Source organism: Talpa occidentalis, unplaced genomic scaffold, assembly GCF_014898055.3.
Source record: "Talpa occidentalis isolate TD23 unplaced genomic scaffold, MPIMG_talOcc4v2.1 talOcc4.4, whole genome shotgun sequence".
Taxonomy (NCBI): domain Eukaryota; kingdom Metazoa; phylum Chordata; class Mammalia; order Eulipotyphla; family Talpidae; genus Talpa; species Talpa occidentalis.
Window position 1 is genome coordinate 80,525,299 of NW_023604295.1, and position 72,089 is coordinate 80,597,387.

General features: G+C 41.1%; 1 protein-coding gene and 1 long non-coding RNA gene across 16 annotated transcripts; one reads left to right on the forward strand and one right to left on the reverse strand.

The window, feature by feature from the left end:
* Positions 1–18,670: 18,670 nt before the first annotated feature.
* On the reverse strand, positions 18,671–28,135 carry LOC129146756 (uncharacterized). Its single transcript, XR_008553925.1, has 3 exons — positions 28,044–28,135; positions 27,064–27,148; positions 18,671–19,336 (listed from the first exon to the last, which is right to left on the reverse strand). It is a non-coding gene; the product is annotated as an uncharacterized LOC129146756 (long non-coding RNA).
* Positions 25,227–36,094, forward strand: LOC119257652 (USP6 N-terminal-like protein). 15 transcript variants are annotated; one of them, XM_037525754.2, is made up of 15 exons: positions 25,228–25,474; positions 26,255–26,425; positions 27,737–27,807; positions 28,090–28,175; positions 29,236–29,275; positions 29,544–29,624; positions 29,879–29,986; positions 31,226–31,335; positions 32,054–32,102; positions 32,785–32,905; positions 33,549–33,643; positions 33,816–33,881; positions 34,239–34,365; positions 34,634–34,786; positions 35,057–36,094. In XM_037525754.2, the coding sequence occupies exons 3-15, from the start codon at positions 27,745–27,747 to the stop codon at positions 35,404–35,406; spliced, it is 1,449 nt and encodes a 482-aa protein (XP_037381651.1). In that variant the 5' UTR covers positions 25,228–25,474; positions 26,255–26,425; positions 27,737–27,744; the 3' UTR covers positions 35,407–36,094. The 15 variants fall into 15 exon arrangements, 14 of the variants coding, with proteins under 14 accessions (XP_037381658.1, XP_037381651.1, XP_037381657.1 ...); XM_037525760.2 differs by having other exon boundaries at positions 34,266–34,365; XM_037525759.2 differs by having other exon boundaries at positions 26,255–26,416.
* The last annotated feature ends 35,995 nt before the right edge of the window (positions 36,095–72,089 follow it).

Below are 72,089 nucleotides of genomic sequence, written 5' to 3' on the forward strand. Positions count from 1 at the left end.
TCCTTGATCAAACCCACACTGTGGAGGCTGTGGACAGCTTCACAGCACTGTGCTCAAGTTGTGTCACTGGGGAGGCCCCAAACTGTTTTGTTTTTGAAATCTTTGAAGATATAAAACACACCTCCCAGGCTTAATTGCATTGTGTATATGTCACCAAAATCTTTTTTTTTTTATTTTTCATCCTCTAAAAACTAAGGTTTTATATGACTTTTTGTTTTCTGGAGTTATATAATCTGAGAATACAGGAAACACAGACTTTACCATGTCAGAATTTTTGCCATGTCAATTTAATTGAGCTTACGGCATGACACTTGCATAGCATTTGATACTCAAACCAAACAATTCTGAGGAAGAAGCATTCTCAAATATCTTAGAGTCTCCCAAATTGATGTCAGTTTTACAAGTCTTTCCCATTTATTTGATTCATGTTTCAATCCAAAAAAATGATAATCACTTTCATAAGATGTAGAGAGGTAAGTGGGAAATCACCTGTACCCTTGTGTAGAAGACTAATTTTATTGTTAAAAATTTCAGTGGATTTATCAACAATCTCCTTTTGGAGTCTTTTGCCAAAAATCAGCACCCATGACCACAAAAGGAATCAGACAACAAAAACACACATGATTTTCCTTTTGCACCAAGTTCTTGTTCACCTGAGGTTCCTAACACAGTCCAGGGTCAAAAATCAGATTTGTGTGTTCAGGTATTTTTAACTCAAACACCAGGTAGTAAATGAACAAACAAAAGTTATCAAATAGACAAAATGTCAAAAAAAAAAAAGTTATCAGATTTCAAATTTAGCAAAAGGTAGAAGCAATATGTATCTTTGGGTCCTTAACATCTCTTCGAAATATCAGATGTGTGCATGACTAGGTATCATATCTAAGAATTTAAAATGGATTATGAGTATTTTCTTATGCTGATAGCAAACTGATCATAGTCAGTTCTTAAAGGATGAATATGTGATGCATAAGATTTAGTTTATTCATAGCAGCTAGTAGAGGGTTTAGTGTTTCTCATAAGTTTTATAAATATTTCCCTACTATATAAATTCATTACAGGATGTCCACACTGATTTGTGCCATTTCTCTCCTGTTATTTTCCCCAGTCATTTGTGAGAATTTTTAAGAATGTATTTTATTTTGTTAATCTTTTCATCTGAAGGGCCTCCCCGGTGGTGCAGCGGTTGAGCGCTGGGTTGCAAAGCTGCCGGCAACCTCTGCGGCGCCGGTTCGATCCCTGGCTGCTCCCCGGCCACCAGAGGAGGGTCCCACATGGCGCGCAGACCTCTCCTGCCGCCCGCTGCTCCCCTCAGCAGTGTACTTCGGTCCTTCTGCCTGCTCTGCTCCCCGCTCTGGCTCTGGTAAATCCTCTCACCCTCCCGCGCTTCTGACTGTACCCAGCGCATGTATAAACAAAACGAACGAACAAACAAATAAATAAATAAATAAAAATGCCTCTATAAAAAAAAAAAAAAAATCTTTTCATCTGAAGATCTTCTTAGAGGACTCAGAAGCAGTAAACACTCAATCAGTGTTTTGACAAATCAGAGAATGAATTAATAAACTAACTCATCACAAATTCTCCCCACTTTCTTGTGCTGAAAATGTCCTTTGTCTCTTCTTCCATATTTTCCTACATATAATGGCTTTTGTGGGCAATCCATGTGTTTAACATTGTTTTTAAACTTAGTCAAATAGTTTCTCTATTATTTCTTTGCTGCAATTCAAAATTAATTCCTTTGTCTTGAGATAGTTCTTGAAAACACATTGCTCTGAAGACCTCAGGAATTCTAGAGAGCTCGTTTGTTAGGTCAAGTCATTATACCAGTTATTACAACAATTGTCAATATTAATAGGTTTCTCTGATAATTTCTGTTGTGTAATTCAATGCAGGGAATGGCAATCATAAATCAGTTGTATATTCTCATAAATGTTGATAAATGACATGTTGGACAGTTTAATGTTCAATTCTGACATTCATTTCTATCCCTTGCAACCTTGGAGAGGAAAACCCTTAATTATGTATTTTCCAGTATTAGTCTGTGTGAGACTTAGCGTTTTGGGGGCTCATTTCAATTTACTATTCAAATGCAAATAGGAGCTGCCACATTTTGCATGACTTACAGCTCATGCTGCAAATGTTTGTTTTCATTTTACTAAGCTACCACACAAAGGAATTTAGTGTGACAATGGAATGCAGAACTCTGTCATTCAAAGTAAAAAGAGAGACTTTTCATTCTGGCCTCTCTGCAAACCTTTACTGTCAGTCACCAATGATCATTTCTCAGTTTGCCAAGATTATTCCAATTTTGATGCACATGCCACCTTCCTGCATTAACAGAAATGTCTCTAAGCACTCTAGATGGACCATTAGTATTTTGTGAATAGTTTTTTTTTTTTTTTTAAGATTTATTTATTCATACATACAAGAACCAGGATACAGGTTAGATTTGTGGGAGGGTGAGAGGATTCACCAGAGACAGAGCAGGGAACAGAACAGGTAGACTGAATGAAATACACTGCTGAGGGGAATAGTGGGTGAGACAGGAGAGGTCTGCCACACCATGTGGGAATCTTACCTGCAGCCAGGATCAAAATGGCGCTACAGAGGCTGTGCACAGCCCCATAGTGCTGCGCTCAACTGCCTGTACCACCAGAGAAGGCCCATTTTGTGAATAGTTTTGGTGGGTGAAGTAAGGAAAGATGATTTTGTATAGAGCAATTCTCATACAGAATCACTAATCTATGGTTTTGATATCCCTTGTCAAAGATAAAATTTGTCCCTATGCCCAATATTCTGTCAGAATTGTACTTGTTATAATTGCCATATCATTCGACAAAAACATCTCATCTGTATAAGAGTGGTGTTGTGTACAATATAATGACACGAGAAGGGAAGTTGCAAAACAAAATTGAGCATTTTGGGCCTATTATAGCAAACGTCTCCCACTTCAGCATTCTTTTCTCACTGCAAAATAATCAAAACCCCCAAGATGAGTACAGTGAGAATTGTTATGTTTATGTTGACTAGAAATGGTGTTTTCCTTATTTGAGACACAAAATACATCTTGAAGAGATAAAAATTTAAAAGGAGGAAATTATGGTAGCATCCTAATATTTATAACAAAAATACAAATGGCACAAATCAGCAAAACAAGACAAGCTAGAGAAAACTTTTTTGTTTATGGCAAACTATTCAATGTTACTTCATTGTTCTTTGCCAATGATATATTTGAAGTTGAACGCCTTTTAATTCTTCAGCTTAAAATGCTCTGTTTCTTTTTATTGATGATTGAAGAAACTCTTCATGTATATATTTGACTCTTAGAATGCAAATTTACTGAATGATTTATTTATATTGAAACCATGCTTCTATATTTAAGTGTTTTTCATAAGAAGTTAAATGGGGCAATGCAGTTGTAGCTTTATTATAGAATTATGGTTTTTAGTCAAGGTGTCCTGGAAAGAATAAGGGCCATATAACATCAATATTAGGTATATGTCAGATAGATTTTTTTCCCAGGCTTGTCTGCTGAGATGGTTACTCATTTTTTGTTTTTTGTTTTTTTAAAGATTTTATTTATTTATACAAGCACTGGTTACAGTCAGAAGCATGGGAGGGTGAGAGAATTCACCAGGGCCAGAGTGGGGAACAGAACAGGCAGACTGACCAAGTATGTTGCTGAGGGGAGCAGTGGGCGCGGCAGGAGAGGTCTGTCGCGCCATGTGGGACCCTCACCAGCGGCTGGGGATCAAACTGGTGCTGCAGAGGCTGGAGGCAGCTTCGCAGCCCAGTGCTCAACTGCTGCTCCACCAGGTGAGGCCCTACTCTTATTTTGTAATCACATTCCTCACCAGGGTACCCTTCCTTCCTTCCTTTCAAATATTTTCTTTAAGCAACTAGAAGAAGAAATATATTGTACATACTGTACATATTAAACATGAAAAATACATGGAGCTTACTTAGTAGTTTCCTAGTTTAATTTTTAATACAGCTAGAAGGGGGCAATCAAGGAAAAGACTACTTATCCATGGCAATATTGCTATGTGGATTTATTAAACAGGTATATAGACAAAGTATTGGATAGGTCATGACTCAAATGGATTTGAAATTTAAATAAACTTTTTAAGTAAACATAATCAGTAATGCACAAGAAATATGGAAATAGAAGCAAAATATAACATTTCATATATATTAAGTGTGTATCAATGACATGAAATATTATAAAATACTTGTTATTTTAATCGTAAGCATGAAAAAACAATTTTCTAGGAAAATATTCATTATTTATGAAGGAAAATGAAGTGCTTATTTCTATAATTCCCTGCACTGACTTACCACAGTAGAAAAAATTAAAAGAAAAGTTGGTTATGTATATTAAGTTGTTCAATGTAGTTTTAGTCATAATATTCAAATTTTTAATGTAACCATATTTTCCATTACTGAAAAGTGCTGAATTTATTATATTTTAACTAGATGGAATAATGTACATGGAAATAATGATTAAGAACTTGTTTTAATTTTAAAATACATGTTTATTTTTAAGTGACAAATATGTACTAAATTTAATTACAGAACTATAGTATCCATGTAATTGGTGGCTGAAGGTAAAGACTCTTACAGGTGGTGGCCTCTGGAGGGTGGTGCTGGTGAGGATGGGTAGCCTCAGAGAAAATATGAACAAAGTATCACATACGGGGTAGAGGCTCTGATAAGAAATATAAGGGACTAAAGAAGCAGCCCCCAGCATTCACTGTTGGGATTCAGATTCTGGGATTTCAGCATTTTGGGGTCTTCAGTAATTTGAGTGTCTGCGATTTCTGCCCCCACCATGCTGATCTTCCAGAAGGCTATTTGCAAGCCTCTGAATAATGTGGAGAGGCCTCTAGCAGCCACACTCAGAGAGGAAAAGTTCAGAGACTTTGCAAGTAGCCGAGCAAGTGAAACTGTTCTTTTTTGCTGCTATTACAGCCTGGCAGGGAAGGCAAAGACCCGAGCTGGGCACCTTGCTGAGTGAGCTGCATGAGTGTGGCCATTTGCTGGGTTGGGTTGTTCAGCCGCTGCAGCTGCTATTTTGAGTGTTGCTTGTCTGGTGCTGTGCTGGGGCATCTCAGCAGCTCTGGGGAGCATCTCTTGTTGCGTCCTCTGCTGTCTTAGTGAATTGGAACCTGACCTATAGTCTGGCTGCCAAGTGCTCCATGTCCTCAGTGGCAGGAAGATGTCATCTTGGGGCCATTTGTGTTTAGGAATTTAAAACACTGGACACTGCTTTGGGAGAGGGAAAGGCCATTTTTGGCCTCAGTAACTCTTTTTTTTTTTTTTTCTTGGTTTGTTGAATAAATCCCATTGTCATTGTTCTCTGAACCTGAGTATTCTTGTAATTGTGCATGTGGGTGAAGAACTCATACTGTGAACAGTAAACTATTTGTGTAGTGTCCTTGGCCACTTTTAGTGCTCCTTGCTGTCCTGTGTCACCTAGACAGTACATGGAAAAATAAAAAAAAAAAAAAATGGGAAATCTTAGGACGGAAGGATTCTGGATTACCCCAGAATCTGTAGCTGTGATTATAATATTTTCATAGGTTATATAATGATCTCACTTTAATGGCCATAATAATATGATATTTGGAGATGAAACTAATACAGTTTTTTTTTCCATTTAAATAAAAAATTTGCTATTAGCAAAATCCACTTTTCTATTGTATAGTTCTAAAAGTGTTGAGAAAGCTTTATGGTCATGTAAACACAACCACAATCAATAGAACAAACAAAAAATTCCCATCCCCCTAAATCCCACCATTAACAGTCAATCACTACCCCCCATTCCCAGACTTAGTTACTCTTCCATCATAGTTTTAGCTTCAGAATTGAAGTTACGTAAGTGGAATTTCTGAATATGTTTTTAGAATATAGCTTATTTCACTCAGCTTAATGCATTGAGATTTAAAAAAATAAATTTTGTCAGTAGTTCTTTCTTTCTTAGTGCTGACTGTTTTTCCTTTGTATAAATGTTCCACCATTATTTTATCTACTCCTCAGTGCAGGGGTATTTGGCTTAGTTTCAATTTGGGGAAATTACAAGTGAAGTAGCTATATAAACCCATGTGTATACGTTCATCCATTTTTTTGTTGTAAATCAATTGGTATTTCAATTTGGATATTGTTAAATTCACATGGATAATACATAGAGATATTATGTTACTCATGACAATGAATATTACAAAACTGTAGTGCAATATCATAGCTAATAAACTGGCAATGAAACCAGAGTCATTTATACATCTATTGTGATGATCATATGATTTTTATTTATCCTTTTGTTGATATGGTATATTGATTTGCATATGTTATACCATCCTAATATTTCTGTAATAAATTTCACTTGTTCCTGATGTTTGCACTTTTTAATGTGTTGTTGAATTCATTTTGCTAAGATTTCATTGAGGATATTTGTCTATTGTTCATCAGTATTGCTCTGTTGTTCTCATTATTTTTGTGATATCTTTGTGTGTTTTTGGTCAGAGTAATTTTGAGCTCATGAGGTATTTTTGGAAGTATTCCTTCTGAGTTTTTAAAAGTTTGAGAAGATAGGAATTAGTTTCTCATTGAATGCTTAGTAAAGCTTTCTAGTGATGCAATCTGATCCTGGGCTTTTCTATTTTGGGAGACTTACTGTGTTGTTTTTTTTTTTTTTAAGATTTATTTATTTATTTTTTTTATTCAAGAGCAGGGGTACAGGCCAGAGGCATGGGAGTATGAGCGGATTCACCAGAGACAGAGCAGGGAGCTGAACAGGCAGACTACAGAAATACACTGCTGAGGGCAGCAGCGGGCGAGACAGGAGAGGTCTGCTGCACCATCTGGGATTCTTGCAGGCTTGCTGGGATCGAACCCACACTGCAGAGTCTGTGGACAGCTTCAGAGCGTGGCACTCAACCTGCTGTGCCACCGGGGAGGCCCAGGAGACTTACTGTTTGAATTGCCTTTCTTATTACTGATATGTTCATGTTTTCTATTCCTTCCTTACTCAGTTTCAGAAGACCTTATACTTCTTGGAAATTGTTCATTTTTTCTAGGTTATCCAATTTTTGGACAGAAATATGTTTATAGTAGTCTCCTATGATCTTCTATATTTCTGAGATGTCTGTTATAACTTCTCATCCCTCTTTTCTGGGGCTCAGGATCACAGATTTGGCAATTTGTGTATCCTATCTTATTGGATCAACACCATTCTCAGGGGTGGGGAAAAGAGAGTACAGGCCAGAGTTCCTGCTCTCCTGCTGTCTTTTTTTTTCTTTTACCTTTAAATCTATTTATTCATACAAGGACTGGGGTGTAGGCCAGAGGTGCAGTGGTGTGAGAGAATTTACCAGAGAGAGTGGGGAGAAGAACAGGCAGATCTACTGAAATACACTGCTGAGAGAAGCAGCAGGCGAGAGAGGAGGGGTCTGCTGCCCCATGAGGCTCAGCTCCCTGGCCGGCCAGGAAATGCAACTTGTGCTGCAGAGATCGGCAATAGCTTGATAATGCTGTCTTTAACCTCTGCAACACTGGGGAGGCCCTCTCCTGCTGTCTTTACCAGGTACTCAGCTGTGTGGCGCACTTTAGTTCCTCTACAGAGTTTTCTACTTACTCAAAGTAGAAAAGTAGAGGCATACACTGCCTCTACCGTCCACCTTTTTGGGATGTCTGCTTGAGCTGACATCCCTGATATTTCATTTTCCCTGCCTCAAAGCACAAACTCCAAGTTCCTTTCTAACATATTCCTATTCCATGAAGCAATCTCATTGTCACTTCTGTTAAAATCTACACTGGATCTCAAATACCCAATGGATGCTCAAGTCCTACTCCTAGCTGTAGAATTCTCTTAGAGAAGTGTCCTGCCAGTTGTATTAGATGTTACTCTTGGTAGTGAAGTCAAACGCCTCCACCATAATCATCTTGGTGACTTTTAGTCCACCTTTAGAAAGATGACAATTCATAGGTGCTGTAGAAAATCCACATCCTTTCCCAAATGCTACTAATGCCCCTGACTTTCATAAGGGAGAGCTACTTCACTGCTTTAAGAGTCATTATCACAGCCACATTTGTGCCATCAACTCTGTGGACCAGGCACTGCAACCCCCCACCAGACATATCGACCCAATCTGCACCTCTGCTAGCCACCCATATGACCTATAAATCAGATCTATAGTGATATGACACTAATGGGAAGATGGGATCATAGTTAGTATTTTCATATGCTTTAATCAATTATGCTTAAACACATGCCTGATGTAAAACTAATTCTACAGAGAGAGCTATTATTACCACTCCACTGACTGTAATGGCATTTGAAAATGCTACTGACATAATCTCCTGTGGAATCCCCGTTACTTGTCCTCAGGGCTATTGTCTCAGTGCCCAGAGCTCTTGCTGGTCAGTTAAATGTACAATAAAGCAGGAGACCTCTCACCAAGGACAAAGGTCCTGGTATGAGGAACATACTGGAAATCAGTGACTACTGAAAACAGCAAGCAGATATTATGGTAAAATGAGCAAGATCAGCTAAAATACCTTACTTGAAAAGATTAGCAGAAAGCTAGGTAAGAATAATAGAGATAACATACTTAGTCTAGTGAAAAACATGGAGTCCCTTAGGCAATAGCCCCTGGCCCTACATGCTTTCCCCACCTTTGTACTTTATTCCAAATAAATAGGAGACTGCCTTTGGAATGCAACTGTACATTATTTCCTGGTATAGCCCCTCTAGGCTTCTCATTGCTTAAACCACTTGGACATTGTATAGTCTTTCCCTCATCCAGTTCCGCTCCCAATGCTGCTGCTCTGTGAGGCTTCAATCTCTGACATGTTAATTTTTTTTGCATATATCACTTTATGTTCCACCTTCTACAAATGAGCAAACTTAATCTAAGGAAAATTAAATTAAATATTCAAGGTAGAATCAGAATTTGACTACACATTTATATTCAAAACATTTTTTTTTTCCTTTTAACTTCAAACTTTGTGTAACTCAGACTTTTGGTCAATGGTGATAGATTCATAGCTACTTAGAATGACCAGTGATTTTTTTTTTTAATTTCTCTAGTTAGATTTCAAACCTAAAAACCAAGTGAGAAAATTTGTCATTTGCTTTATCCTAAAATAAGAATACTAAACTATGACATAATTCATAGTAATTTTTGGTTCATGGAGCCTCCCCGGTGGCACAGCGGGTTGAGTGCAGTGCTGTGAAGCTGTCTGCAGCCTTTGCAGTGCTGGTTCAATTTCCGGCTGGCCAGGGAGATTCCCACATGGTGTGGCAGACCTCTCTTGTGCCCACTGCTCCCCTCAGCAGTATATTGCAGTCATCTGCTTGTTGTGCTCCCTACTCTGACTCTGGTGAATCCTCTCACCCTCCCTTGTCTCTGGCCTGTATCCCAGCTCTTGCATACAAATAAATAAATCTAAAAAAAAAAAAATGGTTCATAACAAAGTTTAATTTTTCAGAATGATATTGAGCTCTGGCAACAGTTGGTCTATTTTCTGTATTTGTTTTAATCCTTAATTTTCAATATGTTGAAATGAGATAGAATTAATGTAGATTCTTTGATTTTGCCAGTTAAAAATAAATACGTAGACTTTTTTTCCTAGCAAATATTCAGAATGAACTTACCATGAAGCTAATGAATCTTAAGTTGTAAAATCCCTAATTGATTCCTTCTATAGTATTTGTGACATTGATATTGGTTTTTGTTAGACTTTCCTTTCCCCCCAAATTTTATAAATGTTAGGCTCCAGATAATAAATTGCTTTATCCCTGGAAATATATATTTTTTAAATCTTTCAGTGTTTTAGATATTTTGCTACTAATTTGCATGGTTAAGTTTTGAGATATAGTCTTATTTTACTTGTGCTTATCATGAAGTCTAGCAAGAATAAAGCTGCTATTAAATTAAAAAGAGATAGTGTTCCAACAGACTATCATTTGTAACAACAAAGCATTTCTGAAAAATGACTTTTGGCAAACAAATACAAAGATGTATCTTTGTTTAGTACTGAAAGATTTGTGTCACAAAATTTAATTAAAACATCAACAAATGTTAAGGAAACTCTTATCTCAGTCATGCATAAATATGCAGTGATATGGCAGAAGACACCAGAGCAGATGCAGAGAGCCATTTTGTGAATGGATTGGATTATTTAATAACATTACCTTACTGTGGAGGAAGGATTGTAAAAAAAAATGCCTTTGAGACAGTTTCTTAGCTTTTTAATTGTTGTTTCTTTCTAGTGGTCTTTGTAAGAGTGTAGAAGCATTCCTTCTTTGATAATGTTAAATTTGTAAGTTTCAGGTGACATGTGAAACCTTTTTTAAGATTTTTCTCAAAAGTTTTGAAAAGCTATTAGCCAGGATCATGGTGTAATAAGACATAACGTTTTTTTCCTTTAAAAAATTTAAGTGCGTGTGTAGAGTTAAGAAGCTGTTGTACATTTATGATTTAATAAAATAATTCTAAAGAAAAAAAAAACATCAACAAATGTTCAAGTATTCAACATTGTGATGGGACAATAGTATACATATATGGTTTCTGAGTGAATGTGAATGCAATAAACTGAGGTTACATTTCATTTTTTCTGAAGATTTTTCCTTTTGACTGATAATTTTGGGAAAATATGCTGTACAATTGGTCAAGTTATAATGGCAGGTAATTATTGCTGACTTCCTTGGGTAAATTCTTACAAAGTTCACTTCTGAAAATTTAAAAGACAATTATGATGAACAAGACTTCAATATACAACTTTGCTTGCAAGTGCAATTCATTTTCGAAAAAAAATTAAAATTCTCCTAGCCATGTTAAGTAAAATTCAACAGCTGAAATTTCATATGCTAAATGAAATATGCCTGTTTTGAAAGTCAAAATCACCTTAGCCACCATGCATTTTGAATGATAAGTATTTTCTACCTGGAAAATGTTTGGCTCCCTAATTTTAATGTTGATCAAATTTTGATGATTTTTGTGATTTATTAATCAACCATAATATTGTAGGTATTTGTCTGTATAAATCATCATAGTATTCATTATACACTTTAGCTTTAACATGCAAAGCAAAAATCAAAATAGAACACAGACATTCTAAATCAAAACATATACTGTTGCTCTCATATTCTACCAGTAGGACTGTTTGCAGTAGATAGAGTAATCATGCTCATAAGAACATGTCAAAGATTACTCAGTTTAGGATTGTATATGACTTTATTTAAGATTAACTTTATTCAAATAATTCAATAAACAACATTGCTTGCTTTATCTTGAATAGTGTATTATAAATGTTAATGATGGATCATTGTTGATGAATATAAAATGGCAACTTAAGGGACCATATTTATTCATTTCTATCTGCTCTTAAAGATATTGAATTGGGGTTTATTTTATTTCATTTTTTTAAGATTTATTTATTTATACAAGCACTGGGTACAGTCAGAAGCACAGGAGGGTGAGAGAATTCACCAGAGTCAGAGCAGGGAGCAGAACAGGCAGAAGGACTGAAGTACACTGCTGAGGGGAGCAGCGGGCATGGCAGGAGAGGCTTGCATGCCATGTGGGACCCTCACGAGCAGCCAGGGACTTAGCTGGTGCTGCAGAGGCTGCAGACAGCCTCTCCTGCCCACCACCAGGGGAGGCCCAGGTTTGTTTATTTTTTAAAATTTATTTATTTATGCATACAAGAACTGGGGGACAGGCTAGAGGTACTGGGGGTGAGAGGATTCACCAGAGAAAGAGTAGGGAGCAGAACAGGCAGATCTACTGAAATGCAGTGCTAAGAGGAGCAGCGGGTGAGAAGGGAGATGTCTGTTGGGCCATGTGGGTTGCTCCCTGGGTGTCTGGGGCTAGAACTTGTGCTGCAGTGACTGGCGATAGTTTGATAGCACTGTCTTTAACCCCTGCACCACTAGGGAGGCCCTTGAATTGGGGTATTTGGGAGCAGGCCCAGAGTTCAAAGATCCCAGGTGGGCTCTTTTTAGGCAAAGTTACAGAAAAACAAGAGATTTATTGATAGATTAGAGGAAGAACAGGAAAGCTTTCCATAGGAGAGAGTTCCTAGGTTGGTAGCCACTGAGGTGGTGAGAAGTGCTTATCTGGGTATAGTGGGCATGGAGTGGGGGGTTGATTTTTGGGTATCTCCATGTTGTATCTCTTGCTGATTGGCTAGGCCCAAAAGGTTCTCCTACTTAACCACGTTTCATTGAGTTTGCCAACGTTACCTGGCCTACCTTCCCAAAATTAGCTTTGGTCTGTTGCTTTGGCGTTGTGTTATTCTGTTGATGTTATGAACATTCTACTCCTTACAGGGTTGCAGGAGGGGACATCTCCTTGTCCAGGATTGTTGTCCATTCACACTGATAAATGGACACAAGGCTTGTGGTGGGAGGAGGAATCATGTTCTCCTGGTTCCAACCCAGTGTGTCTGAATCAGGCTGACAGTGGACTTAGGGCTTGGGATACCCTGTTCCAAACTGATTGCCTATGACCATTTCCTAACTTCCTCCTGCAGTATGTGAGGGTGAGTGAGTGTGTGTATACGTGTGTGCCATGCATCTCAATCCCTCAGATAAGTCTCTGTCTTGCTGACTTTTTCAAGAGCTGCCTTCAGATTTTATGAAAACACCATGCATGCATGTGAAGTATTTATCTTAATTAAGTTACTGCATTGCAACAGAAGTTAAATTAAAATAGTTAATTCCATTCTTAATCCTTTATAAGGTGTTCTAATTCAAGTACATAAATCCTGAAATTCCTTAATTCATTTAAAAAGCAAATAGTTTATTTGTTGGCTTTATTTTCTCTGTTCAAGAGGTCATTGAAAGCAACAAACTTGCTAGTTCACCCAACTCAATGCTCAAAAAATCTGACTAAATAAAATAATCTCCAGGATTTTCAATATCTAGGCTTATCTTTATTAAAAGAACTCAACAAAAAGTAAGATTACTTTTAGGAAATAGCACACTGTATAAAAATCAGTTACCTTATATTTCTGGGGAAAAAGTGGTAATAGGTATATTTTCATGACACTACATTTATTCTATTTGAAGAGTTATTATTTCTTAATTATTTTAATATTTTGTCTATTCTGTGGATTGTTCTGTTTAGGATAAAAAATGGAGTGTTGTATTTAAGAAAAGGATGCTTTAAATATTATATAAAGTAAAAAGAAAATATATTAAATGAAAAGCATAACTAAATTTAAAAAGTAGAGATCTCTTCAATAACAAGATAAAAACATAGTCTATTGTAACAGTTCAGATAACCTTTCATGGCTTATCTTAAATCTTGTAAAGATGTAGGATTGCTTAAGTCAGTTGAAGGCAATTTACAGTTCAACAAATGGTAGACTAACATTGTGTCCTGATGTTTTTTTGAACAAATAGATATGTGAGACACACACTCCCTTACTTTAACAATTTTTCTTCCTACTACACCATTTACCATTGGAACAGTGGTGATTTAAGGGGAAAAAAATATCCAATGATTGGGGTTGACCATTAAATCTATTCTGTTATATTCAGTGTGTTATGCTGATAGTTTCGTCTAAGGATCAAAGAAATCTTGAATTTTATAGGAAACAGAGAATTATTCACATAACAATATCACTGTTTCTTTGCTTATGCTTTTTGTAATAAAGGATTTTGTCTTTTTTTAAGATTTATTTATTTTATTTGTACAAGAACTGGAGTACAGGCCAGATTTGTGGGAGGGTGAGAGGATTCACCAGAGACAGTAAGAGGAACAGAACAGGCAGACTGATGAAATACACTGCTGAGGGGAGCAGCGGGCGTGACAGGAGAGGTCTGCTACGTCATGTGGGACCCTCGCTGGCTGGCTGGGATCAAACCGGCACTGTAGAGGCTGCGGACAGCCTCACAGTGCTCTGCTCAACTGCCTGCACCATCAGGGAAGGCCCAAGGATTTGGTCTGTCTTAATCCCTGGTCCATTGTAGGTAACCTTTAAACCCTTGGAATAGGGAAGTTTGCCAAACTTCATATCAAGCTCCTGAGAAGCAGCTTCTAAATCTTCAGAATTTCCTGAATGACAGTGTAGTCTGTTATTCCTGCTGGTCTCCTTAAACTATAACTGATAACTAATTAGGTGACTCATGGTGACTCTGACATAGTTTATGCTTATAATATGAGTCAAGTTGAAAGCCGGTGATGTTAGAAAAGCCAACCAGGTTATTAGAGTTGAGGCTTTGAGCCATGTAGCATCAGACCCATGCCTTCAGAGAGGAAGGAGGGTCTAAATTGAGTTTGGCTGAGTGGCCAATAACTCAGTGATTATGCTTACAAATGAAACATCAATAAAAATTTGTACATTGAATCTTGGGTAAAGTATTCTGTTTGGTAATACTCTGCATATTATCTTGCTTCAGTGTACCAGGAGGGTAATGTACCTCTGGGTACAATAAAACCTTCACATTTAGAAACCTCCAGAATTTACCATAAACATTTCTCCCTATGACTGGTTTTGAATATTATCCTTTTATAATAGTAAAAATATAGTAATAAGTATAGTGCTTTGATGAATTATCTGTTAAACAGTCAAATCTGGGTGGGCTGTGGGAATCCTGAATTTAAAACCAGCTAGAAAATAGTGAGAGTTAACTGCACACTTAGAGATAGTGTCTGCAGTAAGGGAAGTCTTTAGAAGACTGTCCCTAATCTGTGAATTTTATCCTAATTCTGGGTTATTGGAGACAGAAGTCATTGATCACCTGAGGCCAATCTTGACTTGTGAAAACTCAAAAGCAAACATACATTCAACAGTACAGAGTTTTGGATTATGATTGCAAATTTAAGAAAATTCATTAAATGTTTAAATGTTTCATTAAAATTATAAATTATGCTTTGTTAGCAGTCCTTAAATTAGTTACCAAATACACAGTTTTCACTCCAACATATTATTTTCCATATTTTTTGAAAGATTTATTTATTTGTACAAGCACTGGGTACAGTCAGAAGCATGGGAGGGTGAGAGAATTCACAAGAGCCAGAGCGGAGAGCAGAACAGGCAGAGTGATGAAGTACACTGCTGAGGGGAGCAGCGGGCGGCAGGAGAGGTATGCGCACCATGTGGGACCCTCGCCTGGCGACCAGGGATCAAACCGGCACTGCAGAGGCTGCGGGCAGCTTTGCAACCCAGCGCTCAACCACTGCACCACCAAGGAGGCCCTCCATATTTTTTTTTTAAAGATTTATTTGTACAAGCACTGGGTACAGTCAGAAGCGTGGGAGAGTGAGAGAATTCACCAGAGCCAGAGCGGGGAACAGAGCAGACAGAATGACGAAATACACTGCTGAGGGGAGCAGCAGGCGTGGCAGGAGAGGTCTGTCGCGCCATGTGGAACCCTTGTCAGTGGTGGGGATCAAACTGGTGCTGCAGAGGCTGAGGGCAGCTTCGCAGCCCAGCGCTCAACCGCTGTACCACCAGGGGAGGCCCTCCATATATTATTTGGAAACAATACTTGAGTTAGCCCATTGTCATTGGCTAGTTGTTGATTACAATTGAATATGTATAAAATTTATTTATCTTTTTAAATATTTATTTATTTATATAAGAACCAGGGTACAGTTAGAAGCATGGGAGGATGAGAGGATTCACCAGAGCCAGGGCGGGGAACAGAAAAGGCAGACTGATGAAATACACTGCTGAGGGGAGCAGCGGGCGCGGCAGAAGAAGTCTGTGTGCCATGAGGGACACTTGCCGGCAGCTGGGGATCGAACTGGTGCTGCAGAGGCTGCTGGCAGCCTCACAGCCCAGCGCTCAACTGCTGCGCCACAGGGGAGGCCCTGAATATGTATACCATTTAATTGATTACTATAAATATCTTAAAGATCAATGAGTCCCTTCTTAGAAGAAAGCTATTCAAATTTCATGAAGAATGTATAAAAACTGAAAATTTACAGCTTAGATATAAGGTATAAGTTGATACAGAAAACAAAAAGATATAAATACAAAATTTTTAGATTTAAAAAGTGGTGACAGTGCAACATGACTCTAGTGTTTAAATTTAAAATGAATAAGCAAATAATGAAGAAACTATTGAATAGCTTGGGGAATTTGGTAAAGTTAAGGAAATTCAGTGAATGTAATGACCAGTACTTGGTACTAAGAAAATAAACTAGATGTTGAGGTTTTATAAATAGGTCAGCTCTATCTGCTTTTTGATCAAGACCAAGACCCTGTGAAGAATTTCTGGAGGGTTTGTAACAGTGAATAAAGTAAAAAATCAGTGTGATGGTCATTAGCAGTTATAAAATGGACCAATTCTAAAAACACCATTATAAATCTTATGTTATAATCACTATCTAGCTCTAATTCAGTCTTCTCAGTGGATGTGAGATGGAAATAATGAAGAACACCATATAGTGAATAGATTTAGTAGATAATGGTGACAGAGAAGAATTGGCTGAGTATATAGAGAAATTATAGAACATGGGAATACAGTAATTTTTAAAGATGAGAATCTAGAATAAAGTTGAAGTGTTTTTCTGAGGATGTGCTCTATATTTCAAGCTATAATAAGTTTATTTGTACTAGTTTATCAAAAATTTACATGGGACAACTTAACGTTTTCTTACTGCCAAAGGACATTTACAATTGTGCAAGATGATTTTTTTTCTGTACCTTACTATACAACATCATTGCTATTATAAGTGGCTTAGTAAATAGATATACAATATAATTTCATGACTGCATGTAACCTGCTAGAATTTTTTTAGATAAACTGACTTTAAGTTTGGGATTTTGGTTACTTAAAAACAAATTGCACCTACTTCTCTAACAAACCTGAATGGTTGCATTTACTATGTGGATTAGTGAATTTGTGGTGGTACTTTCAGAGTGTAGAGCTTTAAGTTGGAATAGATTTTAGAAATTCTGTCTCTCTGTGGCTGTTATGTCAAGTAGACATTCTGTTTGATGGCCCTTAACCAGTGATACAGGAAAAATAACTTCCCCACTTCTTCCTGGTCATTTAACTTTTTGAAATAACATGATTCTTAGGATTATCTTGCCAATATGAGGGGGGGCGCTAAGATCATTGTATGAAACTGGTGGAAGTAACACAGTCTGAATATGCCTACCATGTGTTATATTGTTACATCTTTTTAAAAAAATATTTATTTATATAAGAACTGGGGTACAGTCAGAGGCATGGGAGGGTGAGAGAATTCACCAGAGACAGAGCGGATTGCAGAACAGGCGGACAGACGGAAGATACTAGTGAGGGGAGCAGCAGACAAGGCAGGAGAGGTCTGCCGCGCCATGCGGGTTTCTCCCTGGCTGGCCATGAATCAAACCCGTGCTGTAGAGGCTGCAGACAGCTTCACAGCGCGGTGCTCAAACAGCTGCATCACCCGGGAGGCCCTGTTATATCTTTCTTTATACAAATAGTCTGCCACTTTATCACAAACATCTTCCCTAATTATGTGACTTTTAAATTTAACTGCAATAGTCTTAGCATTTCTTTTTCTTTTTCTTAGAAACATTTTTAATAATATAACCTGATAACCAGTGTCATTGTAATATTTGCAGCAAATATTTATTTTTCTCTACTGACTTACATCATTGTTCATTTTTTAAAAGATTTATTTATTTATTTATATAAGCACTGGGTACAGTCAGAAGCGCGGGAGGGTGAGAGAATCCACCAGAACCAGAGCGGGGAGCAGAGCAGGCAGATGGACCGAGGTACACTGCTGAGGGGAGCAGCGGTGGCGGCAGGAGAGGTCTGCACGCCATGTGGGACCCTCGCCCGGTGGAGGGAGATCGAATCGGGGATCGAACCGGCTCTGCAGAGACTGCGGGCAGCTTCGCAACCCAGCGCTCAATCACTGTGCCACCGGGGAGGCCCCCATTGTTCATTTTTGTACAATAATTTTCTCCCCTCAGGTGTAGTCCCTATAGTTTTCCCATTATCATATCACCCATTAACCAGGTGCATTATAATTTCTAATTTCCACCTGTTTTCTAAGATTCACTAGTATTGAGAGATGAGTTTGGTCTTCTGAGATCATTGACAAGGTCTTACTGAGTGCTTCATCTCCTAGCTGGCCACTTTTCACTATGATATAACTGACAGTACATTCCATTCAATGTGTATTGTTTGGACTACACATGTGTTTTTTGAAAGAATTGCAAAAAAAATGCAGATATAGAAGCCAAAAAGAAAAAGAAAAATACCGGATGGTCTCACTCATAGCAGGAATCTAGAAAACTTAAATAAGGGACCAGGAAAATGAATAACTATAAGAAAGTGAAAATCAAAATCAACAAAAAACTATGAACCAGAGACACTTTTTGGGGGGTGGGGGGCGGGAGGGGAGGGATTGGGGTCAGAATGGGGGGGGTTGCAATTGTATGGGGAATATAAAAATAAAATTTATTATAAAAATAAATAAATAAATAAATAAAACAAAAAAAAATATTCTGGATCAGATTATCAGTTACATTTTAATGGAATTCTTTAGGCAATTAGAATTAGATTGTAAAAATTCTAGGAAACTCAGAAACAAAGAAAAAAATGAAACTTCAAAGAAGACAAATTGCTAGCTTGAAAAAAGATTTTATGCACCTTTCAGTTGAAAATAAAACACATTTAAATGATAAAAAAATGCAGATATCTAGATTCTGCATTTTTCTTTTCAAATATTAGAACACACACACTTATTTTTGTTACTCTCATAGGACCATGCAGCAAGGGGCTTCATGGTTCTACAGCCCTGCTGCCCGGCATCAGGAAATCACCACTTCCAGGAAGACCTCCAGAGTTTCTGCAGACCAGACAGTTGCTGACTGAGGATGCCACCCATTTGGCGCCCCTTAGCAGGGAAGTTTCCTTACAGGTTGATATCACATTAACTTGCAAATGTGACAACAGAGCAGGACTGATGTCCTCACACATAAAGAGCTAATAGAAGTAGAAAAACAAAACATAGGCTTGGGAAGGACACAGGATAATTCACTGTGAGAGCATAGGCCTGTGCTCAATTTCTATGTACCAGATTTGAACACCACCTTTCAGTTTATGCTTCTCCAGCTTCGACTTTTGTGAGCATGCATCAGTGTTATAACCAGATCCATCCATATCAAAGCCGATTTCGGTTTCCGTTCACTTGCCTCTAGCGAATCCCATGTGCACCTCTTCTCCTTCTGATCCTTCGCCTTTGCCTGTGTCCTCCTCTCTATAGTTCTCTAATCCTTCACAGCAGGTTTTCAGTGGGTTTTTCTATATTCTATATTCTATTTCTCTGAGGACAGGATCTATATGAAATCATCCGTTTATTCTTTAGACCTAAAAACATTCATTTCATTAATCTGATTATATAAAAATGTCATATTTGCTAAAAACTACAAAGTTTACATGTTTCATCTTTAATGGTTTTATATTATTGTTAATAATATCAACAAGAAATGGTGATTTGTGGTATTCATAACTTTGCAGTTTTCATGTTTCAGCAATGAATACACTCTTGACACAAATCTCAATCAAAATATAAGGCATTTTCATCCCATCTGGGAGTCGCATCATATTACTCCCAGTCACCCATCCTGCTCCAGAGCGGCCCGTTGCCTCTATCTCTGTCATCAAGATCAGAGTTACCTGATTCTCAACTTCATATATTTAGGACCATACAGTGTACTATTTTGTTCCAACCCTCTCCCACTCTGCAGAAGTCATAGTGAAGGTTTCTTCATGAATGTCTACACCCTGAAGAAGCCCCCTCTCTCTGGGAGATGCCTGGGAGCACCTGGAGATGTCATGGAGGTGGCTGTGGGATCTACATGAGCTGATTTTAAACATCATGGGGACAAATACCCAAAAATATCTAGACATGTGCAAAGAGACAGGAGGGAAGCACCTCCAGTGTGCAGAATATGAATACAAATGACAATGTGACTGCAGTAATGAACACAGTCCCAGATAGATATGCACGATTACTACTTGCAGTCCCAGGGTTTCTGGAATAAAACAATTATTATTCACTAAGTGGATCAGGGATCGACGACCATGGAGAAACAATCAGCTGATTGTCATCCTCCTCCTTAATCCAGGTCAAACCAAGTGGATAGAGGACTTGTTCATAAAATGAAAGTACTGCAAACAAGAAAATGCCTCATCACTATGATACTTTCAGACCCAGAAGAGAAGCCTGTCTGACTGGGACATGTTTCCTAGAAGCCACTATGAGAAAAGGACAAAGACAAATTCAGCCTGATAAAAAACTAGCCTTTCCATGACAGAAAAATTCCAAAGGCAAAGTCCACAAAAACATCAAAGTCCACAAAATACTTGCAGCTTTAATATCCTTAATGGTTGAAGAGTGTCTATGTATCCAACTTTTAAAAGGCCAGATAATATTTGGAAATGATACGGACATGAAAAGGTGAATAAATGAAATTGAATAATGTTTATCACTCACTCTAAGTGAAAGATAATATATATATATGTGTGTGTGTATATATATATATATACACACACACACACACAAACACACACACACTAAAAATAAAATCTATTCCATGAGGAACAGTACCTTGAGAGACCAATATTCCAGCTTTGTGGACTAGGCTTGTTGGAGAGGGGCTCAGAAGTTCTGGTGACACTGTAAGGGGTGCAATGAACATTCTTTCAAAGCTAGATGCACCTGAAAGTTTTACCAGAACTGAATGAGCCCCTGCAATGGTGGGAGCTGGCAGCAGCAATGCTGGTGGTCTCTCACGCAGTGGCTGACTGTGGTTCTTCAGAGCCCAGCAAGCACCCTTTCATGTGTATTTCCTGGATCATGGAATGGAACAATCAGGTGCAAGCTTTGTTATAATTGGTGCTAAATGGTCAATCAGCCACAGGATTGAAAAATAGTCCAATCAGACTTGTGGGTGAAGCACCCTGAAAGAGGACATAAGCCAGCATTGGAGGAATCTGGGGGAAAAAAATGAAGACAGATTATTCCAATCTCAGAAGAAAGAAGGGGAAGACTTCATTTCTGGCTTCCGATCAAAGAAGAAAGAAGAGACCAGAAGCTTAAAGAAGGAAGAAGAAAAGTATCCAGCAGCTGATCTTCTAGGAGAGACGAGAAACAGAAGACATTTGCAGAGACTGAGGCTCCAGTCCTGTCTCTGACATCGCCTGAAAAGAGCATCAAAGGCTCTGGGCCTGGTGTCTCAAAGAGCTGTTTGTGGGGCCTCCCCGGTGGTGCAGTGGGTTGAGCGCAGCACTATGAAGCTATCCACAGCCTCCACAGCGTGGGTTTGATTCCCGGCCAGCCAGGGAGATTGCCACATGGCGCGGCAGACTTCTCCTGACATGCCCGCTGCTCCCCTCCACAGTGTATTTCAGTCAGTCTGCCTGTTCTGTTCCCCACCCTGTCTCTGGTGAATCCTCTCACCCTCCTGCACCTCTGACCTGTACCCCAGCTATTGTATAAATAAAAAAAATAAATCTTTTTTTAAAAAAAGCTGTTTGTGGTTGGTATTGTCCAACAACTCGCAAAGAGCATTTAACAGTTGATGTCTCTAACAACGCCTCTGGGAGACCATTAGTGACCATCACTACTGGCCACTGTAGTCTAGCTATGTTGACAGGGGACTTGTACCTACTGTACTTCTGGTGGACACTATCTGGGTGAGGTAGCCTCTGTTTGTAAAATAAACCCCATAGTTGTTCCTGGACCCTGAGGTCTCTTTCAATTGCGCATGCAGGTGAGAACCCTTGTCCTCTTATTTGGCACTGTCCTTTGGTCAACTATGCTCATAGACCCCTAATAAATGTGTATTGTATTGCTATATATGCTCTTGATTTTGGTTTTTGGCTTTTTGGTCTTTTGGGGTTTTTTGGTGGCTTTTTTGTCTTAGAGCCTGGGCAGGTGAGTAGGCATTCCAGCCATTCCAGCATCCCACACTGAATACCCCTGTGCATTTTTGTGACAGAAATGGACCAGTGTGTCAAAAATGCAGCAAGGGAGCAGACATGGCAAGGAGAAATGATAGGACACCTCCAACTTCCTAGGGCCAGGGAGCAGAGTGGCTGCCAGCCAGTGGGCAGAACTTTGGGATGCTGCCATGTGAACCAACACTGTGGTTAGTGAGTTTTCGTGGGTCAGGGAGATGGGTCACTTATAACCTTCAACCTTTGACCTTAGAAACCCAAACACCTCCTTCTTTGTTCCTCCTTCACCCAACTGCCCAACGCATGTCCATCCTTTTCATTCCTTCTCCATCCATCTTTCCTTCCTTCCTTCCATCTGCTCACATGATATGCACCTCTCTCCATTTCTCATTCTCTTCCTCATTCATGCTCCTGCAGCCTCCATACTACTTCATCCTGCAAACTACTTGCTATCTTCACCCTCTTTTGCCCTCAAGCATTCTCCTCCTTCCAATCGTCTCTCCTTTCCTCACTCCACTGTGCTTTTCCATATTGTTTCCGTTTCCCTACTTAATCCTCATCCACATTCATTTTTCCTTTGCGCCATCATCCATGTTTAGTCTCTCAAATCCACTTTTATCCTCTACTCATCTTTCTGCTCATCCCTTTACCTCCTCTGTCCTATTGCCCCATTTTTCTATCTGGCCACACAAATGCTTTTCTTTTCCTCCTTCCCTTCTTGGGAGCTGGCTGATCTCTTACAGGATTCTCCCATGGATGTGGACACCAACACCCCCATCCTATCTTGGCAGTCTTTGGAGGCTGCAGTATAGGGGCTATGTCAGGTCTATGCTTGGGGAACCCACAGTTCACAATCATCCAGTTGCCACCCTCCTCACAGTACCTGAAGAGTTGTGGAGAAGGCCACACACACCTGTCTGAACTCTGTGTGACCTCTGTCCCCTGGGTGGAATGGGACATGTGGGCTGAGATGGGCAGTGGGCCTGGCAGAGCAGGTCACTTGAAACTAGTCTCAAGGGCCTAGGAACAGGGAGCTGCAAGCAAAAGAATGGTGGGTCTTTACATTCTCATCAACACAGACATTCACAGTAAAGTGTTCCAGGTAGCCTGTTCTCTCTTAACCCTGGAACCAGTGAGCATCAGCCCTGCTTTAGGTGGTAACAATGGGAAGCCTACAGCAGAGATGGGCAGGTTTTAGAAGGTTCAGAGGCCACTGGTCCTGAAATCTTGTCCTTTCTCACATTCTCATTCCCCTTCAATCCCCCTCAGGGTACGTGTATGGACACCAAATTTAGTGTGGGCATTTCCCATTTTTGTTTGAATTAAAGGTAGTAGAGGATTTTCTCATCCCCACGCTTCTCAATTTCCCAGACAGTCCAGTGTCCCATCACCAAGTCTAAACTCACATAAAATAACCCTCACTGGGTCTTAAAATGACCTCACATGACCACTTTCCTTCTTCTAGGTAGCGCTGTTCTCCCGCCTCCAACATTTTTTACTCCCTTTCTTTCCTCCACCTGCACTGTCAGACTGACCTTCCCATCATCCTCTCCCTTTTACTGCTCCATCATCCTTCTCTCTACCCTCATTCTCCTTCATCCTCTGCTCCATTGTGCTCTCCATCTTCTGAGTCCTTTCTCAACACTCCACAACTCCCCTTTCAATGAACTCTTCCATTTCCTGGGTTCTCTCCAAATGCTACTCAGCCTTTTGAGCTAGACAGGGGCCCCTGAACTGCCAACCTTTCCCCAAGGGAGCTGAGGAGGCTGGTGAGAGAGGCACACAGCAGTGCAGGGTGTCAGGTCGCCCCAGATGCATTCCAGGTGGCCATCCCATCAAAACATGGATCACTATCCATTGTGAATTGGAATAGTGATGGGAGCAGGTCACTCTCACCTGCCTGTTGCTGTGGGACCTTGTTGGATGATGAGATGGACTAGTATATCAAAAATTCAATGAGCTAACAGACAAGACAAGGAGAAACAATAGGGGTAGGAAGCAAAGTGACTGCCAAGCAGCAGGTGGACGTTGGGGTGCTACCATGCTAACCAACAATAGGGGTCTTGAGTCAACTGGATCAGAGGACTGGATGCACCTTCCCCTTTAACCCAGCAATCATGGATTAGAGGTCCAGGGCAGCTTTTCACACTTCCATTGCTAAGTGCACCCCAGTCTTTTTATTCCTAGTGGATGTTTATTGCAAACACACATGGTACCTTTATTGGAACTAGGGTGCTTTTCACATAGAATGATGTAGAAATGTTCATCATTATCTTCATAGGAGCCTCCATATTTTTAATTTCTTCATTGTATTCTATAGTTCAATCATGATGAATTGGTGTTTCCTATTGATGTCCTAGAAGTTTACAAATACTCTCCAAGTTGGTTCTGACACAGATGCTCATAGCCCCCTTATCTGGTGTGCTGGACCTGTCCTTTCAGGTGCATTTATCTTTGATTAAAATGGGAGAATTTAGGACAAGAGTTTGGGATAGGACAGAATGGCCACCCACCTGCCTGGGTTCGAAGACAAGAAAGGTGCCACAAAAGCCCCCAAAGGCCAAAAAGACAAAAAGCAAAATTAAGGGCTATAGCAATACAATGCCATATAATAGGGACCAATGGACTCTAACCCAGCAAAAAAACAGTGACTGATAAAGGACAGGACACTGTCTGTGGGTTCTCACCTGCACACACTATTAGAAGAAACCTCAGGGTCCAGAAACAACAACCATAGCATTTATTTTACAAACAGAGGAAACAAAAGCTTACTGTGGCCACAAGTGACTGGCTATCTCACCCAGATAGTGTCCACCAGAAGTACAAGCAGAGTACCAGTCACCTGTCAACAGAGCTAGACTACACTTGCCAGTAGTGATGGTCACTACTGGTCCCCAAGAGGAAGTGTCAGAACTACCAAGTGTTAACAGCTCTTTGCGAGCTGTTGGATACCAACCACGCACAGCATTTGGAGACACCAGGCCTGAAGCATTTGGTGCTCCTTTCAGACAATGTCAGAGACAGGAGTGGAGGACCAGTCTCTGCAAAGGTCTTCGGCCTCTCTCCTTTCTTGGTGGTTGGCTGCTGGATGCTTCTTTCTTCTTTCAGTTTCTGGTCCTTCTTTCTTCTTTCTTCAGAAGCCAGGAACAAATTCTGCCAACCCTGACTAATATTCTCTTTCAGAGATGTCTCACCCTTACATCTGATTGCTACTTTTTTCAATCCTGTGGCTGATTGGACCATTTAGCATCATCAACTAATAGCTCATAACTGATTGGTCCACTCCACTGTCCAGGAAGTAAAAGGGCAGTTGCTGGGCTCTGAGGAGCAACTGCCACAACTGACTTGTGGTGGAGCAGCAGGGTGAGAGGCCACCACTGCTGCTGCTCCTGCTCCCAAGGGAGCGCCTGCCTCCCAGGAGGCTGGGCTCTGGTAACAGGATGACAGAGGATGGTGATGGAGGATAAGGAAAGAGAAGGGAGGAAGATGGAGAAATGGACCAAAAGGAGGAAATGATGCTGATGAATGGAAAAGTAAATGAGAGTAGGTTGGAATGAGGTGGCAGATGCAGCTGGTAGGAGGAAAATGATAGGGAAGGGCAGGGAGGGGAGGGGCCATGCGGAGGATAACCGATGCAGTAGGAGATCCGGCAGATGTATAATGAGGAGGAGGTGGGCAAGACAGAAAAAAGGGTGGAGGAGGAGGTATCCTTAAGTGAATTAGTAAGGAGAATGGAGAGAGAAGGATGAGGGAGAGATTGTAGAGGGCTATGGAGAGGAGATGGGACAGGATGAAAGAGGCTGAAGATGGAGAGAGGATGACAGAGCAGTAAAAGGGGGGGCATGGAGGGGAGGTCTCTGGAGGGGACAGAGGCTGACAGTGCAGGTGGAGGAAAGAAGGGGGTGAAGGAAGATGGAGGTGGGAGAGCGGGGCCAGCTGGCAGGGGAAAGGGGTCACGTGAGGCAAGTTTAAGTCCCAGTGAGTTTCGTTTTATGAGTTTAGACTTGGTGATGGGACGCTGGACCACCTGGGAAACTGAGGTGTAGGTGTGAGAAGATGCTGTACTACCTTTAGTTCAAGTGAAAATGGAGGAGGTGGAAAAGGAATGCGGTGGAGAAGAGCAGGGAGAAGAAGATGGGGACAGACGAAGGATGCTAAGGATGCAGCAAGAGGAGGAAGTGCAGGGCAGAAAGGAGTGCTAAGTGAATGGAGGAGGCTGGAGATGGAGAGAGGACAAGGAGACTGGAAATTGCGAAGTCGATGGATCACAGCTAAGAGCAACCAGGCTTACTCACCTGTGTTAACCAGCAGCCCCCATTACAGGCAGTTAGCAGCCCACACGATGCCCACCGCAGTGTCCACTCTGCTCCAGTCCCTAGGCAGTTGGAGGATCTCTATGGTTGCTTGCTGACCGGCTCTGACACTAGGTGCCTATCTTGGCCCTTGTGTCCATTTCCACTTGAGATATTGGTCACCCAGTGACAGGTGAGACAGGTGAGTGTCACCTGGTTTTCTCCTTCCTGTTCATTGGGGACACTGGCTCCTGGGTGGGCAGGCTGGGCCTCCTGGTTGACCTGTGAGTCAAGAGACTGTCTGGACCCCACTGCTGGCTTGTGTGCCCTTCACCGACAGATTCCATAGTGACCACTCCTGTGTGGCGGGAAGTCAGGCCCAATTACGTTGTCTCACAGTGGCTGCTCAGGGGGTTTTCCCTTGCATGACCCCCCTGAGGTTCTCTACATTGCATCTTTCAGACTTCAGGTGTGCCCCTGGGAGGGTGTTAGATACTCCTGACCTCATGTCTCCAAACTCAGAGAAAATGCACCCCTGCAACTGTTATCTGCTCAGAATTGTGTGTCCTCCTGTAAGAGACAGTGGTTCTTGAGGTGAATATGTCACCCAGCCCCCAAAGTAGAACTCTTCCTGATTTGCCCATGGGTCCTGGAAGTGGATCTGCCCTCCAGCGTCCTGATTCATCAAGAGGCACTGGGCAGCAGCCAGGCTTCTGTGTACCATGCACACAGGGCTCTTTTGCAGTTCGAGGACTACTTGTGGCCTCTGGACCCTCTCTGCCTGCCCCACAGTAGGTGACTGCCTGCAGTGGGTGGTCAGGTGTGTCCTGATGGACTTACCTGCTATCTCACTGCAGGCTCCTGAGGGATGGGGACTGGTTCTGAGAGTGAATATTCTTCAATTCACCAACCACAAATTCGGCCCCTAGAAGACAATTCAGTGATGTTTCCAGGGGTTATTGGTCCTTTTTTGGTCGACTGGAGCCATAGGTTGACTATGGCATCATAGGTTTTCATGTCAGACCCTGTCAGATGGTGACTCACAGCATTTCATTGAGTGTGTGGCTTGTTGGTGGCAGCACAGAAGCTTATGATGTTGGTAATGTCTGATTAACAGCAAGTTTTCTTTTGTTGCTTGTACTTTGGGGGCATAAAAGCCGGTGTAGTTCCTGGTAAGGCTGTGGGAAAACTAGGGGCTGGTGGTAGCCAGCCCTGGGCCTGTACTTGGCTCCACAGCACAGTTGAGCCTCTATTGGTTTCTTGTTGCTCCTCCAGCTGTTATCTCATCATAACACAATGTCCCTGGGGCTGGGAAGGTGGGAGTATGAGAGACTGAATGCATACCAACCCCAAATTCTTCCCTTTCTGCCCACAGTGTGCTGTCTACTCTGAACTCTAAACTAGAGTAGAACCCGCATTTGTTTTTTTCTCTGAAGATTCCACATGCCCAGGTGGGATGATGGGCAGCTGGATCAGGTGAGGCCCTGAGATATTGGGGTGATTTATCTTACAGCACTGGACATGGAAGACCTGGATGCTCTGCTCACATTGGAACGAGAGGAGATCATTGCCCGATATGATCAGGTGAGGCCCAGGCAGAGAGGGTAGTCATAGAAACAGGTAGAGCCCAAGCAGGGAGAGTAGTCAACAGGAACAGGTAAGGCTCAGGTGGGATCACTGGCAGGAGGGGCAGGTAGGTGTGAGGTGCTCCCATTTAGGCGCATGGGTGCTGCCTTGCTTGCCAGGTCCTTAGTAGAGGTTTCCTGGGGCCCTAAGTTTGCTGGGGAGGGAGGAGCCATGCTGTCCTCCCGCCTACCTACCTTGGGCTCTGGTCTGCCATCTCCACAGCATCCCCTCTGATTGCAGGGACCACAAGCTGGGACACCGGTGGACCCTGGGGACGATGCAGACCTGTTGATTTATAGAGCGGTTGATCAGCTGGGTTTCCTTCAGTGAGTCATCTGGACAGAAGTCCAAAACCAGGCTGGCTCTTGTTTGTAGCTATATCTCTCGGGGGACAGGTTCCATCTCCTCCATTTAAGACCTGTCCCAGTGTCCCCAGGGGTCCAGGGGCCATGGTGGGCTGGTGCTGAAAGAACTTGCAGTCCAACTTGGCGATGTGGACCAGGACTGAGCTGGACCTTGGCCTAAGCCCCTGGGCTCTTGAAGGTGTGGTCTCTGCCTGTGTGGGGGCAGGTGTGGTGGTGTCTGCCTCAGTGTGAGAGGAAGGGTCTGGCCTAGTGAGCAGAAGCTCTGCAGGGTGTGGCTCTGATGGATGAGGTGTCGGAACAACCAGTCCTGTCAGCCGCATTCCCACAGGGCTCTGAGGGCTGGGGGGCCCAACCCAACACCATGTGGAGACAGGAACCAGGACGGGTGTGGCCTCAGGTTGAAGAGACAGGCAGGAAAGAGAGGTGGACAGCACAGGCTATGTGGGGATATTTCTCTGTTTTGGCTGGGGGGGTCAGGAGGCATCTGAAAATGGAGGCCAACGGTGTGGACTCCTGAGGCCCTGCTCTTGGCCCGAGGCCCTGGCAGGGTTCAGCAGCCACTTAATAAGTAGACAAGAGTGGTTTATTTATCTAGGGTTAATCATGGGTATAGCTCTGGCAAGACAGGGGGAAAGATGGAAATTGGCATAAGTGACAGACAAAAGAGGTGGACAGGGCATCTAGGAAAAAGCACATGGACACCAGAGGCAGACCCTGTGAGGGGAAACGGACAGAACACACACCAGTGCACCTGGCTGTGTGGGGCTGTCAGTGCTCTGGCAGCCCGCCACAGGACAGAGGCAGGGATTTTCCTGGGGGTTTTCACTGGAGGTCCAGATACACCCTAACCAGCATGGACTCGTCTCAGGCTCCAAAGAACTTGCACATATACTGCAATGGTATACCTTGTGACTGGAGTCCCCATAGACACCTGTGCACTGGGCCAGGTCCTTCCCTCGCGCTGACTTAGGGATGGACGGGTCATGGCACAGTCCTCACACCCTGCTTTCCTTGCTTCCAGTGGGAAGGAATTGCCTGACCTCAGCACTCAGGAGATCAAGGTGAGAGGTGCCCTGTCACAGCACAAAGGAGGGCGGGGCTGATATCACCCCATGAGGGCTGTATTGTGGGGCCTGTTCACCAAGCCCACCTGACCCTCCACCACACATGAGAGGCTCAGGACTCACCTCAGGACTCCACCTGGAGGTCAGGACTGACTGGGAGGCCCGCGTGTCTGCACCTCAGCTTTGAGACTTTCCTGGCCACTTTGTGTGTATCCTGAGGTTGAGGAACACTGTGCTGTTCACACCTTCCATCCTTGTTTTTCAGCACAATCTCCAGACTGCTAAGAGGGCAGACAAGTGGGTGAAGATGTTAAAGCAATGGAACAAATACTGCAACAGCTCCAAGGTAGACAGCTGAGTCCCAGGCAGTTGGCATGGGCTCCAGGGCAGCCCTCAGCCTCCCTGCCCACCCCAAGGGTCACCTGTCAGGACAGAATCCCAGGGTTTAGCAGAAGTCAGCCTGGTCTTCACTGTGGGCAATGAGGTCCAGGTCCAGGCACACCCTGGCATCCAAGGCAGGCACAGGTGACCCTCAAAGGCCGCATGGTGCCCTCTTCTCTTGACAGCTGCCTGGGCCCACAGCTGTCTTCTTTCCCACAGATGCATCGCCGGGTCTACAAGGGGATGCCCCCACAAGTGCGGGGTCGTGTTTGGTCTCTCTTGCTGGGGTTGGACCAAGTGAAGGTGGAGAACAAGGGAGAATATGAGGTACAGCCTTGTGTGCTTGGGCAGGGGCAGGCTCAAAGGAGCTGAATTTTGCAATGTGGAGAGTCATGATCTTGGGGGCTTCTCACTACCCTCCTCAATTCAGAAGGACCCTGGTATCTCATACCTAAAAGCCTTGTCACCTCCCGGCTACACATGGAAAGAGAAGTCACCTGATGTTAAGTGGGTTCCAGAAAACTAGTGAGAAAAATGCAGCCACTATTCCTAATTGTGTAAAAAAAAAAAAAAAAAAAAAAAAAAAAAAAAGAGATAAAGTAACATGAAAGTAGAAGTAATCTATTTTTTAAAATTTTTAAGAAAAAACGTTAAATTATAAGTGGCCTTGAAATGCTGAAGCTACTGCCTTTAAAAACAGGAAGGAAAAAACAGATAAATGCACTATTACCTGTGATTCAGAGTGGCTTGCTAGTTTTGACTGACAAATCAGACAAGACAATCCAAGTAAATGTTACACAGATAAAAAAGAAACAATTGTCCATTTGCAGGTGATAGCATTTTACACTTCAAAAATGCAAGACATTCTAAAAATTCTATTACTCCAAATTATAAAGCACACTACAATGTGAACTGGGCTCACAAGAACAGGCTAAGGTTGAAAGTTGTCCAGTAGATGAGAGAAACTGCTTTCCAATGGGAAACAGGTGTATCATTCTCTACGGAGCCCCAAGCATCCAAAAGTGGTGGGGGGGGGGCGGTGTCAGGACCGTGGGTCCCAAGATACTCATGAATGCTTTCAGCATCTAGAGAATAGGTAGCAAGCTGATCAGCCCTCTTATTCCTGGGCAGCCCAACTTGGGGGGGCAGTAGCATGGCTGGTGCCAGATGCATACTTGCTGAAAGAGTGAGCAGGCCAGTGGAGAAGGAAGGTGAGAGTGAGCCTGCTACGAGGAGGGTGCTGCTGCCTATGAGGAGGGTGCTCCTCGAAGGCCCCGTGATAGGCCGTATCTTGGGAGTTCTCTGGGCAGTCCCCGCGCAGGGGAGGGGAGAAGATTGTGGGGTGCAGAGGCACCCTAGGCCTCAGAGGAGAAACAGGGAGGCTTGTGAAACAGGTTGGGTTCTGGAGCCTGGAAGGAGCGCATGGACTGAGCATCATCGTAGGGATAGAGGATACCAGGCCTGGGCCAAAAGCCACCCTCCCTGCTTCACACAGGAGCAGTGGGGGGGGGAGCGGGGAGCAGGGGTGGAGTTGTTTCTCAAGCAGCTCTGTTGTTCTACCCATAGCATCTGAAGGAGCTGGGCAAGGTGCTCTCCCCCTACATTAAAGAGATCGATCTGGACGTGAGCCTCACCTTCAGAAGGCACATCATGTCCAGGGAGCGCTACAGCATCAAGTGAGGCTGCTGGACAACAGGGTCAGGGGCCACAGTCCAAGGGTGACCATGGCCCTGCGGTGGGAACTGTGGTGGGAGTGGGTCTGGGGGCACTTTTGAGGGGTGCTCATAGGGATTGAGGTTTACTCAGGAGGACAGAGGGTAAATCTGGGAGGTCCAAAGGTGCTCCAGGAACTCAGGGTGACTGGAGGAATCTGGGGATCTGGAGGAATTTGGGAGTCTCAGGAGGGCCTGGGAAGGCAGATGGAGGTCCCAAGAGGACTGGGGCATACCACAGGTCCCAGGGGGATTTAGGGACTTAGTGGTTCAAGGAGGGATGGTGGAGTTCTGGTGTCCTGATAGGGCTTCCAGCTCCCTGGGAGATGGATGGGGGTGGGGGGGAGGCTCAGGGACTCAGAGGAGGGGCGAGTATTGGCTGTACAGGTAATTTGAGGAGGAAGGGGTTAGTGTGGGGAGGGCCTGCACACTCTACTCCTTGGTGAAAATCTCTGGAGTCGTACATCCTAGACACGAACTTTAACATTTGCAAACTAAACAACAAAACATGAACACTAAAACCCACCCACTGTGCACTTGAGATATTGACATTAAATGCCGGGTGCCCTGAGAAGTCCCTCTTGTCAGCTGATGGCTTCAGGAAGCCTCAGCTCTGCAGGCAGGTTAGGGCAGGCTAGAGGAGCTGGGACACCTGCAGCAACCCCACCTCTTGCCCTCCCAGGCAGCAGGCCCTCTTCCACATCCTGGTGACATATTCCATCTACAACCCGGTGAGTTCCCCGCCCAGCAGCATCCCATGGGACGTGCTGCAGACCTCAGTCCCACAGCCAGAGATGACCACAGAAGGGGCTGACAACTAACACACAGCATAACAGGGCACTCCAGTGGCCAGAGCACCCCTTTTCAGAACTGGAAAGGGCACCTCACTTCCTAAACCCCAGAAGCCTGGTGGCCCAGGGTGTTCCTCTGCACATGCCCAAACCAGTGATCCTAGAGTCCACAGTATTCATCAGAAATTGAGCAGGAATGAATGTTCCCATCAACTCCAATTCCCATAAGAAGGGGGGAGACAGAGAGCTGGTTCCCATAGGACCTGTTAGCCCTGCCTGCTCTATGCCCAACATTCCCTCCGGGAGTCCCAGCTGTGTCCACTGCAGGGACCCAGCCATCCTCCTGCATCTGTGGCCTGGATGCTCTCCTAGTGCTGCATGTGGTGGGTCAGCCCCACCCTCCACCCCACCTATTCTCAAACTGGGCCCCCAGATCTTAGCGTACTGTCACCCTCGGGATAGGACACCCAAAGGCCATGGCTGAGAGTTGGGATACAAGGTGGCCATGGCTGGATCAGGGGTTCTGCAGCCCCAACAAGTGCCACAGCCACCCTGTACTCTGTCCCGGACACCCTGAAGGCTGAGATGCTGGACAGACACCTTGAGTCTTTGATTTTTGCAGGAGGTAGGCCACTGCCAGCACCTGAGTCAGATTGTGGCAGTGCTCCTCATGTATCTGGAGGAAGAAGATGCATTCTGGGCTCTGGATGAGCTGATGACTAATGATGCCCATGCCATGCACGGTGGGTGGTAGCAGTGTCTACACAGCCCCCTGCCAGTTGGGTTGGCTGAGGATCCCACCCAGTCAACTCCCAACAGGGAAGGACACCTCCATCCCCATAATACCCTGCGGGTCCTACAACTACCTTCACCTCCGCCCTTCCTTGTGCAAACAGTTCTCACAGCTCTGCATAAGAATTCTGCCTCAGGCTTGGCCCACTGACCAACCATCCAAGGACCCAGGGTCAGATGAAGTACAGAATCCCTCATTCCTGTGTGCCCTCAACCTGTCCCCAAGTTCAGGAAATGGCTATGTACCCCCTAATCACCACCCTAGGAACTCAGTGCCAATGTGGCCATTGTGGGAAGGGGAAGGCCTGGGTCAGGATGTCTGTCTGAACCTCATGTCGGGGCACCAGGCAAAACTTGGACCTCAATGGGGATGGTGGTGGGGTGGGGGATACATGACGGTGGGGGGTGAGGGTACATGGCTTACCCATCAGCATGGGTTTCAAGGACAGGCCTGCTCTCTGGGAACCGTGTGACATCAGGACTGGGAGGGCCATGGGCAACTGATGGGTCAGTGTGGGGAAGAGCTCAGGAGTGGGGCCTGCCAGTACCCCACCTCACTAGAGCAGGTGAGTTCAGAGTCCTGGGACTTTTCAGGTTTCTTTAGCACTGGGTGCCCCAAACTGGGCCGGTTCCTGGTACACCACGACTACACCATCGGACAAACGCTCCCCAGACTGAAACATCACATGGTGAGTAGATGATGCTCGGCCCAGACCAAGAGCAGGTGGCTTCCCTGTCCTTCTGGTAGGCAAGGCTGCAGAGAAAGCACCCTTGGCCCCCAGTTGCCTTGCTCAGGGCCCCTGAGTGGGGAAGTTTGTTGCTGCCTGGGAGGGCCCTGAGCACCCTGTACCCTTGCCATAGGACCAGGAGCAGCTGTTCAGTCAGACCTATTGTGCCCAGTGGTTCCTGGAGTGTTTCCTCCACCGGGTAAGGTGGCGGCCTGCCTGATGCTGGGTGGGCCGGAGCGCATCGGGGAAGTCCAAAGCTGGTATGGCCGGGTCAGCCTGAGTTACGACTTGTCCTTGACAAGAGTGTCAGACTCCTCCTTTGGAATGGGGTCCTGCTGTGTGGAGGTCCCTGCTGGTCCCCTTTGGCAGCTGTGCTCTCAGTCCTCATCACCCCTCCTAGCTGATGGACCCTGTTAGCCAGGAACCCTTTCCTACAGGTGAGTCTGCTGAGATGAGGAAATGCAGGGTTTTGACACAGCCTGGGAGGGGTTGTGGGACCTGCAGCAGCATGTGGGGGATCCAGAGGCGCAGGGGCCCACAAATGTGGCCTGCTCAGGTGGCTCCTCACTGCTGCTGTCCCCAGACACCCTTCCCACTGACACTGAGGATATGGGATGCCTTCATCCTTGATGGGGAGCGAGTGCTGACCAGCATGGCCTACACCATGCTGAAGGTACATGAGAGTAAGTATGTGCGCTGGGGCCGCAGGCTATGTGGGGTGCACAAACGAGAGTGTGTTTGTAAACTTACTGGGGTGGTGAGCTTGTCAGGGCCCTGCAGAGAATGGCGGCAATGAGGGCCCTCTCTGTGTGGCTTCTGCTGCAGTGACTGTGTCTGGGGCATCCTGAGCAGAGCAGAAGAAGCAGGTGCCCAGGGTATGCCCGGGGATGGGGGTGAGGTGGGCCTGAACCCCCATAGGGACCCCTCATTACTGACATGCCCCCCTCCTAGAACAGCTGCTCAGGCTGCCCCGGGAGGGCATGCAGGACTTCCTGCACAATACCCTGGCCCAGCCCTGGGGCCTGCCGGATGACCAAGTCCTCAGGCACCTTCAGGTCTCCATGTCCTACCTCAGGAGGCTGGACTTGGACCTACCCCCACCAGGTAGGCTCAAGCCATGTTCCCTGTGGGTGCACCTTCTTTGGGCAATGAACATCAGAAGGAGGTCCTGGGCCCTCCCTGACCCTTCCACCTCCCCTTTTCCTCTATGGAGTTTCAGAGAGCAGATTGGGGCTGACACTCAGACACTTGGGATCAGAGCTCAAGAGCAGCCAGGCAGAAGCCCCCAGGGCACTAGGGAACCAAGCCCATGGGCCTTGCTCATGGAAAACACAAGAACTGGGGCAGAAGCTGACCCTGTGTGCTCTCTTTCAGCTGTACCTGAGGCGTGGCCTGTGATACCCTTGCAGCAAACATCTGTAGTGCCCAGCGCTGCAAGGCTCTGCCCAGGGCGCCAACTCTACAGATCAGAACCCTCATTTCCTGTGACCCCTGAGGTCATGAACAGGTCACCAGAGACTGTGGCCTTCTTTGCAGACCTCAATGCCTCCTACCCATCTGCTCTGGCCTGGCTCATAGGACTGCCCCAGGCCTGCCACAACATGGGGTTTCTGAAGCCCCATCCTTCCTGGTCTTCTGGGCAGCAGGCTTCCAGGCCCAGGACTCCCCTCCTGCCCCGTGGTACCTGCAGTCCCTGCCCCACCCAGGGCGGTGAGCCTCCCTAAAGAGAAGGGGCCAGGGCAACTCTGCTACAATGCAGGTCTGAGGCGCACCTGGTCTCCTGGTGCCCGAGCCTGCCACCTCGAGCCACCTCTGTCAGCTGAGGGGGCCTAGCTTGGGTGGCAGCAGCCAGACTTGGCTACCTGAGTAGCCACCAGGCCACAAGTGTCTGGACCATGTCCGGCCTACTCTGAAAATCCACACTTCTACTCTCACTCTCGGCCTCAAATAAATGTTTTGGGCTCACAATACAAGACTGGTCTGTTCCTAAGCACTCTGATGCTCTGAAGGAGGCACTTGACACCTCAGAGGCAGAGGCAGTCACTGCCTGCTGAGCTGCCCACACCACGACCTCCCTACCCCAGTTCAGCCTGTGCTCACTGGGCCAGGCTGGGCAGAGAGCAGAGGAGAAGGGGTGCAGCTGGCCAGTTTTATACAAATCCAGGTGGTAAAACAGAGGCCTCTGGGCCTCCCTGGTGGCACAGGCCATTGAGCACCACACTGTGAAGCTGTCCAAAGCCTCTGCAGCATGGGTTCGATCCCAGCTGGCCAGGGAGAAACCCACATGTTATAGCAGACCTCTCCTGTCTCACCCGCTGCTCCCCTCAGCAGTGTATTTCAGTCAATCTGTCTGTTCTGTTCCCCACTCTTTCTCTGGTGAATCCTCTCACCCTTCTGCACATCTGGCCTATACCCTGGTTCTTGTATAAATAAATAAATCTTTAAAAAAATAAAACAGAGGCCTCATTATAAGAGAAGGTTCCATATTCCTGCCCCACATCCCACATAATGAGGGTGAAGGTGAGTGGCCAGGTGAAGTTATAGAACACTGAAGGCAAAGGACCCACAGGAGAGAGACATGGGGAAGGACCTGCCGCCTTGACTCCAGACTCGCCCAGGGAGTTGGGGGACATGGAGGAGACGTGGAGTTGTAGTGACACTTGGAAGAGATGTGTGGGGAAGCTGACATGGCAGCTTTTATTTTGTACTTTGATTTGCCTTCTTTTGTCCCAGATTTACCTGCCTCTTTGGCCCCTTTCCTGTGATTTCCTACCTAAAGGTACCTTAAATTCGTGTCAAGTTTTCAGGCCTCAGCAGCCCTACTTCGGGCAACCAGTTTGGCTGGGCATTTTCCTTGAGGGATGGGTGACTTTGGGTGTTTTCTTGGGAAAAAAAAAATTCCTTCTCTCTGTGCACATGAATCCTAGTAAAGTTCTTTCACATATACTTTGTCTTTGGGAGCACCAATAACCAGACACCATTAGAGCATGCGATTTTGGAGGTTTTAGGGTACACCTCGGTCGGCCCACTAACAGTAGGAGGGTGTGGAGTCACATCAGTCTCCTGGAATTGGCTGCATTTCTAGGGCCCACCGTTCCTTCCCTCCTCCTTCCCCCTGTGCAGAGAGCACTGAGAAGCAGCAGAGACCCCAGAATGGACCCAATGGCTGCCATCAGGACAGCGGGCCCCTACAGCTCCTGCAGCTCTGGCAAGCCTGGCTTTCCCCAACCAGTACGCACAGTTTATGTACCTTTTGCTGTTCATCTCCCAAACCTGGATGTAAAGGTCATCCTCCACACTCCACAAGGAAAGGCTGGCCCCCAGGGAGCTCCCTAGTGCCCCAGCAGGCATAGCAGATGCTGGCCTTTTCCCCACCCCTGCACCTGCAAACAGAGACCTGCTCCTTGCAGCTCCTGTCGCCACCCATATGGCAGCTGGATCCTCTGCACCCCACAGGGAAGGGCAGGGCAGGGTAGGAGTGCTCCCAGTTCTGGTTCCAAGTTTTAGGGCCCTGCCCACTCCCATCTGAGCTACTGCCTTTATGCACAACAACCTACTGAAGGGTCAGGACTGAGCTACCAAGGGGTGCTCTGGGACAGAGAGGCAGAGGCCCCAGGGTCAGGGCTCTATCCTGGTTCAGGGCAGCTTTCTCCAGCGTTTTCCTTGTGTTTGTGTCGGTCTACACCCAGGCACTGGCTTCCCTGGCTGTCCTGCTGTCCTGGAAGACATACAGCACCAGGGGCTCTGGGGCCTCTGCCCAGTGTCAAGGGAGGGGTGTAGTGAGTGTTGCTTTCTGGAAGGTGGGGTACAGCTGTGTGAGGAGGAAGCCCCTCACTTGGGGCATTTGAAATGCCTCATGAAATGGATGCCATGACTGAAGGCATGCCTGTGCTTCAGTGCTGTACACTGCCATGCTCCAATTGTTGCCTACCAGCAATTCCAACACAGTATTGAGCCCTTCACCCACCTGATCTTCATCCACCTGCTTCTTGCAAGGAGGAAGGTGTGAGCCAGCTGGCCTGTCTCTCTATATCCAGGATACTTAGCGGCTAGGGACACCCTGGGCTTGGCAGCAGGTCAACTGTCCAGGTGACTGTCCTAAAAGACCTTGGTGTTGCTGATGGGAACACAGCAGGGACCCCTCACCATGTGCATGTTCTGGTCTAGCCTGGTACTGTCCTCTTTCCATCCCTTCCTATCCAGGATGTCCAGCAAGTACTTCTCCCTATCCATCCCCACTTGTTTCCATATGTGTCCCACAGGAGCACACTGCTCAGGGACCCCTCCCTTCTGTGAATGGCATCATCTCCCTGACACCCCTCCAATGAAGCCTGCAGAAGACAGCCTACCATGTCACAGTTCAAGGCGGAGCCCAGGAGCCAACACCTTCACCTGGCTTTGTGGATACTCACTGAGTTGAGGGGCCTGGGAAGAGGCCAGTATCCACTCACAACAATGGGGGCATCTTATCCATGAAGTAGTTCTGGATGACCTGGGTGGTCACCACCACCAGCTGCTATTCAGTCATGGCACCTCAAAGACAGAGTCCCAGGCACAAACAAGGTTTTCTCTTAGGCCCACCTGATGAGGAGGCCGGCTATGACCTTGGACCCAGACAACCAGCAAGTGGTGTGGCCTCCAGAATGGTGGCCCAGCTTTTCACTAATGGCTCCTCCAGTCCATGGGTGGGAGAGGCCTCACCTTCAGCTTCACTTAGTGACTGTGAGGGCGGCAAGACTGAGATGCCAAAGGCAGGGCTGACAACTGAGCAGTGACTCCCAACCACACCCCCACATTAGCAGTTGCTGGATGAGCATAAAATCCTGAGCTGGATTCACCAGGGGTCTTTTTTCGACCAGTGCATCCTCACACTGTTCCTGGGACTCTCCATCTCCACACATCCTCTACACTTCCCCCTCACATTCCACCATGTCCCCACAATTTCCCCACATCCCATCCTCCAGCCTCCCCCACCACCCACAAGTCACCTTGCTGTCTCACATCCTCTCAAGTCCCTTCACATCCCCTCTTGCCACACAAATTCCCTCCAGTCCCCATCCCCTCACACCATCACATCCCCGCACACATTCCCTCACATCCCTGCACATCCTCACATACCCACACATCCTCACATTTCTGCAGATCCTCACAGAGGCAGAGATACATAGGCAGATAGATGCATTGAAACATTTAAGAATTTCTAATTCCTACATGTTTCCTAAGATTCACTAATATTGAGAGATGAGTTTTATCTCCAAATATTCAGTCCTCTTCTGAGATCACTGATGATATTTTACTGAATACCTCAACTCCTAGATAGGCACTTTTCATTATGATGTCACTGATAGTACATGATTAAATGTGTATAGTTGAATCTACAATTGTGCTTTTCAAAAGAATTGCAGATGTCTTGATGCTGCAGTTTTCTTTTCAGATATTAGGACACACACATTTATTTTTGGTGCTATCTTTACTATCTTAGGGCCATGCAGCAAGAGGCCTCGTGCTTCTACAGCCCTGTTGCTCAGTACCATGAAGCAACCACCTCCAGGAAGATTTCCAGATTCTCTACAGACTGGCCGTGGTGCTGGCTGAGGATACCACCCACTCTGAACCCCTTCACCCACCTGATCTTCACCTACCTGCTTCTTGCAAGGAGAAAGGTGTGAGCCAGCTGGCCTGTCATTTCTCAACATAATAAATGCCAAAGGAAAGATTCATGGCTGACATCATACTCAATGATGAAAAACTGAAAGCTTTTTCTCTAGGGTCTAATACAAGACAAAGATTTTCACTTTCACCACTATTACACTGTGTTGAAAGTGGTAGTTGGAAATAATGGGTTAATATAGCAATTGTGGCCTATGTGAATGTAGGTTGGAATTCTTTTTTGTAGTCGGTTAAGATTTGTTCTTCAAGAAGATGAATTTTGTTTAGCAATATTCAGGGTTAATTTGAAGAAGCATATATATGTATATGAAATAATTTCATGAGTTTTAAATATAGAACTAGGTCACGACATGGTAACACTGGTAAAATTACATTTATTTTTATAACTATATGGTATATATTTATTATATAATTGGAGGTTGGTGTAACATTTCCTTGCAAATATGTCAATAGAGCCGGACTGATCTCCTCACACATAAGAGCTAATGGATATGGAAAGACAATTGGCCTGGGAAGGAGACAGCATAATTCTCTGTGACAGCACAGCCTGCTCCACAGTTCAACAAGGGGACACCCGGGGCCACTGTTTAGCATTGGAGAGAGCTGCACAGCCATCCATGGCATGGGTTCTGGATTCCCAAGAGTGATTGTGGATACCCCAGGGAGCCCAGGATTGTTCTTACCCTTGCCCACCCTGACCCATGGGGTCTCCAATCTGTTCTCATCGGATGTTCTAGGTGGGCACAGTGAACTGGACCAGCTTGGTGACTTGCTTAGGGCCAACATATAGCATCTTACTCACATAGACTTCCACACTGGACTTCTAGACAAGGTACTTCTTAGAGATTGGTAAAAATAAAAAAGATGAACTAACACCTATTTTACTGAATCTCTTCCCAAAAAATAGCAAAAGAGGTAAAGCTACAATTATGTTTTATGGAGCCAACATCTCTTATAACAAAACCTGTCAAAAATGTCACAAATATAAGATAATTACAAACCAATTACACATGAACTTAGATGCAAACACCGTCAATGAAATCTTAGCAAAATAAATCAACAGTGCATCCAAAGGATTATACACCTTGACCACGTGGGATTTATTTCAGTGATACAGGGATGGTACAACTTCTGGAAATCAATCAATGTAATTCATTATATCAACAAAAGGAATATAAAAATATTATGATTAGAACAATAGATGCTGAAAAGCTTTTGATAAGATGAAACATCCATTTATGATAAAAACCCTCAACAAATCGGAGGTAGATGGGACATTTCTTAACATAGTAAATGCCGAAGGAAAGACTCACGGCTGACATGATACTCAATGATGAAAAACTGAAAACTTTTTTTCTAGGGCCTAATACAAGACAAAGATTTTCACTTTCACCACTGTTACACAGTGTTGAAAATAATGGTGGAAATAATGGGTTAATATAGCAATTGTAGCCTATGTGAATGTAGGTTTGAATTATTTTTTGTAGTCAGTTAAGATTTGTTCTTCAAGAAGATGAATTTTGTTTAGCAATATGCAATTTTTATTAGAAGAAGCATATATATGTATATGAAATAATTTCATGTGTTTTAAATATAGAACTAGGACATGACATGGTAACATTGGTAAATTTATATTTATTTTATAACTATATGGTATATATTTATCATATAATTTGCTAATGCATCCTCATATTACTATTATAACAATTGAGTTAATATTTTTGTTATCACAAAAAAAGATATTATGCTTTCCCTCACTTCCACTTTTTTGAGGTAACATTGGTTTACAGCAATGTATATGAATCAGAGGCATAAGATCACACATCCTGAAATGCACTCTTCACACCCCACCTACCACCAAGGCATGTATAGTTCTCCACCGCAGAACAGTGGTTAATTTATAAGTGTATATTAGATATATGGCCATGGCTAGCTGTCGCTAAAACACTGATTTGGTACAACAAATTATGTGAAGATATGGTGAGTGTATTGATCACGAAGAAAAGCACAGAGTTTACAAAGAAATAGGTATAACCGGGAAGTAAAAAGTAGTTCGGTTTAAATGGGACATCAATCATTTAGAGGGAAACACTAGAATATAAATATGATGATGAGCTCATATTGTGAAGAATGAAGTAGAAAGCTATTTCTGCTTTCAGACATAAGTAATAGGGATGAAAAAATGGTAGTAGAAAAGGAAATGAAAAGGCTGGAGCCAAATCGACATTACAAAGTTAGAATCTACAGAGTTGAGCAAGTACAAGGAGTTAGAATGTGAAGTCACATTTTTCTATTCATCTCCTGATACAAACTTGCCATAGCTAAGAGTTGTTAGCCCCTAAGTGAACATCTTAAAACACTATAAAGCATTGCCTTCTGTTTACAAGACTATAGCACTATTAAGCTAGTTGAGCAGAAACAAAATGAGAAATATGGGTTAAGAACTTTATCTGTTGTATCTGTTGTCCAGACATCTGTACCCTCAGAAAGCTGCTTAAAAAAAAAAAAAAAGAAAGAAACAAGAACTGCATTTGAAGCCAGTCACCCAGGGGGGCTAATCAGCTTAAACACATGACAGAAGTCATGGACAATTCCAAACTGCTAACAACGTTAACTAACAGCGCTGCCTACCAAGGCGCTGCACATCACTGCCAAAATAAAATAATTGTTCCCTCTGTAGAGCTTTTGGAATCTTTTCTTTTTTTCTCTTTTTTTCTTCCCCTATCCTTTCCAACTTACTTGGAGAAGACAGTAGTAGAGAGAAACTTGAGCGCACGCCATCTGCTGAGAGAACTGAGTTCACAAAGTTTGGCTGGTTTAGGTGCCAAGGAAAGCACCTTGATGAGTATTGGGGAATACAATGCTTTTAAAACTGTTTCCCCAGACCCAGTTCTGGAAGTATAAAGAATTAGGAACTGTTCAACAATTATTTGAGGATCACTTTTCTGTATGAGTTCTGATGTCCCTGTGATATTCATATTGAAAGCCCATACAGATCTTCTATGGCTGTATTTCACTCTTTATCAGACTTTAATGTGAGATTCGTAAAGAGCAAGCATGAATTAAAGTTTTCATAAGTCATTATTCTGAAGCTGTTATTCCCTTGTCTTTTCACTCTGTGCACTCATGTCACCAGTTAAATTTTCCTTCACTTCTTAATTCATAGTGTCTATAAAGTCAAGAGACTGTATTATTGATATTTATGAATATGATGTTTTGTGTTGGTAACTTTATTAGTTGTTCTGTGTGCAATACTTTTTATTTTAGGTATCTGGGTGGTTCATTTCATATCTTTGTTCTGTAAACTCTCAATTTGCCCAATTACTAATTAAAAATGTGGTTTCCAGAGATCTTTCTGTCCTTTTTATTTAAATTACATTGCGGTTAGTCTTTTTTCATTTTTCACAGTTTTGTAGATGATATGTCTATGTTACATTTCAAATACATAATTTTCTCCAGTTTTTTTTATGGAAAATATCCAAGTGTGGTATTGTAATGTGCATTCTGATCTTGTGAACACCATTCACTCACTTACGCTCTTCTTGTTATTAAACACTTATTCATTTATCAACTACATTCTGTCATGCACAGTTCTAGGTATGACGGGAAAATTCAGCAGCAAACATAGTAGATGAAGAATAATCCCTTCTCTCATGTGCCTTAGTTCTATATAGAGAAAGAAATGAGTGAGATGTATTATGTAAGTTCCCCTGCTGTAGAAGAGTAATTTTGAGTGCCAATTTAGAAAGGGGTTGTGATTTTAAGCAAGAAGTCAGAAGTCTCATTGAAAAAGTTATACTTGAGCAAAACCTCAAAAATTTCAGGGTAAGTAAATCTCAGTCAAAGAGAACAACAAATTCAAATGTCTTTGGAGACTCAACTAGAACATTTAGGGAAATAATAGGAAAAATAAACAAGCAGGACTATATCAAATTAAAAAGATTCTGCACCCTGAAAGAAACTATCATTAAAATAAACAAACAAATAAACATGCTGGGTGGGAGAAAATATTTGCTCATTGCATATCTAACAAGAGTCTAATATCCAAGATTTAAAAAAAAAAAAAAATGCATATAACTCAACAGCATAAAACCAAAAAAACCCAATCAAGCAATGAATAAATGTACTAAGTATGCAGTTTTCCAGAGGAGACATTCAGATGTCTAAGAGGCACATGAAAAAAATACTCATCATCACTTATCATGAGAGAAATGCAAATCAAAACCATAATGAGGGGCCTCCCTGGTGGCCTAGGTGTTAAGTCTCAGCGCTATCACTACTACTGCTTGAGTTCAAACCCCCACCAGGGCGTTAACCCACATATGGTGCAGCTGTTGCTGTCTCACCTGCTGCTCCCCTCAGCAGTGTATTTCAGTAAATCTTCCTGTGTGCTTCCCAATCTGTCTCTGGTGAATTTTCTTATACCCTGCACCTCTGGCCTATACCCCAGTTCCTCTATGTAAATAAATAAACAAACAAACAAACAAACAAAACCACAGTTGGGTATCATCTCACACCTGTGAGAATGGAACATACCATAAAGTCGAGAAACAAGTGTAGGGGAGATGGGAAGGAGAGTGAACCCTTATACACTGTTGTTGGGGATGCAGAGTGGTCAAATTTCTATGAATCACAGTAAGGAGTTTCTTAACACATTAAAAATAGATCTATCACAAGATCCAACATTTCCATTACTATCTATCTACCCAAAGAATGTAAAAACAGGCATCAACCCTCCTGCCTGCCCCTGACTATGCAGGCCTCTCTTTTAACAGTCTCTTTCAGGGGCAGCTCTTTCTGCCTGTTTGTGTCTGTGCAAGTGTCCTTTATTCTCTTCTACCCAGTTATAATAAACCTGCCTTCTGGATATAAAAAAAAATACAAAAACACTAATTTAAGTAATGTATACACTCCTATGATTTTTTGCAGCTCTATTTACAATAGCCAAGTTATGGAAACAACCTAAGAGAAACCAAAGAAAGATGAGAGTATTAAAAACATGTGGTGTATATACACAAAGGAATACTATTCAGCTCAAAAAAAAAATAAGTTTTGCCAAGCATTGACTATATGAATGGAAATGGAGGGCATTTTTGCTAAGCAACATAGGCCAGGAGAAAGAGAAATACCAGAGGGTTCCACTCATATAGGGAATAAACAGAAACAAAATAATGGTTCAGACCAAAAAAAAAACCAAAAAACAAAAAAGAAAAACAAACAAACCCTATGTTGGAAAGCAAAGCAGGAGGGGGCTCAATAGAACATGATGGAGGACCGAGTGCCTTTGTACTGAGTGTGGTGTGGTTACAAACACCTGAAGCAGTATGAACCTATACCTCTGGATAATACAGTGTTGTAAATCAATGTTATCTCAATGAAAATAAAGACTAATACTTGGAAAATCTTCTGCAAGTTTCATGCAAACTAAGGACTTAATAAATACTATTATTCCTAGCTACATTAATTATTATGCCTTTCTACCACACTGTATTAAATAATGTTATTTAGGGTTTAGCAGCATAATATTACATCTGGGCTAATTAGTGAAGAGGAAATCATGGACCCCAATTTCAGTCACTTATGTAAATAATGCACTTTCCCCTTAAAGGATATTGAAAGACACAACATAATCTTTTTGACTAGAAGTATCAGGAACAGAGTGCATTCTTACCTGTCATTTGGTCGCCATTTATCATTCTTTAAGCTTCGATTCTGGTTTAAAAACAGACTGAAATAATAGATTAGCATCGCAGACCATTTCCTCTGCTCACTGAGAGTGCATGTGGTAACCTGAGTCAGGGGCTGTGGAATGTCAGTTTCATTCATTTAGTGTTCTGCACCTGACCACGATGAGGGTATATATGTGAAGATGGAATTAGGCAGAGAATATTTCTGTATACATAAACATGGTTTGGGCATATTACAGTTTAGGATCTCTTTCAACCCCTGAAAATATTTGAGAGAAACAAAGGTTATATTCAAATGCTATGCTATCTAAACAATATAAATGGGAGAAATAAGTTTATCTGAGTAATGCATTTTTGTCTGAAATGACAAAGGAACTTAGGAAATATGATATGCTAATTTGTGGATTTAGAGAAGGTATAGGACAAACCATACTTTGTAGAAAAAGGAGGAAGAAATTCATGATTAGATTGAGTGTGTGCTACAAGCCACCCGTACTCATATTCACAAGTACCTGCTATGAGAGAGTTCTAGGCTTGTTTTTTTTTTTTTTCCCTGAGAATTTTCTGGCATCTTGTAAGTTCTTTTATTGAGAGCAATAAGTTGTGGCATGCCACACTAGAACGGCATTATTTTTTAGAGTTAGGTTTGACATTAAAGAATTTAGAGACAAAGATAAGACTTAGAAGAAGAACTGGGAACCGTTTGTCTTTTTTTCAGGGCTTGTATAGGTTAGAGTCTTCATGGAGAAAATGCTGAAACATAAAATCTTATGTCTCTTATTATTCTGGATTATTATGGAAATAATTTTTAATTATTGAAATTAAGTCATAATTTCAAATAGGCTTCAACATTGTTTTATGTAAACATCATTTAAGTTTAAGTTTGGGATGTTAGTCACCTTAGGTAGACCTGGTAACTCACTGATGGTACCAGTCAGAGGGAAAAGATGTGCATAGACTGAGGTGGAGTTTGGGTCTGTATGGGGCAGTGGTGACTGCACAGAATAGGACTAAGAATGTTAGTTTTGGCATCTACCTCACCGGATTCAGGATGCTGCTCAACAACTTCCTATCAATCTAAACTTGGGAACTTTCTTCCTTTTTCTAAACTGCAGACATAAAGTGGAACAAAGGATAGCGCTTCATATTTTTAATAGGAATTAAATAAAATACAATTTATAGACATAAACAATGCCTGGGGCATGGTAAGTACTGAATAAATACTAGGTGCTGTTGGTGTTATTATTATTGTGTAAGCATTCATACAGCCTACAGGGGCAATGAAAATTTATCAAGATATTAACTTGAGAAAAAACAAAATATGAATTTTTTGGCAAAATAAAATTTACAAAGTATTTGGGCATTTCAGTAGAAAATTTTCAGTTTCAAGTCATTTTCAGCTCTATTAGTTTCTCCACCAGCTTCTATTTTCTACATGGATCGACCTCCCAAACAGTGTTGCTATTATAAAATTGTTTTAAAGATTTATTTATTTATGGATATAAGAACTGAGGTACAGGCCAGAGGTGTGGGGGGTGAGAGGATTCACTAGAGGCAGAGTGGGGAGCAGAACAGGCAGGTCTACTGAAATACACTGCTGAGGGGAGCAGTGGGCAAGACAGGAGAGGTCTGCTGTGCCATGTGTGTTAGCTCCCTGGCCAGGGAGGTACTGGCTGCAGTGCTGCAGTGGCTGGCAATAGCTTCATAGTGCTGCGACTTAACCCCTTGTGCCACCAGGGAGCCTCCCTATTATAAAACTTAATAAATGAAGCAAGCACTCTAATTTGAACTTAACATGAAATTTGTAAATTATCTGTGTTAGTATTCCCTATATTGCATTGACTAAGTAAACAGTGCTTTCCAAAATGATAACTTATTTTGTTATTGGAATATAAAGAATAGGTTAGGCCTTCTATTCATAAGGGGCTTACCATGTAGAAGACAAACAGAAATAAACCAAAATCCACCACAGAGTAGTAATTACTAATATAGAGGTATGAGCCCAGAACTTCAGGATCATTCAGGGACACACCAGGTACCTGCTCTCACCAGTCAAGAAACTAAATTGCAAAATACTTACTTTGTGTGTTCTATGAGCTTGCACTTCTTTTTTTTGGTAAGCAGACTTAAGAGAATAGTAGGTTTCTACAAATTTTATGTACTTTTTTTTTTTTTTTTTTGTGGGACCCTCGCCTGTGGCCGGGGAATGAACCAGTGCTGCAGAGGCTGCGGGCAGCCTCACAGCCCAGTGCTCAACCGCTGCACCACCAGGGGAGGCCCAAATTTTATGTACCTTTTAAAGCAATATTTAGGATAACCAGAGTAACGTATGAGGTGCGGACACTAGTTCTAAGAGATACATTATTAGAGAAGGTGTAAGAAATCAACACTAGTTTTGAAGTCAAATATGTTCAAATCATAACGTTTTGATATAACTTGCTTATTACCTTAGGGGAAAAAAGAAGACCTATCCATCCTCTGTGAGTCTATTATTTTTGCTATATTTGGGAAAGGCTTTGCCTAATTTTGACTTAAGCATCAAATGAAATACACTATATTAACCCAGATATTAAAACACTCTGAGATTTCAGTGGTCCCTATCCCACAAAGGTGAATGGAGTCTCTACTCACTGAGTCATTGTGGATAAAGTTGCCAGTGGCTTTTTTGTTTTGTAGGTAAACATTTCAGTGTGTATGACAGGAAGTACTAGGATACCTATTTCCCGATTTCCATGTCCTATGTGATCCCCTTCCTTTGATTAACTTGCTTACACCATGTAGATTATGACAATATTGAAAGTGTATCACTTTTATCTTTGGGTTATAAAATGTGGTGGCTTCTGTCCTACTGGCAGATTCCTTTTCTTTCCTGGCTATAGTAAAGCAAGATGCCATGTTCAGTGATCCAAATGGGTGACAAGGGTGGCTTCCAATTAATGGCCAGCAAGAAACTGAGGCACTCAATATTTAAGCAACTAAATATTGTTGATATCATGTTAGTGGGATTATCAATGGACCCACCATCAACTGAATTACCGGCTGAGATCCCAGTTACTGTTGACAACTTTAGTGCAGTTTTATGAAAAATCTTGAAGCAGAAGACCCAGCTTCAAGAAGATTACTGATCCACAGACTCTGGGGCATAAATGCATGTGCAGCTTTAATAACACTGAATTTGATGATGTGTTATGCAGCAGTACATAACAACGAATAAAAGGAAAGAAATTGCTAGAATGTTGAGTACTATGTTTTAAGTGTTTCCATTTGGGGATTGCAAAGATCATGTCTACTGACGGCCCTTTTCCAGAATGAGGCACGAAGACTGACTTAACTGCAAGGAAGGAAGGGAATGCATAAGAGCCATAAACTGTCTGATGTGCAATAGTCTCTCTGCCATAATTAACAAGAACATCCTGCATACTGTGCTGTTAATGCAAGTATACTGCCCCCCAATTGTAACTCCACAGCCAGATATCTAAGTAGGAACTTGATACAATAACTAGCCAATAATATACTATAATTACTATTTTTAGCAACATCATAAAATTTAACCACTGTGATGACTACCATTGTCTACATAATATATTTGAGGTATGCCTCAGTCTATTAATAAACTACCATTAGTTTTTTTTTCTATCATAACATTATTTTGAGTTACATAATAGAATCATTTTCATCCATTTTACAGATGTTGAATAAGCCCGAGGAAGTTATAAATCCTGCTCGGACTGCAAAGTGCGGTCCGTTTCCTAAGCTCCGGTCCGCTTTCTCAAAATCATGTATTTCCTCTTGACAGAGGATCATTTGCTGGTTATTTTTTTAAGTGGTAGCTTAGATTGTGAGTTCTTTCAAATAGGATGTATGCTTACTAAAGGAAATCATGCTGTTGAATATTAAAACAACTAACTTGGATGTGTGGTGTGACAGTTGCTCTAAATGGTTATCATGACTTCAATCTTTAGTCAAATGTGCAATTTTTACAGTGGCAGGGCTGTGGAAACCCATGCTTTAAAAATAGAATTAGTAAAGCTTTGTCCATATATAAAGTAGGCTCATAGTACACTGCTTGCAAAGGAGAATTTTGGACTTTATTGCTGGACTAGAATGTATCTTGCTGTGAGAACTTTGGCACCACACTTGATTGACTTGTGCCTCAGTCAATCCAGATGGAAAAATGGGGAAAAAGCCAGAACTCACTGAAAACCAGATGCTGCATCAAAGCTGTGATTTCCTATGTAAATGAATTATAAAATTTGTTGAAGAGAGTATGCTGTGAATTATTATGGCAAGTCTCAGGTTTGTTTTAACAATATATATGTGTATGTATATATATATATATATATACACACACACACACACACACAGTACAATTATTATATGTGCATATATATATTTGAACAGCCACACATATTTACAGGCACACATACATAACTACATATATGTGTGTGTATCCAACATAAACAATTGTCCCAACCCGCGGGATTCGGAGGCACGAAAAGAGAAGGGCTGAGGATTGAAATGAGGGGCTTGACAACTTGACGCTAGCGTTTGCTTCTTTATTTTTCCTTTTTCCTTTTCCTACTTTTACATGTTTTTTCCTTTCCCTGTCCTACTACCTTCCCTGGCTTTCTCTATGCTCCTCTCTCAAAGTCTCTACACAGTATCCTTCCCACAGTCTCCCTCTCGAGGTCTCCTCGCCTCATCCTCTACTCAGTCTCTCTCCCTATCCTCAACGCAGTCTCTCTCCCTGCCGTCTCTCCCGTGGTTTCCTTCTTATCCCCCCTCGCTCCTCTCTCGTACCTCTCTGTCCCACGTGCTCTTTTGGACGCGCAGTGGTTTCTCTGAAGGCTAAAACGAAACCGAAACCTAACTTGCGCGCATGCGCAACACTGCGCATGCGCCATGCGGCTCCGGACATTTGCGAGCATGCGCAACACGGCGCATGCTCCATGCGGCTCCGGACAAACAATGAATTTAAAGGCAGTTTGTTTAAATTTTATTTATTTTTAAAGATTTATTTATTTTTATACAAGAGCTGGGGTATAGGCCAGAGGCACAGGAGGGTGAGAGGTACCAGAGACAGAGTGGGGAGCAGAACAGGCAGACGACCGAAATACGCTGCTGAGGGGAGAACCAGCTGCACAGGAGAGGTCTGCCACACCATGCGGGACTCTCCCTGGCTGGCTGGGAATCGAACCCGTGCTGCAGAGGCTGTGGACAGTTTTAAAGCACACGCTCAACCCACTGCTCCACTGGGGAGACCCCTAAAGGCAATTTTAAAGCATTGATTTTATTTTTTTGGATTCTGTCATGAGACAAGTGTTATTTACCATTTTTTGGGGGTGAGTACATTGGTGCTCCTAAAAATTGCCTTTGTTGGGGCCTCGCTGGTGGCACAAGGGATTAAGATGCAACCTATGAAGCTATATGCAGCCACTGCAGCACGAGTTCCATGCCCGGACAGGGAGCTACCCACAGGGTGCAGTAGAACCGTCCTGACTCCCCTCAGCAGTGTATTTCAGTCAATCGGCTGTTCTGTTTCCCACTCTGGCTATGGTGAATCTTCTCTCCCCCACACCTCTGGCCTGTACCCCAGTTCTTGCATGCATAAATAAATAAATATTAAAAAAATAAATTGTCTTTGTGGAGGTATTTAGCATGTGTTAACATTTATAGAAAAATAGCAATAAAGGCACTTGAAATTAATTAACTGCTGCTAATCTTTAAGACATATCTTTTCGCTGAGCATGATCCCTTCCAGCTCCATCCATGTTGCTGCAAATTGCCTGAGTTTATCTTTTTTGATTGCTGAGTAATATTCCATTGTGTATATGTACCACATCTTCTTGATCCAGTCATCTATTTTGGGGCATTTGGGTTGTTTCCATAGCTTAGCTGTTGAAAATAGTGGTGCTATAAACATAAGGGTGCAGCAAGTGTCCTTTTGAATTAATGTTTCTGTCTCCTTTGGGTAAATACCTAGGAGTGGAATTGCAAAATACCGGATGGTCTCACTCATAGCAGGAATTAGGAAACCTAAATAAGGGACCAGGAAAAAGACTAATTATAATAAAGTAAAAATCAAAAGCAACAAGCAATTATAAACCAGAGACACACTACAAGGGGAGGAGGGAGTAGGATCAAAACAATGGGGGGGGGTGGGAATTGTATGGTGACTATAACCAAGATGAAAATGTATGCATTATACAAAAATGAAAAATGATGTAAAATATATAAAATTTTAAAAAAATAATAAATAAATAATATTAAAAAAAATATATGTATATATCTGCTCTGGGCCTCCCTGGTGGTGCAAGGGGTTGAGCACAGTGCTGTGAAACTGTCCACAGCCTCTGCAGCATGAGTTTGATCCCTGGAAAGAGAGTTACCCACATGGTGCAGCAGACCTCTCCTGAATTCCCCGCTGCTCCCCTCAGCAGTGTACTTCGGTCTGTCTACCTGTTCTGTTCCGAGCTCTGTCTCTGATGAATCCTCTCACCTCCCACACCTCTGGCCTGTACCCATTTTTATAATAGGAAGGAAGGAAGGGAGGAAGGGAGAAAGGTAGGATCTTTTCTAATGGGGGGTAGTAAATGAAACTCAGAGAAAAGAAACCTATTTTTTTTCCAACAATGCAAGTTTAAGAGAATTTTACACTTAGATATCACATAAATGATGAGGACAAACAAAATTCCAGTGTAGAAAAATTTGTTATCACCATGACACCAAAACTATCTGCTTTTATCTTCCTCATAACTAAACAGAGAACACTGGTCAGTCTAGTAAATGGAATCAGAGAAAAATTATTGGTCGCATTGGAAATTTAAATTACATGTTCCAGTGTGGTTTCTTCCTAAGAGATCAACTAATATGCTGGTTGCCCAGGTGACACTTTGTGGGATCCTTTAATCTGTGTGATGCTCCTTTAATACAGGAATCAACATTCACATGGGGATAAAACTGATCTCTCTTTTCCAGGGTCACAGTACCAGGAAGAGGAACAGAGAGTGAGGATTGATGTTCCATCTGTGCAAATATTGCAGAGCCAAGAAACTGCAAAAAAAAAAAAAAAAAATGCTGGTTTTAACAAATAGTGCAACTCACTTGTTTTCCTTATTTTTGCAAGCAACAGACAGTTTAAGGAGGAACATTGGGATTGGGAGAAGGTTTTCAGGCTTGAGAATTTCTACGCTTGCAGTTTATTTCATAAAAAAGTGGGACCAGAGTGATTCTCAGACATTTGAACTTTTGAGAATAACAAGTTAAATTAAGTGGGGGCTGACAGAGTTGAGAGACATATTATTTTGCCATGGAAGAATATTTTTGAACATTAGATAACAAAACAATCACTACTTTTATCTCCTTGCAAGTGCTGCATTATCTCTTATCCTTATTTTATTAGTTTACTTTGCACAGACTATAACTTTTCTGTGAATGCACAGTGGCATGCACAGTAGTGTTTTGAACTCATTAATAAGCACATTTAGTGATTTGTTAAAGCACAGTCTCTATATATTGTGTGTGAGAAGGAGTTAAATTCTCTTCACATTAAGCATTAAAACCATTTACTGGAACAAGAACTAAAGAAATGCTGACAATGAAATCCCAGATTCAACAAAAATAGCAAGAACACCTACAATTTGAATTACATGTTTCCACCTAGAAATTCTCTGACAAAACCATAGGGAATATTTTTCTTTCCTTTCATTTTTTAAATGTATATACACTCACACACACACATACACACACATCATTTGTTCATTTTTTTTTTGATTTCTGCTCTCATTTATAGTACCCAAAAATTTTATTTTTAGTACAATCACTTTTTTGGACTGAGAGTTAATGTGTATACTGATATAGAAATGGGGAGTATTGGTTTGAGAGTTCCTAAAAAATCACTGTACACTTAGTTTAGAGTAACCTATTATAGATATTTCTAAATCAATAAGATATAGTTATATTTGGATTCTATTTTTCTGTCATGGGAAGAACAATTCTGCTCACAGTTGTTCTCCTTGTGGCCACTTTGTTTAACATCCAACTTAAGCTCCACATGAATATAAATTAACATTTTAAAATGAAAATCTGACTATGTCATTCTGCTTTCTGTGGGATAAATTTAACCTATGAATCCTGTCTGGTTTCCTCCTACTTCTCCATTCTGATCAGTGACTAGAGTGTTGGTGCCTCTTCCTCTCCCTCCTCCTTTTCCAACTCCTCTGACTTCTCGTCCTTTATAATTTTCCCTTAGCCTTCTCTTTTCCAGTAGAAACATTTCATTCTCTGTTCATGCCCAAAACAAGATAAGTTCAATGACCTGTCTCAATATCTCTTAATATTTGGAAAGGCTGTCATAAATGTGATTGAAATTTATTAACATGATCACTTAATTTAATTGCTATCGTAAATCCACTTCTAGATTCTAAGCTCTTTTGAGAATCATATCTCTACTGCCTACTCAATGTTACTAAAAAATTGAAAAATAGAATAATATGTGATATTGAATAAAATTGAACAAAACACAAATAAATAATAGAACAGTAAGTGTACATATTCAACAATTAAATTTATCTTTATCTTTAAAATAAATATATTTTCCACTTGATGTTTGGTTAAACAGCTAGCACAGAAAAGGATGCTTAATTGCTTGCTTGTCACCTAAAATCTATAGGCAGTGTTAAGACACAATGTCTGTTTTAGGAAACAAAAACCTCTGTCTTTCAAATGTTTCATGTAAGTGTAGTGAGATTTTCATTGTCTCTCCAGACTGTGCCAGACAAACAGAATAGAAACAGAAAATGCTCCATGTTTGGTGAGAATTGTAATGCTGGCATTATCTAAAGCACGCCTAATAATTCAGACATCAACTGTGCAGTACATGCAAAATACCTTTCCTTAATGATAATGCAATTTGTTATTGAATAGATGTACCTCTTCCTTCTTAGGTCAAATGGAATGTAGTGTACAGAGGTCAGAGGGCGCTGACTCCCTTCCAATTCCTTGCCTTACATTACAATGCAAAAATGTCACCTGCAGTACCCAGAAGCATGATGTCATCGATGAGAAGTTATTTGGAGGATCATTTACCTTAATTTGTATGCTTTTAAACTCTTATGAATAACCCAGTCTGAAGTATACATAGCTGTGTAAGCTTACTGAACATACATTCTATTCAATCCTGAATAATGATTCCCCCCTAACTTTTCAAAAGGAATATAATTCTTTGAAGTTTCCTGGAATCCTTAAAGATAAGTAAGTCCTCTTTTCTGCATGATTTACTAGCTTCTCTCCCACAAATGTAAACATGACATCTGTTTCTCATATTGGATTTATTATTTAGTGAGCTTTGGAAAAACATGGTACAAGGTTGTCATAAACAGGTTTTTAATTTTGTAGGTAACAGTGAGGTAGTAGATCAATTGTCATAAACTTAGAGTAATAGTCACTCTGGGAGGTTAATGTTCCTTTAAAAAAATATGTTGAAAGATGTCAATTCTAATATAATGTGCTCTTAATGCACCCGTTCCGAACTACAATGCTTATCAACATTCTATTATTTTGACTTCATTTAATATTTTCACTAGTATTTTCCATGGGATTGCAATGGAATCTTTGTTGAGACTGATGCTAAATGTGGAAAAGTCCTATGAAAGGGGTACTGTTCTCTATATTGTGTAAAATGTTCCAGGGGGGTTTACTGGAATGAGCACATTGCCTCTTAGATGAAGGTAGGATTAAGGGATTTTCTTCAAAAGAAAAAGTCTCTGATAGATTGAATTGGTTCCTTTTGAAATGTGTGATGCTAGGGGCACAAAAGCAAGGATGTCATTGACTTTTAGTGAAGCAATATTCTCCATAATAAATACAAATTCTGTGCATTTAAAATACTAAAACAACAGGAATCATACCTGTTTTTAAGAATTAAATTTGCTCCTGCAAAACTGAACACAAAATAAAAAGAAAATAGAAAAACAATACTTTATTTGTGGAGGAATATGTTCTATCTATAATCTATCTCTTTAACATTATATATAACATATTTATGTTATACACATACATATATCTATGTATATAGTACACACACACACACATACACACACACACACACACACATATATATATCATTCTCTTTAAGATATCACCATTCCTGGAAATAATTTACACTTTTTTAAAAAAATATCTCATTTTCTTTTTCCTCCATACCTTAGTCAGTGAACACAGAGTTTGGCACAAAGCAGGTGATTTTTAAATGTTGCTTGAATTAATTTAATTTGCTTTCTTGAACTGAAATTATTTCCTTTCTCCACTGGTTCACCACACACTTACCAGTCTTATTATAACCTTACTATGTTTTGAGAGGTATCAATCATTCACTCTCACATACAGCAACATAAAGATAGTGATATAATGATGATGATGATGATAATGACCACTATATGTCATCATATCTTTTATTCTAATTTTTATTTGTAAAGGAAATTACTAAAGTGAATGACAAAGTTTCATGATAGGAATCTTTGAAAGATTCCTTTCGACTAATACAAAAGACTTTGCTTTACTGTTTTGCATAACTTTACCCTCTGTTAGAAGTCATGTTGAGATCTGTCATTGTGGGACATGTTGAACCCCTATAGGAAAGGGAGATGTATGAATAGGAACTACTCAAAGTGACATTTTTCTCTTGAAAAATCTCTGTTGTGGTAATGACCCTGACAAAAGAAGAGGATTATTTCTTTCTTATTCTTTTTAATGAGGTACAGATAGAAAAATTTATGGACACAAGAAGATAGGAATTAAGATCTTTATCCTCTAATGTCAATCTTTATAATCAGAGGATAATGACGCTTAGTGAATTAGAACTAAAAAAAAGGGTCATTCATAATTTATTTGATGCAAAAATCAATACTCATAATGTTCCCCCTCCTATATCCCTTCCTTAAGCACAGATACTTACTTGTTCAAGCTAGTCTTAAAGTATATAGAAAAAATAAAATCTGTAATAATAGGTTTTACAAAGTATAATGATGTATTTTCAGAGAAATTATGAAAAATGATTATATATATGAATATATGTGCATATGTAAATATATGCATATATATATTCTTGACTAAAAACTAAAGTATTCACTGGTCCTCATGAAGGAAATAATAAGTTCTTTTTGGTCTTATGACTAATTTTGCTGGATAAATTATTATTCTCTAGATTTTCTTAAAGCAAAAATTATGTACTTCAGAAATTAGGGCCCCTGAGATTTTTAGGGTTCTTATAAAGATTCTCTCTTATAATAGATCTGAGACATTCAGGTGGGGTGGAGAGGGAGAGGAAGGGGAAGAGTAGAAAACGGGGAGGAGAGCACAATGGCCGATGGTAGAGGACTATGGATGATTTGGTGGTGGAAAAATTATGGCGACCACACCTGAGGGGAGAAATCCCATATTGTGAAAAAATAAAAATAGATAAATAAGACTCTTCTGTGCTGTAAACTTTAAACTTATTTATTAATGCTTAAAATGTTAGTCTGTTTTATATTAGAGTATTTTTTTAAACAAATAAGCAAGAAGATCTTTTCTTTCAAAATTTCTTCAATCCTTTCTGTAGATGTCACTGTAGCATAGCAAAAAGAAGGAAGATTTCTTTTCTTCAGAACATATGAATTCTACATGCAAATGAAAGAAATTGGTGACTTGATTTATTATGCTGGGGTTGTCATATCAACAATAAGGTTTCCAAGCAACTAGCAGAATAAATTATTTTATAGATTTATTTGCTGAGGCTCATAAAATGGACCAAATGGAAGACACTTTTTTCCACCCGTGATTATGTGGTAATTAAAAAAAGTCATTACACAGAAATTACGCATTAAATTCACATTACTAAGAAGAGTTCAAGATGAGTCATGTGACTGGAATTAATCCAAAGATGTAATGAAGATTTGCTGCTTACGAGGAAGCATTGCTGTTTTATGTTTATATCTTGTCAATAATTGGTCTGCACAATGATTTGTGTAAAGTTGGCCCAAAATCACTCTTCAAAGAGGTAACACATAGCCATTTAGACATTCTTCAGAATGACCTCTTTACAGAATCCTGGGGCTCATCCTTTTAGACATAGTGCCTTAGAATCCTCTACATATGTAAATAGTCTGTGCAAGTTCAAAACGACTCCCCAAAAGTTACTGAACATATTAGAAAATGAAGCATTGATTTTTTTTATACAATTACCCTGGGGATATTAGAGTCTTATTAGACATTCACAGACCATAGTCCCAAAACATCCTTGTATGGTTTAGACATTTTCAATTTTATTTTTGAGCTGATTGTGTTTCTACTTGGGAAAAGCCTGACCTGAATGCAACAGAGTTAGTCTGCCCCCACCCCACCATCTTTTCTTTTATTAGAACTTTCTGCAAGGTTTCTTGATTTGCTAAATTGATGATGGTATGAAAAAAAAAAAAAGATATACCAATTGTCTCAGTTTAGGCAAGGGAAACAAAATCCTGCCATGCTTTAACAGGACAAGGCGTTTTGTATCCATCTTAAACAGAAACAATTGTTGATGGAGAAAATCATCATTGCGTGTATAAAGCACACCATTTTACCTTTGCTTTGCTGAGGATATTTTTCTCTGATTTCTTCTGGAAATAATATTACTTTCAAAAGTCCATGGATTGTATGCACACAGCCAAAGAATCAAGAAAATGCATTTATACTGGAAACTTATTAAGCAAACTGCAACATCTAACTGGATTTTCCCATTTAAAATGTGATGAAAATATAGCTGTAATTTCCTGAGTTATGTGTGGTAGGATATTGCTCTGACCAATTCAGATACATCTGCTCCATTATTACTAACATCTTTTATATCTGTGCAGGCATTTCAGAGAGTCAGCGAAGGGAGGGAAAATATTTCTCCCTTCAAATGACATTGTCCTCATATTATTATGCTTGCAACACAGTTGCCAAGTAGTGTGGCATCTGTATCTCAGGCCTGCTATAGGCTATGACTGTTTTCTTCCTTTTTTATTTTTGTTTTATTCATGTCACAATTGCCTCAGAAGAAAGGAAAATCAATTTTGAGATTCAGGACAGTGCTACATATATATACAGGCATTACAATAAACATCCTTCCTATACTGTGATTGTTTTCTTGTTACCTGTCCATGCTCTACTTTATTGCTTCTGTATCTTATTTTCAACAGCATGCTCTTAGGCAAATTTTCCCTATTATCCTTCTGGAGAAGTCAATCTATTTTCATCTTCTCCTGTCACAGAAAATAAATGGTAAATTTCAAAGATAACTTACCGCGCATAGTCCTTCCTTCTTTTTTTTTATATAAACATTTTGTCTGTAAAACTATGTATTTTATTTATTTCTTACTGAATTCACAAGTGGCCATATTCGCATAAAAAAACTACCTTGGGCTGTATTTTCTTTTGTGAAATAGGTGGGGGATTTGAAAATGCAGAGGAAATTTCCTCCCCACTCCCCTCTGCAACAATTTCCTTTAGTGTTGGTGAAAACATCCTGACCAGTGTTTGTGAAATTGAACATACATACAAATTACCTGGGGATCATGTTACAAAGTTAACTTTGGAGGTCTCTGAGGGGTCTGGGGTCTGCCTTGCCCTATTTCTACCTAGCTCCCAGGTGATGTCCATGCTGCTGATTCACAGACCATATGTCCTGAAGTTAGCTGCTAGAACATTTCCACCTTGAGGGTGAATCTTGGAGTGCTGAATGTATCAGTACCAAATGTCCTTTTACATTTTATTACTAAATCAACCTAGAATATCAAGAAAGCAAGAAAGAATATCTTTTGACCCAATGCAAGAAAGGGTATGTATTATTTGTGTGTAGAATTTACATGAAGAGATGGATGGTTGCCAATTTTCCAAGTTCCATTTTCCCTTCTCAAATAAGCAGTTTGAGCCTCATCATAAATGCTCCCTTATGTATTAAGCATAACGTTGACATAGAAGAAAGTTGAACTATAATATTTTGAAGCTCACAATGTTTTCCTTTTATCTGAGAAACAGAGGTTTGGGGAAAATAGGCAAATTTACCTTTGCGTAATAACAAATTACTTGATTGCAGGGACAGGAATGTTTTAACACCAATAATTCATTGTTATGTTTTAAAATAAACTGTTTTTTATTACAAGATTTCCATTAGTAAAATAAGTTCAGTACAAACAGATGGGCTAGGACATTGATGGTGCAGTAATTAATTTTCTTTGATGATTCATTTTGCTCGCAGGGACATGTCAGTAATTTAAAGGCATGAATGTTGTTTTCAGTTGCTTAAGGGGAACACCACCATTCTGAAAAAAAAAAAAAATCAGAACCAAAGAGAATGTATTGTTGAAAGCTTCCCTCACCTATGTGTGTGTGTCTGTGTGTGTATACACACATATATAGTTCTATATGTTGTTCTATATGTATCCCTGTTAGAATGTTGTGCTTGGTTAATGGGGACAATTTTCTCAGATGAAGCAGAAATTCCCATTTTGGCTATGCTACATGGTATATATTAGGACTTGGCTCTGGAAAAGCTTTGTAGTTGATCTATGCCCATTAACCACTCATTGACCCACAATCTCACTTCTAAAAATAAAATTTAATAAGAGATGGAAATTTCCAGAGTGGATATTTTTTTTGCCATCATGAATAAAAAAAATCATGCACCTGGGTTATTTGGAACTGAAACCATCAAAGCTTTGGGGTCCTCACTCATGCAGTTACAACTGCAAGACATGACTCAGGTCCAGGATACAACAGAAAGGGATTATCAACAAAGGGGAAATTGAAGAAAATTAAAGTGTTTATAGGGTCATAAATGACAAAATGTCCTACCCCAGTGCCTGAAGTGCCCAGTAGGCCAAACCAAACGTTGCTTGTGGAACATGGTGTTTTGTCCATTTCACGAGAACCTGGAGTTGGTGGCAGAACAATAAGTGGTGGATCAGGACCCACCTCATGGTGGCAGCTGGAAGAATCACAGGTGGCTCTGTTGAGGCAGCACTGCAACAGCCCAGTAGTAATACAAAGGCCAGGCTGGATGGAGCTAGAGCAATAACTCCAGGAGAGGCTTCTGGACTCCTGGGGGCATGGACAACAGTCAGGCGGTGGACCAGAGGATCAAAAGTGGTGGACAGCTCTTAGAGATGGTTGGCACAGGTCAACAGTGTGAATCATGCACCAGTGTACAACTCTTTCAGGGATGCCAGCATAGGTCAGCAGAACTGGTCTCCAGACAATGTGAAAGTGGAGTCAGAGCTATGAGAAATGATCCTATGGTGGTTGAAGTGGAGATTAGGTCTCCAAGTCTTGGAGGTCTGCGAAGGTCTCTAAGGTCTTTCCAGGAAAGAGTCCAGATGAGTCTGTCTCAATCCTCTGAACCCTTGGCCAATGTCCACATCAAGCAGCCCTTTTCCAAGACTAATTGGTCCGTTTACAAAACCAGGCTGATTTCAAAGTTGAAACTGCACCATTGTGTCCAACCTGACCTGTACTGAGGCCAGAAGGTCTCATATAGGACCTGCAGCATAAGAGGGTCACCCAACTGCTGAGGTGGGCCTCCATGAGGTGGGGTGGGGAGGGGTGCTAGGCTAAAGGGGTCCTGCGGTGGTGTTGAATGCAGCTTAGACTCATATCACTGGAGTGGGTGCTGCCACCACCATCAGATCTCAGCAGGCTGATATGCAGTCGGCAGCTGTGCTTGGGGCTCTGCTTACTGCCTGCCTCTCTCACTGCAGCTTGTGCTGATTTGTAGTTGAGCCCACCATGGCCCACTACAGCCAGCTGCCAAAAGGGTAATCATAGCAAAGCCATTCATGCCCCACTACAACCCCAAACCAGGAGCCAGGACGTGGGAGTTCCTCTTAATCAGTCATGAGCTAGTAAACAAAAATGGGAAAAAAAAAAATGATTTTGATTAGTGGGAAACAAAACATATACATAAATGCTATGAATGAAGTGCAGTTCAAAGTTGAGTTGGCAGCTTTGCAGCAATATTAACATAGGACTATTAAGTAGGAATAGGAAAGTAAAGAAAAGAAAAACTTCAAAATAGAGCTCATTAGGTCTTAAACAGGAACATGTGAACCACTTATTTAGCAATTAAAGTGAATGATTTCCTAAAGGGGAGTGGGAGTTTTAATTTGTGCACCAGAGAGATTAGCTAATACTCCCACTGTATTTAAGAACTGTGTGTATAGTCTGACATAAAAAAAAAAAAAATCCATAATTTTCAGTAGATGCATGAAAGGGTGCATGACTACAAAAAATTAAGGACCAATGTCGTACAGTCAATTCATTAATTCACAGTTGGTGGTGCACTGGCCTCAAATGTATTTAACTCATTACTTACAATTATTATTCTATGCAAAGAATTGCAGAGACAAGTTTTACAGAGGCAAGTTTAACTTTGTGCTTAAATTCTTGGATATTTCCTATTTTATTTAAGGTAAGCCAGGTAAGCACTTGAGGAACTTTATTTTAAAATGTTTTCTTTGGAAATTGTGCAAATACGAATTTTAGAAACATGGTGACAAATAAAGCATATCACCAAGTTCTATGAATGAGATTTTTTTTATCCCTATAAATTGTTGCAGTAAAATATTAATATATAAAAACTAAAACAGAAAGCAACATGTAGTTTTGAGTAGATAAAGCTTTGTCAGTCTAGTTATAATTAATTAGCTGGATTTAGTTGAATAATTTGACAGTAAGGGAATACAGTTCTTTCTTGTTATTAATAGTTTCTTTTAATGGACAACCTGTTTTGTGGTTTGTGTTTCTTTTTGTCTGACTCTCCTGTGCAGTCTATTTATTAACTCAGTTGTTCAAGAAATACTTCTTGAAAGCCAACTACAACTTTACATTGTTTCAAACTCTAGGGGGTAGGGGAAGTAACAGTCCAGTAAGAAAAATGCTCTGCAGCTTATAGTTTCTTTATGGAAAATGCCGCATGACAAATAACAATATGTGGTAAAAAGTGCATGATTGTCATATTTGTTCTACAGAAAGAGTGCTTAGTAGATTTCACAGCAGTAATGGATGGCCCCATGGACTAGTGAACAGTATGTTAATGTTTAGGGAATAAATGCCATTTGATGACCATGTAAAATGCATATTATTTTCTTGTTTTTTGATTAATAATTACATTTGTCTCATAAATAATCAAACTTTCTTATTTCTACTTCTGAATCTGTAGAAGTGGTACCAAAGTAAGTCTCATCCCTGAGGTTATGAGTGCTGATTAGGGAGTTGGCTGCCTGGTAGCTCACCCACAGGAACTCCCCAGATGCTGCTGTCTTCATGGAATGAATTGGGATTAATCACATGAGGTGTTGGTATTTTAGTTTCCTCATCCACAAAGAGAAATTGTCTTTCGTAGTTAGATAGGCATGTACACACACACACGCACACACAACACATACACACATGTTAGTGTAACTCTGCTATAAAATGCATGTTAATAGACTGTGGTTTAGATTATGTTCAATAGACCGTTTTTTATTTTATTTTATTTTTTAAATAAATTTTATTGTTATATTCCCCATACAATTGCAACCCCCTTATTTTGACCCCAATCCCTCCCCTCCCCGCCCCCCACCCCCCAGAGAGTGTCTCTGGTTCATATTTTTTTGTTGATTTTGATTTTCACTTTCTTATAGTTATTCATTTTCCTGGTCCCTTATTTAAGTTTTCTAGATTCCTGCTATGAGTGAGACTATCGGGAATTTTTCTTTTTTTTCTGACTTATTTCTTTGAGCATGATCCCTTCCAGCACCCTCCATGTTGCTGCAAATGGCATGTGTTTATCATTTTTGGATGCTGAGTAATATTCCATGGTGTATATGAACCACATCTTCTTGATCCAGACATCTATTTTTGGGCATTTGGGTTGCTTCCAAAGCTTAGCTATTGTACACAGTGCTGCTATAAACATAGGGGTGCAGGTGCTCTTTGGAATTGATGTTTCTGTGTCCTTTGGGTAAATACCTAGCAGTGGAATTGCTGGATCATATGGAAGTTCTATGTTTAGCAGGTCCGGAAATCTCCACACAGCTCTCCATAGTGGTTGGACCAGTTTGCACTCCCACCAGCAGTGCAGGAGAGTTCCTTTTTCTCCACATCCTCGCCAACATTTGTTGTTGCTAGTTTTTTTAATATGTGCCATTCTCACTGGTGTGAGATGGTATCTCATGGTAGTTTTGATTTGCATTTCCCTGATTACAAGTGATGTTGAACATTTTTTCATATGCCTGTTGGCCATTTGCATTTCCTCTTCAGAGAAGTTTCTTTTTAGCTCTTCTGCCCATTTTTTGACTGGATTATTTTCTTTGTTGTTGTTGAGTCTCATCAGATCTTTGCAGATTTTTGTGATCAGTCCTTTATCATTAGTGTTGTGTGCAAAAATGTTCTCCCAGTCGATGGGGTTTCTCTTTGTTTTTGTTATTGTCTCTTTTGCTGTGCAGAAGCTCTTTAATTTGATGTAGTCCCAGCTGTTTATCTTTGCCTTCACTATGACTGCTTTCGGTGATGTGTCTGTAAAGATGTCTTTGATGTGCATATCACGTAGTGTTTCGCCTATATTTCCTTCTATGTATTTTATGGTTTCAGGTCTTATGTCTAGTTCTTTAATCCATTTTGAGTTAGTTTTTGTGTATGGTGTGAGGTAGTAGTCAAGCTTCATTCTTTTGCATGTAGCGACCCAGTTTACCCAGCACCATTTATTGAACAAATTTTCTTTGCTCCAATGCATAGTCTTTGCTCCTTTGTCAAAGATTAGTTGACCATAAATCTGTGGGTTTATTTCTGGATTTTCTATTTGATTCCATTGGTCGGTGTGTCTGTTCTTGTTTCAATACCATGCAGTTTTGATGATTATGGCTTTGTAGTACAGTTTGAAGTCTGGGAGTATGATGCCTCCATTCCCTTCTTTTTTTTTTTTCAGGAGAGCTTTGGCTATTCAGGGTTTTTGGTGATTCCATATGAATTTCATCAATAATTGTTCTATTTCTTTGAAGAATGACATTGAAATTTTGATTGGAATAGCATTGAATCTGTATATTGCTTTTGGTAGGATGGCCATTTTAATAATGTTTATTCTTCCAATCCATGAGCAGGGGATGTATTTCCATTTCTTTGTGTCTTCTTCTATTTCTTTTAACAGTGTTTTATAGTTTTCTTTGTATAGGTCCTTTACCTCTCTTGTTAGATTTATTCCCAAGTATTTGATTTTTTTTTGTTTCAATAATAAAAGCGATTTTTTTTTATTTCTTCTTCTTCAGATTTATTGTTGGTGTATAGGAAGGCTACTGACTTTTGTGTGTTGATTTTGTATCCTGCCACTTTACTGATCTGATTGATGAGTTGAATTAGTTTTTCTGTGGAGTTTTTGGGGTTCTCTATGTATAATGTCATATCATCTGCAAATAGTGATAGTTTGACTTCTTCTTTTCCTACTTGGATTCCTGGTATGTCTTTCTCTTGAATAGACCATTTTTTAAAAGATTTATTTATTTATGCATACAAGAGCTGGGGCACAGGCCAGAGAGGCAGGGCGGGGGTGGTGGTGAGAGGATTCACCAGAGACAGAATGGGGAACAGAACAGGCAGACTGACTGAAATACAGTGCTAAGGGGAGCAGTGGGTGCTACAGGAGAGGTCTGCTGTGGCATTGGTTTGCTCTCTGGTAGGGCGGGGATCAAACTAGTGCTGTAAAGGTATTAGATTGCTTCATAGTGCAGTTTTTAACCCCCTGTGCTCCCAGGGAGGCACCTCAATAGACATTTTTGATCCTTTTGTATATTTATTTATTGGTTCCATCAACAACTAAATTTTGAGTATTGACACTCACCACTTGAGATATAAGTGCCTATGTCTGCCATATCTGTATTGATGGCCATTACCTATTAATTAAAAAATATTCCATAAGAATAACTGCAGTGGAGGAAGAAAAAAAGAATATTAAGATAGAAAGTTTGTGATGGAGGTAGACTTGAGAGATTGGTTTAGAGTGTTATTTTAGAGCTGTTACTGAAGTAGTGTATTTCTAAAATAAAGGATGGTCCTTTCATTTACATAAGTTGATCTCTGATCCACAAGGTGGATAAAGAGCTTATGCTTTAAAGTATCTAAAGCCATCTGATTAGCTAGTTAAAATAGCACATTCTTGAGCATCACCTTTGGTAAATTTCTTTTTTTTTAAGATTTATTTATTTATGCATAGAAGAACTGGGGTACATGCCAGAGGTGTGGTGGGTGAGAAGATTCACCAGAGATAGAGTGAGGAGCAGAACAGGCAGATTGACTGAAATACACTGCTGAGGGGAACAGCGGGTGAGACAGGAGAGGTCTGCTGCACCATGTGCGTATCTCCCTGGCTGGCTGGAGATAGAACTCATGTTGCAGTGGCTGAGAATAGCTTCATAGGTTGCATATTAACCCCTTGAGTCACCAGGGAGGTCCCATCTTTGGTAAATTTCTGTAGGGGCAGGATGGTCACAAGGCAGGTTTTAGGATCTAAGCAGACGGGGTAAAAGAGGAGCCCTGGAGCCCTCAGTGGCTTTCTCAGGCTTTTAGTGTGCTTTTACATGTAGTGCAGCAACCAGGTATATGGCAGGCAGGGCAGGCAGGGGTGCCAGCGGGGGCCAGGAGGCCAGCAGGCTTCCAAGCCCCTGGCAAGTCTTCACTCTGGGCTTCTTTCTCCCCTTCTCTTACTGTTTCTTCTGCCTCTTTCTCCTGCCGCTGCTTCTCTTGACAATTATCTCAATACTCCTCCCATTGGCCACAGAAGTAAATAAGACAGCTTGCAATAATGTAACAACTGCAGGTGTCCCATCATGCAGGGGAGCATTGTGGGAGGGCAGAAAAGCCTGAAAAACCATTTACCCTACAATTTCATATATCTGGGAAAAAGTCTAGGCTTCTGAATTTTAAAAATAGTGTATTGGCATTCCTTCTTAATTTGGTTCACCAACTATAGTTTGAAAAAAGAGATTTGTTATTTTTGTTGATTCTTTTTCTACCAGTCTACCACTTTATTTCAGCATTATTGAATCCATAGTCATATAATGTATATTTTATTAAAAGCAGGCATATATATTTAAAATTAAACACTAAAAATAACACCTAGTGAGGTTCTATTGCATTAAAGAACTATTGCATACTCTAGTCTTGTCTAAAACATGAGTGATATCACAAATTTTATGTATATTTTAATTTCACCTAACATTGCAGTATTATCTCTCTCCATAGAGTCTGATTTTCTAAGAGAAGTTATTTCTACTTATGATGTTATATATTTTGTCTAAGTGGATGAAGCTCATCTACTGGGAAATGTTATAATATATTAATAAGTCAAGATCATGCTAATTGAGACATGAAGTGCACATTTTTTTAATCTGAAAAGATCCTGTCCTCCCCCAAATGTCAGGGATTCTTTTTCCTTCCAAACGCAAGAAACTGGATGGAATAACTCTTTTCTTCCTCCAAGCCATCTCTTTCTATCTCATCCTTTAGTAGAGACCAAGACATTTATAGATTCTGTGGGAAATGAGATTGGTTGATTTGCAAAGAAATAGGGAAGCAACAGAGGCTAATATAATTACTAAAGATCACAAAGGTATGAAACAATTGAAGAAAGTAGAAGGAAAAATATGATAAAGTTTGATTAAATTCAGTCTGATAGAGAATCAATCATGCTTCTTAGGAATAAGGAGCATAAGAATTTTACACCTGTGAATATGTGCATCTTTGTGTAATAGAGGATTAAAAATAAATTTGCTTTAGAAAAAATGCTTTATTTTGATGAGGTATGTAAGTTCTGAAGAATAAACTAAGGCATAAACAATAATAAGCAGCTTGACTTTTACATTGGTTCAGAATGGGGCAGAGTGTTAACAAAAAATAATTACAGACTGAGAATAACTGCCCATCTGGCCGAGGAAATCCCTTTTGTACACTGGTCAAGTTCTGTCAACTGAAATATATGTACTCTTTCTGAAAATATCAATGCCTATGATGATTTTAATTATCTTTAAACATGATTTTATTTTTAAATCTAAACCTTCTTTAGGCTCAGATTATAACTGTTATGTGACATATTGGCCTAGTAAAACAACACAGTTGTTGGGAATATTATTTCATTGCCATTGACGTTATAGTGAATCATTGACAAATCAAATTATATCAGATCTGACAAAGTAGATGATTATAAAGATGTTCAGGAAGAGATCATTTCGTCTTCTCATCAAACTAGAAGTTTTCTCTTTTGTTGAACCTGGACAAAGAGAAAGACAAAGCTCCAGAAAACACATAGTAAGATCTTTGTATTATTTTTATTTGCACAGACCAATGAAAATATACAATGTCTGCTAGTTTATCCAACATTTTATGGACAATGATAGTTCTAAATGACTAGGAAATAAGTAGAATTTATATTTTTTAAAAATTGACCGTGTGTTATGTACTGAATTTATGCTAGACTCTTTAGGTTGAACAGTATTTATGAAAGCAATGATTTAAGGAACTTGATTTTTTTTTTGAAGGCCACAGCACAATTAATGGTTGTACATAATTATTTTATCTCTAGTCACCCCACCCAGGCACTAAACACTAGTCAGGTTGGAGTCATTTATCAGTAAAATGAGTATATTCTTAGAAAAATCGAACTAGCTATCAATGTTAGTATTTAACTGCACACTAAATACATTCAGTGATTGTATTAAATGCTTGTCCCAATGTGACAAAATAAAATACTGTAATTACTAACAGCTTCCAGGAAACATATGAAATAGATTGAATACAAGGGTAGAGTATTAGTTTAAAAAATCATCTGCCTGGATAGGATCGATATGGGTGATAACTCTCTGTTTTCATAGATAACAATGGATGGACAGGTACTATTCACAATGACAAAAATGAAAAGATGTCTTTGTATCATCCCTGTTTTGTTTGGTCATATACAACACAAAATCAAATATTTCAAATGTGAGTCTATTGAATAGACAAATCATTCTATTTGATCATTTCTGTAAGGCAATTCTTTATTTTAGAGGTGGTAGAATTGAACAGCTCTATCTGAAGATCACCTCTGGAACAAATAGGGCTTTCCATTGCTATACAAATTCTCTGAAGAATAGGACATCACACTGAATTGTGCCCTCCAGCAGAGTGTCTCTGATTTGTCATTTAGCCATTCTGGGATTCATTTTTTCCTCTATTGTAAAATAAGGTTAAGCCTTATCTTTAAAGTTCTTTAAATCCCCAATAGCTATAAGATCTATAAATAGGCATTGAAATCTTTTGCTTAATATGTATGTGTGTTTTCTGGTTAGAATCAATATTTTAAAAATACATATAATATCCATAGAGCTTTATTGCAAGATAAAAAAGACTAACATTAAGAAAAACTATAGTCTTTCAAAGAATGAGATTTCATAAATAAAGGACAGTTTCTATGGATTCATACATATTGTGCTTATTAAAAATTATTTGATTTATGGGGCCTCCCTGGTGGCTCAGGCAGTTGAGTGCAGCACTGTGAAGCTGTCCGCAGCCTCTGTAGTGCCGGTTTGATCCCTGTGGCAGTGGAGATGCCCACATGGCGAGCAGATCTTCCTGTCTCGCCCGCTGCTCCCCTCAGCAGTGTATTTCAGTCAATCTGCCTGTTCTCTTCCCCACTCTGCTGAATCCTCTCACCATCCCACACATGTGGCCTATACCCCGGTTCTTGTATAAATAAATAAATCTTTATAAAAAATATTTGATTTATGATTTCTTGTAAAATCCTGACTTTTTTTTTTTTTTTAGATTTATTTATTTATTTATACAAGCACGGGGTACAGTCAGAAGCACGGGAGGGTGAGAGAATTCACCAGAGCCAGAGCGGAGAGCAGAACAGGCAGACTGATGAAATACACTGCTGAGGGGAGCAGCGGGCGGCAGGAGAGGTCTGCGCGCCATGTGGGACCCTCACCAGGCGGCTGGGGATCGAACCGGCGCTGCAGAGGCTGCAGGCAGCTTCGCAACCCAGCGCTCAACCGCTGCGCCACCAGGGGAGGCCCAAAATCCTGACTTTTTAAAGTCCTGTTTTACATTTTGGTAATACATATAATGTCATAACTTAATACACATAATATCATGACTAAACTAAAAGTGTTTCCTAACAAATCATTAGTTTAATGTCCTACTAGGTGGTGAAAGCTCAAGGAGGTAAGTATGTATGTATGTATTTTTAAAATATCCTTGTTTATTTTTTCACAATATATAATTTCTCCCTTCAGGTCTGGTCACCGTAGTTTTTCCATAAACAAAGTGACCACAATCCTCAACTACACTCCACAGAAATCTCCTCCTGCACTGTTCTCTAATTTCTCCCTCTACTTCCTCTTCCCCTTCTCTTCCTGGGTGTCTTAGATATAAGGTCTGCTATTGAAAATTGGTTTGGTTCCTGCCAGGGACCAGCCTCCAGCAAAATGTCGTGTCAGGGGTTCCTGAAAGGATGAGATGGCCTAGGCGACCTGTAAGGGGCTGAAACTTAAGGGCTGAGGGGAAGGGGATTAAGGAGACACTGATACTGGATGGGGTGCAAGTATATTCTGCCGAGAGACTCCGCAGGTCTTTATTCATTATTAGTAATCAAAAAAATACATCATCATGTGTAAAGCAGAAACAGTTAGTGTATTCTGTTCCCATAGACTACTGGCTCCTACGGGTCTCAGCTAGATGGTAGCCTTCAAGGTTAATAGATAAAAAACCAAACCTAACAGTAAAACTTATTATTTCAGCTAGACAATTACCTAAGACAGTGGATAGCCGCCAGTACATCTCTATCAGCTAAAGCCTAAGCATCAAAATACTATTTTATTCATATGGCCTTCAGCCGAAGACCAGCTGCTACTCAGCTATCAGAACTTTTTTTTACCTACAAACTTCTTAACACAGTTAACTTCATTTAAAAACTTTCCTAAGAAACTTCTAAATAAACAAATGAAGGATTTACTATAATAGTTGTACTGGTTTGCTTGTCAGATATATACAATAAATTGTCTCCCATTGTCAAGTGGGCCAAATTGTTTAATAACTAATTTTCTAAACAGATAATTTTCCGTGCCGTTTATTTGCAGTATACTGATGCATATAATTTATTGCCTAATGTACTTTTTGGGAAATTTTTCTCTTGTTATGACCAAGAACAAAAAGTGAAGGAATGTTAGATCTTCAGCCCCATGGTGTGAGGCACAAGGAATCTTCAGCCCCACGGTGTGAGGCCCTTTACCTTCCGCCCCACGGTGTGAGGACCTTTAACTTAGCTGCTTGCCAGTGTCTTATCTGGGTGGGGCAGCAAGGCCCCCTGCAGCAGGTTTCTCTAGATTCCACATATAAGTGTGACAATGTGGTATTTATCTTTCTCCCAGAACACTTTGTTTAGAATAATCCCTTCCAGTTCCATCCATGTTGCTGTACATGGCATGACTTGACCTTTTTTGATTGCTGAGTACTATTCCATTGTATATACATATCATATCTTCTTGATCCATTCACCTGTTCTGGGCCATTTAGGTTGTTTCTATATCTTGGCTATTATAAACAGTGCTTCTATAAACAAAGCAGTGCTGGTTTCCTCTTGCGTTAGTGTTTTTTGTGCTATTTGGATAGATACATAAGAGTAGAATTGCTACGTTATATGGTAAATCTATTTTTTTGTCTTTTGAGGCATAGCCACACTTCTTTCCATAGGGCCTGAGACAGTCTACATTCCCACCAACATTGTAATAGGGTTCGTTTTTTTCCACAACCTTGTCAGCACTTATTGTTTGTGTTTTTTTGTTTGTTTGTTTGTTTTTGCTGTACAGAATCTTTATAGTTTAATATAGTCCCAATGTTAGGAGTTGGCGTCTCAACTCCATCCAGGGTTCCCAAAGACCACATGGAGTCAGAGATGCAAAAGCAAAAGGCTTTATTGCTAGCTTAAGCTAGAGTCCAACTCTGCCTGGTGTACTGACACAGCCGTCTCATCAGGTTAAGAGAGGGACTCCTCCCAGAGCAACCAGCTGTTTTTGTACTTTGTTGACAGGATGCAGGAACTTTTCACACCTGGGGCTGGGTCCACCCTGATTGGATAGCTCTCATGGTGCCAGCTAGGTTTTGTTTACCCTTGTTTTGTGGTTTCTGCCCCGAAATGAAACTAGGCCACAACTGTGCCCTTCAAAATTCCTGTTTTCCTTAAAATGGCTCCTGCCTTGCTATGCCTAGTTCTTTAATATCTTACACCAATTGTTTATTTTCTCCTTTTTTCCCCCTTGCTGCTGGAGGTGAGTCTGCAAATATTTTTCTGAAATAAGGAAAAGGCTTTCTTATTCCAGTGTATATACTTTACTTTGCCATATATTAGTTTGTTCATAAATGTATGGTTTTATTTCTGGGTTGTCATTATTTTCCATTGGTCTGAGAGTTTAATGGTCACTTAATAAATGAAAGTGAGGAAATAAGGAATAATAGTAACCTAATGTGTTGCTTATTCTGTTCCTTGAGAGTGTCTCAGAGTGACATATTTATTCCCACTGAAAGACATGAGTAGTTTGCATAAATGCTGAGAGTAGATCCTGAGAAGCTCAATAGTAGCATTTTTAATCCAAATATATATATATATATATAGATATATAGATAGTTAGATATCTAAATATATATTTTAACGATTTTATTTATTTATGCAGCGAAGAACTGGGGTACAGGCCAGAGGTGTAGGGGTGAGGGGATTCACCAGAGACAGAGTGGGGAACACAACAGGCAGATTGAAACACACTGCTGAGGGGAGCAGCAGGTGAGACAGGAGAAGTCAGCCGTGCCATGTGGGAATCTCCCTGGCTGGGGATCTAACTCATGCTGCAGTGCCTGCAGATACAGATAGCTTCATCGTGCTGTGACTTAACCCCTTGTACCACCAGAGAGGCCCCTTAATCCAAACATTATATATATATATATATATATATTTGATATGTTGGATAAGAAAATAACTTAAGCAATAGCTGTTTGGA

Excerpts from the sequence above, each read along its gene's own strand:
- LOC119257652 (XM_037525754.2), top strand. The coding sequence starts at position 27,745 with ATGGAAGACCTGGATGCTCTGCTCACATTGGAACGAGAGGAGATCATT. Across the intron at positions 32,906-33,548 it reads TGATGCCCATGCCATGCACG|GTTTCTTTAGCACTGGGTGC; the intron begins GTGGGTGGTAGC and ends GGGACTTTTCAG. Across the intron at positions 34,787-35,056 it reads CTTGGACCTACCCCCACCAG|CTGTACCTGAGGCGTGGCCT; the intron begins GTAGGCTCAAGC and ends GCTCTCTTTCAG.